The sequence below is a fragment of the Oryza sativa genome, chromosome 11 (genome assembly GCF_034140825.1).
Source record: "Oryza sativa Japonica Group chromosome 11, ASM3414082v1".
NCBI lineage: Eukaryota > Viridiplantae > Streptophyta > Magnoliopsida > Poales > Poaceae > Oryza > Oryza sativa.
This window is the reverse complement of record NC_089045.1, coordinates 8,096,224-8,157,171: the sequence shown is the minus strand read 5'-3', so window position 1 is coordinate 8,157,171 and position 60,948 is coordinate 8,096,224. Positions and strand designations below refer to the sequence as shown.

Genomic DNA, 60,948 nt, shown 5'->3' with positions numbered 1-60,948 from the left:
TCTTTGACGCTGTATCCGTCGATCTACTCTGCTATGCTAGCTTGTATCCTCACTACGCTTCTAATGGTGTCATTAATTTGCACTTCTTCTGGGGAATCAATCAAAGATAATATGATCTGCTGCTCAGTGCTGGCATGTTTTTGCCTGGATGTCTATACGATTTTTTTTTTGTTTCATTCTTGATAGTAGCCTTGTTTGATTTTGATTGGTCACTTTCGTTCGTGAGATTGGTGAATCGGTTTTTGCTCAAAATATTGCGCTGTATACATATTAACTTCTATATATTACTACTTTCTTTTTTCAAGAGACTCATGTTAATCAACTGTTCTTAGTCTTAATTGGTTAACAGTGAGTGCTAGAACAATTAAAATGCAGGATTTAGAGTTTACAGTGTAAGATTTAAAAATTAGGTAATTTTATCATACCAACTGATACTACATTTTCTAGTGTGTAAACCTCAATTACCGTAAAATTTCTCTTAAAAATTTCATTGCAAATGTATGAACAGTGCTATTCATAGATAATGTAATAATAATAGTTAATCTGGTTGTTGCATTGGTAATTTTTCGATCACCTTTCCTATTCGAATAATTAATAAACCGCCAGATGAATTCATAGAAGGGTACGTACGTGATTTTCTTTGGCTTTCTGATTAGGATGAACTCCAAGGAATGCCAAGTTGTTTTACTTAACGACCCATTGTTTTGCTTATTCGGGGAATAAGCGAAATTGCATATTTAAAAAAAATAATAATTTATAAATAAAACTTTTATATATGTGTGTTCTTAGCGATTAGAAAAGGCTGAAAAATAAATTTCGTTGAAAAAACCTCAAAATCAACTCCAAATTTAAAGTCGAAAATTCAAATTTTGGCTGATAAGCATAGGTATTAACAATTCTCGCGTGCGTCTTGTTATTATTTTTTGTTTATAAAAGGAAATTTTTTATCCGACCTCTGCATCCAATCGGATATATGCAACCTTTTTAAATTAGGAACTTAGCCTATCAGAACAGGGAGCTTACCAATTCCCACGTGAGTCTTGTTATATGTACATGATGCTACTGCTAAATATCTTTTTAACTGATTATATTCAATACTCCCTCCGTCTCATAACAAACCAACCTCTAGCTATAAATTAAGTTGGTTTTTTTATGGGATGGATGAAGTACTATGTGTTAAGGTTATGGATACCACATACCTCATAGTAGTTGACTAAATCTCAGCAGGACCCACCACATACCATGTCCTATACAGAAACAACCTGCGGATATAGGAGGAGTTCCGGATAAGGAAAGACAACCAGAGTTCTACATGGTAATGACAAGGACTACTCGGATTATATTCATATTGGTTTTCCTAGTTCTACTTAGACAAGGGGACACCTATGGGTATAAATACAAGGCCCCCTAGGAGGAGAGGGAACACACCCACAATCAACATACACGGAACAACAGAAGCCACAACATTCAAGCCAATATACGCCAAGACAAGCCGCCGGATATCGACATCAGAGATATACCTAGATCGACCCTATCCGGTACCTATAGAGGCCGGCCGTAGGGATCTAGCGCTGTCTCTGATCTTGCCGAGCACAAACTCGAGGAGGAAGACTACTCTGTTGTCGGCTACGAGTCAGACCTTCAGACCGCCATGTCGATAACAGTTAGATAGGCTATCCCAAATATTGTACTGGTGTGATTATGATGAATAAGAGCAATACTGGCTTCGGCCAATACGATGTAGGGTTATTACCTAACAATTCAGGGGCCCGAACCTGTATAAAAATCCTCGTCTCCGTCTTTTTACCTCAGTCTCGCATATATCCTAGTACCAACGATCCCCATACCACGCAAATACTAGAATCGCGACATCAAACATCGACAGTGGCGCGCCAGGTAGGGAGATTTTGGTGCTTTAGGATTTCGACGAGATGGGTTCAAAAGATGGATTCTCCAACAACAAGCTACTTGACGACTTCGGCTGTGGGAAGATCTAACCCAACCAAAGTACGTCCTTCGACGAGATCGGAATCATCGCCTTTAACCAAGCTTCAATATCAGATCGATCGACTTCCAACCATCGTACAGATCGAAAGGCGATGTAATCGCTGAGTAAGGCTGAAAAGTACAGGTCTCTTTTTGGACAGCTTCCTTCGGCGACCATGTACGTTTGTTTGCTTTATGGGAGCCGGACTCCGCTGCCTTGCCTGTTTCTTTCCTCGCTACTAATAGATCCCGGCAAGGCAACCAGTGAGCCCATGTACGGCAACAAATACACGATAAAGAAGGCAATGCACAGATCAGAGCCGCTAATACAAAGAGCCATGTGACCAGTCTGTTGATTAATCACATGCGATCTTCAAAATTGGAGTCAGAGCGATACACCTCAGGTGGTTACCGGCCAAGAAAGAAGCAATGTACATCATATACGGACATGTACAGATTGACTAGTACACCAAGATGGATTGCTACGTGCACAGGATGGAAATCAGCACATATACCTATTCGGTGTATGCAAATCAATTAAGGTAATTAGTAGGGTAATTTATTAAGTTAATCTGCTAATTTCGTAGATATATCCGGCATATATCTACACAGGTACGCAACAATTTATCTGCAATTTATCGTACCTATTTTCATATCATACAATATTGTCAGATCAATAGTTTATTATGTCTACCTGGAGCATGTTTTTTATATAATATCTATTGTGCAAGTGTCCCCGATGTTAAATTGACTGCGGTTTAACGCTGGGGCTCGCTCTGTTTTATTCTGTATAAATCATGCTTGTTTACGGTCTACATAATGCCTGATATTTACATCTTCTCGTTATGTCCTGATAATACTAGAAGATCCATGCGGTTTTTTGAGTACATACTCAATATTATCTGCTATATGTTTTGCCTTCTAGAAAATATTTTTCAGAAACAACTGAGCACTCGAGTAGGTTGTGGTCAAGTACACCACATTATCGAGAACGATCTCGACAAATGCAGAGTCGTCGCGCCCAACCTACCAACGAAGACCGACGATCTATCTCATAGCACTGGCCATGGCTGGACTACTCGAGAAAAGGTTGTTAACGGATAATTCCTCGGGAACGCCTCGGCTTGGTCACCCGACATGATTGTGAACGGACATCCGGATATGCTATAAGTTGAGTGTGTGAGTCATGCTGGCTACATGAGACGCACATGTAATAAACCAACTCTAGCACCTCCATTGGTGCCGCAACCTCAGATGGTCGAGGTATGACTACAGCAATAACGCAGCGGTCCTTATACCATGACTTCAAATGATCGAGAGGCACCTACTCACTAGTTCTCAACCAGTCAATCGTAGCGATCTCTCGTACATTTACTTCTAGTGGTTGAGTTACGACTACATTTACCTGGTTCTTGACCAGAGGTGTAGCAATTCTCCCATTACCTCTACTTCAACAAAGTTGATATCAGGTACACAATATCGCCAAGTGTTTTACCCAGAGATCCCTTACCACGATTACACCTAGCGTTGAAACCTATCCTACTGTCCCTTTACGCCGTCTTGACAAGGCCTCCGAGGAACCTAAGGGAACTTCGGCTGGGGACGCCCAGAACCGATAAGGCCTTGTCGGATCCTGTAGAGACAAAAGACCATTAAGATCTGGTCGTGTAAGAGTTCTCGCCGTGCGTATTAACCAAGCCGTGTAATCGGAAATTGGGTTTTCCAACTTCACGGCTAGGGGCTAGAATCAGTGCTTGTTCAATTGAGGCAGGTCAAAGGTCCAAGAGCATTATCTTCCGAGAACGATTTCTCCGACAACAAGGCTGGGGGCTAGGGAGAGTGTATAACTTAACAAACTGACTGATCGAAGTCGGTAAAAGAGTAGACGCTCATATACAAAACATTGGTCTGTAAATTTAATTCATTTTCAGTTTTCCATACATATTATAACATATCACCCTTTGAGCATTCGCTCGGGGGCTATTTCTATCTAATATTCTTTTCTGAGTATTGATTTCAGGAAAATTCTATTTGGCATTATCGAAGACTCCATGTCTCTATGGTTCTATACCAAGATCGACTAAGGCGAGTACGACAAATGTTGACAAGGCTTCGTCGCAGGCTCTGCGCCTTCTCGATTACTTGAGAACGGTTGGTAGATATCGACAAGGAATACGGAATGAAAAGATGGTGTACCCGCCAAGATAAAATTTCTTGACTTCAATCCAAATTCTCGATTACAGCAAGACGGGAGACTTAGTAGTCTGCTTTGTACTTTCTTGGTTAATGTCGGAGATTGACTCAGACAAACCCTTTAGGTGCCCGCACGAGGCTGAAAAAGGAAGTCTAACGTTATCTCTGAACTCACCGAGAACGGTCACGTGAGCTCGATAACAGTTCCTCCAAGGTCTGCAGTTGAGAATATGAACTCACTCATTTGCATTGAAGTCGGGGGCTACTGTCAGGGTTATGGATACCACATACCTCATAGTAGTTGACTAAATCTCGGCAGGACCCACCACATACCATGTCCTATATGGAAACAACCTGCGGATATAGGAGGAGTTCCAGATAAGGAAAGACAACCGGAGTTCTACATGGAAACGACAAGGACTACTCGGATTGTATCCATATTGGTTTCCCTAGTTCTACTTGGACAAGGGGACACCTATGGGTATAAATACAAGGCCCCCTAGGAGGAGAGGGAACACACCCACAATCAACATATACGAAACAACAAAAGCCACTACATAAAAGCCAACATACGCCAAGACAAGCCGCCGGATATCGACATCAGAGATATACCTAGATCGACCATATCCGGTACCTACAGAGGCCGGCCGTAGGGATCTAGCGCTGTCTCTGATCTCGCCGAACACAAACTCGAGGAGGAAGACTACCCTGTTGTCGGCTACGAGTCAGACCTTCAGACCGCCATATCGACAACAGTTAGATAGGCTACCCCAAATATTGTACTGGTGTGATTATGATGAATAAGAGCAATACCGGCTTCGGCCAATAGGATGTAGGGTTGTTACTTGACAATTCAGGGGCCTAAACCTGTATAAAAATCCTCGTCTCTGTCTTTTTACCTCAGTCTCGCATATATTCTAGTACCAACGATCCCTATACTATACAAATACCGGAATCGCGACATCAAACGTCGACACTATGCATGGCAATATCTTTAGTAGATCGAGTTTGATGGAAGTGTTAAATTGGTAAAATGCTGACTGCCTGTCTAACCCTATTTGAGACAATGTTTTGCATATCCTCAGCTATATATCATAATTTTGGTACTGGCTATACATTCCAACATAACCAAAACTAAATAGCTAAATACATGAAAAAATTAATATATTTAAATTAAACAAATTAAGCGACATATATTTATGAGTTTTTGTTTTGCAGGTGTTATTTTACGATGGGGCAATCGGTGGTTCCGGACACTCTCAGTGGTAGTGAGATAGCACTGGTAGCAGGGTTAGTCTCACAGTAGTTTTTATGATAGTTTAGATACACATAGGTGTTCTTGCCTTTGCAACTATAGGGGACAGACTACCGGTAGATGCCAGCAGGGAGTGTCCACTTTGTTTAGCCCTGTTTAGTTCCAAAAACTTTTTCCTCAAAACATCACATCGAATCTTTGGATACATGCATGGAGTATCAAACATAGATAAATTAAAAAACTAATTACATAGTTAGGGGGGAAATCGCGAGACGAATCTTTTGAGCCTAGTTAGTCCATGATTAGCTATAAGTGCTACAGTAACCTACATGTGCTAATGACGGATTAATTATGCTCAAAAGATTCGTCTCGTAGTTTCCAAGCGAGTTATGAAATTAGTTTTTTTATTTGTATCCGAAAACCTCTTCCGACATCCAGTCAAACGTCCGATGTGACATTCAATAATTTTCTTTTCGCCTGGATTACGAGGCTCAGGAGGTGAGAATGTTGTCCTGCGGCCATGTTTTTCACTACCAGTGTGTCGCAGTGGGTTAGGGCTCACCATGCTACCTGCCCTATGTGTAGAGCCGTGGTCTGAGAGCTTATGTGCCCTTGTGTGGCCAATAGATTGAGAGGCTAAATTGTGTATGCTGCGATATATAATTTGGGTTTCTATATTGTCTAGCTTAACACATGTGTATTAATGTTGGCATATGATATAATACTGTCTTTTTTATATTATATACTATTAACTACTAGCAAAATGATTTTCGTAGGTTGCATGTTTTTTTTATTATCTTTTTGCGTATAATAAAATAACCACTACTAAAAATGTGACATATGTGAGGGTGTATAGAGATCATCCCCCTCTCCTTAATGTTGAGATATTTAGTTGGAGAGGAAAATAGAAAGAGGAGAGAGCAAAGAGATGTAGATATTTTCTTCATTATCTCTATTTGTGGTGCTATTGGTTTATTTTTTATTAACTAAATTTGTTCATCGAAGGTAAAAATGGAGAGAGCGTGGATGTTTGTGTTAGTGGCATAATTTTGCTTATTGATAGTTCATTTGGGCATGCCAGATTATTTAGAATAGTTGGTGTAATTAGCCAGTGATTTGCTTAGAAAATCAACTCCATTTATGTATGTAGGAATTTGTGATGCACTAGATGGTTGTGCGTGTAAATTGTAAGGAGGTAGATGTAACCTTGATAAAAGATAAGTGGTTAGTACTAGTAGATTATGTAATTCATCATCAGCAATGATAAGCTCTACTACTTGATACACTCAAGACTCTGATTCATATAAATGTTACATTTTTTTTAATAATTTTTGATATATGTTAAAATGGTTAACCGCATGATTTAATCATACTTTAAAAGTCATTACTCAAGCTTATATATGATGTGACAAAATTTGAATGATTTTGTGACTTGGACCTAGTACTACCTCCGTCCCAAAATAAGTACAATCATGAGTTTCCGCATCCAACTTTGATTGTCCGTCTTATTTGAAATTTTTTTATGATTAGCATTTTTGTTATTATGAGATGATAAAATATGAATAGTACTTTACTCGTGACTTATGTTTTTATTTTTTTCTAAAAGTTTTCAAATAAGACGAACGGTCAAAGTTGGGCGCGAAACCATAGCTGTACTTATTTTGGAACGGAGGAATTAGTATATTTCATTTCATGAAATTGACGCTTTTTTTTTTACACAAATCGCCATCCTCCTCCTCGGCTTCTCCCTCCACGCTCCGCTCTGAGAGCTACTACTTGCTAGTTGTACGGCTTCGATGGCGGCGGCGGCGGCGATGAGTACGATACCCCGTACACCGGCGGTAACGGCAGCTTCCCTCCCTCCTGCGGCCGGCTCCCGGAGCTCCTGCGGCGGGGTCGTCGGCGTCCGTGTCCCCAATCTGCATCGCCAGCGTTTCCCACGACCTCGATCCTCTGCGCCTTGGGCGTCATCCCGTTCATCGATCCGCATCCTCATCATCATCTTGAGGGCTCGATCTGTGTCGCCGCGCTCCGGCCTTAATCGATTCGTTGAGTCATTTGATAAATTCGATGTAAGTAATCTTCAGGCATTGACCATCTTGCTATGATGGATGGGTTTACTTACTGCGTTTGAGAACTAATAGTATTTCCATTGAATTTTGACTAGCTATGATGTAATAATGTTTATGCATGTAATTTAATTGGAATGTTTGCACTCAGTTTCTAATTCTCGTCCCTAAATCGATCAAAGATGCTGCCCCAAATCGATCAAAGATGTTGTGCTTTGTTAACATCACATATCTTCTTTTTTTTTTTCCTGAAGAATGCTTCACATTCCAAACGGCCAAACATACCAGCTACTAGTACTTCTTTTTTCACTGGTAATTTGGGCAACCGAAAATTACAGGTGTATTTTCAGTAAAGGGGAAAAATGTTTTGTTCCTGTTCATAACCATGGGGTTAAGAATCTTAAGATCACACACTCCTGCCACAATAGTAGCAGGCATGCATATTTAATAAAAGTTTTGCATGTTTCACATAAGTGGCGAAGTCAGGAGCAATCGGGTACATAAATATGAAATCTTGTTATATTTATATTTGTGGTACCCTTTTTTTTTTACTAAACGGAGCCTGATAGAAGTCAAGCATCTTCAGACTTCAGTACTACTACTTGCTTCAAACAAATGGTCCAAAGTCAAACATTACTGCAACTTGGAGATTACTTAGAATCTTGATAAGAAAAGTAGAGAGTTTGCAGTAGTAAGTAGGCAGGTAGTGCAATGTCCATGCCTTAGGCTTTCTTGCCTACTGCGAGCTGCGACAGGGGAACTGGAGATTGCATATTTCTCCTCGCATTCAAAGATTTCAAAGGTCAGATCCCGCTTCTTTCTTCTTCGGCTACTTCCTTGTGAATAATTTCCCTGAATTTATCAAGAACCCTTGACTGCTATAACTGGATGTTTAGGTTTGATTCAGTTCAAAGATATCCTTCTATTTGGATGCTTTTTTTCATTTTTGACTCTTGAAACTTGCTCGAATTTGGAGTGCAGGTGTCATTCAAGTGAGCAACAAAGGGATCTTTTCAGATCTATATAGAAGCTTTCCGGATTAATTCATCAGCTTCTGAAGACAAAAGAGAGTTTTCAATGCATGGTGCTGGGCTAAGGCGCTAAACTTGATGTCTTCATCAGGTAAAAGAAAAAATGTTAATTAGGGAAAGCCAATAATAACATTAGTGAAAATTTAGTTTATATCATGTTGGGATGGGCTGGTGGAATTAAACAAAGGATACTATCTGTGTTATGCTGTTCATACTTTTCCCCTCAAAATGATAAATGAATGCAAGTATGGTAAATAAAGTTGATTTCTTTGTGGATAGAGTGGCATGCTTCAACTATTTCACTAAGCTTGTCTTTGAAATTTTGAATGTTTCAGAGCTGTAATTTCTTCTGCCAGATTTTACTGGGTACAACTCAGTTGCTGAATCTGGAAATAGCTTTCAAGATACCCATTGATAAGCACTGTAAATCGATTGGCAACATACAGGAATTTACTTGTTGAGAAGTTTGCTTGATGGCAACCATACTAGATTCTTTTGTTGGATTATGTATAAAAAAGGTACAAGGCATTGTCATGGAAGAGGCAATATTGATACTAGGTGTGGATGAAGAGCTCAAAGAACTGCAGAGGAGGATGAAACAAATACAGTGTTTTCTCCATGATGCAGAGCAGAGGAGGATAGAAGAAGAGGCTGTTAACAATTGGCTTGGTGAGCTGAAGAACGCTATCTATGATGCAGATGATATTATTGACATGGCCAAATTTGAGGGCAGTAAGCTTCTAGCAAATCACTCTTCACTCTCTCCATTGCCGATAAAATATATTTCATGTTGTAACCTCTCTGTTACGTCTTGCGTTCGCAATGTTTGGACTCATCGCAAGATTGCGCTCCAGATTAGAAGGGTCAACTATAATCTTCAGAGGATATCAATTGACAAGACATTTTTAGCACTAGAGAATGTGAAGGCTACTTACAGAGTACTTGCACCAAGTAAGAGACATACATCCCATCTTGTGGAACCCAACCTTGTGGGGAAGGAGATTAAATATGCTACTTCAAGATTGGTGGAAATGATACTTACTCACAGGGAAGAGAAGGCATTCAAGGTTGCAATTGTTGGAACGGGTGGAGTTGGAAAGACAACACTAGCTCAAAACATATACAATGATCAAAGAGTGAAAGGTAATTTTAGCAAACATGCCTGGATATGTGTTTCTCAAGAATATTCTGAAGTTAACCTTTTGAAAGAATTACTTCGGAATATGGGAGTACATGAAAGGCAAGGTGAAACTGTTGGAGAGCTCCAAAGCAAGCTTGCTTCTACCATTAAAGATGAAAGCTTATTTGTTGTATTGGATGATGTATGGCAGTCCGAGGTATGGACAAATGTGGTACGAACTCCATTTCATGATGCTGCTAAAGCAACAATTTTAGTAACAGCTCGAGATGAGTTGGTTGTGCGAAGAGTCGGAGCAGAGCATCTCCATCGAGTTGAGATGATGTCGACAGATGTTGGGTGGGAGCTACTTTGGAAGAGTATGAATATCAAAGAAGAGAAAGAAGTGGAAACCTTGCAACACATAGGGACCAAGATTGTCAGCAAATGTGGTGGTCTTCCTCTTGCAATCAAGGTTATTGCTAGTGTTCTAGCAACCAAGGAGAAGACCAAGAACACATGGGAAAAAGTTATAGAAAGCAGTGCATGGTCTATGAGCAAGCTTCCAGCTGAACTTAGAGGTGCTTTGTACCTAAGTTATGATGATCTACCACACAATCTAAAGCAGTGCTTCCTTTATTGTGCTCTCTATGTCGAAGGTCAGATGATGCATCATGCTGATCTTGTGCGGTTTTGGGTTGCAGAAGGCTTTGTCGAAGAGCAAGAAGGCCAGTTACTAGAAGATACAGCAGAAGAATATTACCATGAGTTAATTTGTAGGCACCTTCTTGAACCAGATCCTTTTTATTTCGATCACTACAGGTGCAAAATGCATGATCTCTTGAGGTATCTTGCTCAACATTTATCAAGAGAAGAGTGCTATTTTGATCAACTACCTTTAGAGCCTACTACTTGGTCTAAACTGAGACGTATTTCGATTGTCAACAAAACAGATATGTTATCAAGTGTGGTTGAAAAAGGTCACTGCAGAGTAAGGACTTTGATGTTTTGCATGTCACCAAACATAGATAGTGATGTCTTCATGAGGTTTCCACATCTTCGAGTTTTGGACTTGACTGGCTCAATTGTACAAAGAATTCCAGATAGCATCAACAGCTTGATCCATCTACGTTTGCTTGATCTTGATGCTACCGATATATCTTGTCTTCCAGACTCCATCGGTTCTCTCACAAACCTGCAAATATTGAACTTGCAGAGGTGCTATGCATTGCATGATCTTCCAATGGCAATCACCAAGCTGTGCAGTTTAAGGTGCCTTGGTCTTGACGATACACCAATAAACCAGGTGCCAAGAGGAATAAATAAGTTGTCATTACTTAATGATCTACAAGGGTTCCCTGTTGGTCATAGCTATGTTAACACCAGAAAGCAAGATGGATGGAACTTGGAAGAGCTGGGTCATCTTTCGGAAATGAAGAGACTTGGCATGATAAGATTGGAAAATGCCATGCCTTGTGGTACTTCATCACTACTAGACAAGAAACACCTCAAATTCTTAAATCTACGCTGCACTACACACACAAAGGAGTCATATACCATGGAAGATATTACCAATATTGAGAATGTTTTTGACGAACTAAAACCTCCATGCAACCTGGAAGATCTTAGTATTGCTGGATCCTTTGGTCAAAGGTATCCTACCTGGCTCGGCGCCGATTTATCTTCGCTGAAAATCTTGCGACTCATAGATTGCGCATCTTGGGCACATCTTCCGGCGGTTGGTCAGCTGCCTAACTTGAAGTGTCTGAAGATCATGGGAGCATCTGCTGTAACCAAGATTGGACCTGAATTTCTTTGTGACAAGACAGCTACTCCCAGGTTCTTGGGGACAATAGCCTTTCCCAAGCTTGAATGGTTAGTCATATCAGATATGCCCAATTGGGAGGAGTGGTCATTCACTGAAGAAGTAGTAGGAGCTTCAGATGGAAAGAGTTGTACTGAAAACAACAAAATGGTTTTGCAAGTGATGCCTCTTTTGCAGAAATTGGAACTTGGAGACTGTCCAAAGCTTAGAGCTCTTCCTCAGCAGCTAGCGCAGGCGACCAGTTTGAAATGGCTCCACATAGAGAGGGCTCAAGCTTTGAAGGTGGTGGAAGACCTTACTTTCCTTTCTGACTCCCTTTTACTCAGCAAGTGTGAAGGTTTGGAGAGATTGTCAAATCTTCCTCAAGTTAGAACTTTGTATGTATCTGAATGTCCTGCTTTACGGTGGGCCCAGAAGCTGGATTGTGTTCAACAATTGTGGTTATCAAAGGATTTGCAGATGGAATTTCCCCTTTGGTTATCTTTACTTAAACAACGGTATCAACAACTTCATGGAGAGGAATTAGATCTCTACACATGGTGATAACAAATGATCAGTTAGAGCAAACTTATTAATAATCTTCTGTTGTGTATGTTCTTTTTCTTCTTCTTGTTTTTTTTTTTTACCTTCCTCGCCCTTCTTTTCTGTTGCTTTTAAGTTTGCTACCTCATGTATTTGAACATGTACTGTATATAACTAAGAAAGGTGTTTACAGAACATTATGAATATGATTGTTTTCTCTAAAGCGGAATGAATATATTTCATTGACATGGTTAAGATCATACCTTGCTTCAATGTCTTTAGAACAATGGCTATCCATTCCCCCATGAAAACAGAGAAAATGTTTGTGATCCTGTAATATTCATGTTGCCCCCAATATCATTGTTGTATCTCTTTCTATGAGGAAATTCCCCAGAAATGCTTTTCCAAATTATATTCACTCAAATTTTGGGCATGTTCCATTTCCATAAGAATCGACAAAAAAAATCATTGTGTTCCGAAGGGCCCTCAGAAGACCATTAACATTTTACTGACAATAGGATAAGGAAATTAATCCTTCCCAACTGCAGTGTTGTCCCCAATTAATTTAGCTGAAGATCAATGGACACATACAGGGGTTGGCCCATCTGTGATCTAGCTAGCAATTAATCTGATTAATTATACCATCATCTGAACCTGATCAGCCACTGTTCTTTGCATAAGTTTTTTGTCAGACTTGACCCATGTAATGATATGATATATATTCTGGGCAAGCAAGCTGCCCGATTTGTGCCATTGCCAGTTATTTGTCACACACACCTAACGAGATAATAATTGAGGTTGATCCAATATTATCCTGTCTGCTGTCAGCATATGCAGGCCCTGATCACTAATTGGACCCAGCTCAGGATTCAAATTTAATCATGTGTGATTTTCAAAACATTTGGTTTCACAGTATACATTGTTACAACTAAATATCAATAAATTATTTTCATCTCTTTCTCATAAGATTAAAGCAGTAGGGACAAGTGGTTTTACATTTTTTTTAAATAAAACAGTGGGTCAGGATCATCTGACTGATTATAAATATATTAGTAATAAGAAAGTAACATTACAGTAAGTGTACTGTAGAGCTAAATTAAATAATTGTATATATGAATTCTACTAGCTTGTATTAGACTTTTGCATGATATTTGGATCTTTTTTTACTTGACGTTTTTTTATTTATTTAGGGACTTCGGGATATGACTTTGACCATTACTTTGTGAATTTAAATTAATTTATAACAATAATATTATGAAAGAATTTATGTGATGAATATAATTGTATAATTATATTTAACACAAACTTATATAGTTTTAAACATATTAATGGCCTTTGATGGTTACGGATACTGGAATGTCAGGTAAAGAAGATAAAGAATGGAGGTAGTATATGAGATTGGTAAAATGAATAATCAGCCTTTGATTCATGATTTCATTTCATCGAGCGAGATTGTGACGGTTGCTTTTTTGATTATTGAGAATATAAATGACTATTTTGAGACATAGATTTACTAGATTTGCTGTCTTCTCGTACAGAAAAAGGGGAAAAATTCATTGGTCGATGGGGTTGGTGTTACCTTGGAACAGAGAAAAGATACACGATCTCATAACTAGATTGGGTAGCATAGTGGTGTGCAGAAATAGAATGTTTGCTACTCCATTAGTCATGATTACAATGGAAGAAAAAAAGAACTAGGAGAGCACGTGTGCTATATCGTTGCTCTTTGTTTTCATGCTTCAACTGTGCCTCTTTTGATCTTTCCATGTAGCTAAGCTTTCATTGTGTGGCTGTATTGTGCATATATATGGTGACATTTTTTCTAGAGTAAAATGCATGGATGGTTATTTCATTTGTTTAGGTGTGTCATATAGGTCACTCTACTTTTAAAATATACATATACATCACTAATTAATGTAATTTAAGTGGCTCATTTGCTCATCTAACTGTCCACATGAGTATACTTTGTACACGTGGTATGCCACCTGTGATTGAAAACAATTACTTTTGAACATGCGCAGAAAACAGTACGTGTATTTTCCCCTTTCTCATAGCACTAGCATTTGGAAATACACGAAATTAGAGGTACTATAACCTAATCATTTCACTTGTGCCTGTTTTGATGAGTTCGTCTATATCTTAGTCCTCTCTCTCACTTACTATCAAACCCAACGGCGACAATCAATGAATACAAACAGTGACGGAGGCAAAATCCTAGGCGGAGGCAGCGATGACAAGCTATGACTATAAACAGTGATGAAGGCAAAATCTTATGAGGTAGCGGCTGTGGATGTGTAGATGTAATTTTTTTTTTCAATCCTAGGTGGCATCCTATATATACAAGGTGTGCTCACGTGGAAAGTTAAATGGCTAAATGACTCATTTAATTCGCATTAGTGATTAAGATGTGTATTTTGAAAGTAGAATAACATATATGATACACCTGAACAAGTTGGATGACCCTCCATGCATTTGACTCTTTTTTTTTAATGAAGGATGGTTAGAATTACTTACTAAATTGCTTGTTATATTGAAGATATTTTTTTTCTGTAAGGTGTCATATTTCTTCAATTGATGGATATTTAGGCATGCATCAAGTTGGATTCTATGTGTTTTTTTCTATATAATGGTCAACATGCGAAAATCAGAATTTTGCAGGAGCCTACTTAGGAGATCCGCTTGCGAAAAATACTGGGAACTAAATATAAAGAACAAATCCTCTCACTATTTCAGCTCTCCTCTCTTATCCTCTCCTCCCCCTCTCTCTCACACACACACTCTCACTCTTCTCTTATCCTCTCCTCCCCCATCTCTCTATCTCTCACTCTCTTATCCTTTCCTTCCCCTCTCGTGCGGCAATGGACTGGAACGGCCAGCGGGTCAGCCACCGGCAGCGGGCAAGAGCTTCCAACGCTGGGCTGGAGTGCCGACGAGCTCGACAATGGATCTCGCACGAAGGTGCGCGGCGAGCTCGGGTGGCGGCAGTGACACCGCCCCATGTGGATCTGTCGGCGGCAGCCCTCCCTCGCGCGGATCCAGCAGTGGGGGCCCTCGGTAGCGGCAGCGCGGGATGGTGGCTGGCTCACAGGCTACGGCAACGGCTGATCCGACGACGATGATGATGGTGGGCGGTGGATCCGACGAAGACGATGACGGCGGACCGCGAACACCATGACAATGACGACACCGGTGGTGGCGGCAACGATGATGTTAGGCTTTTGGCCGGCGGCGGGCTAGGGTTCGACCGATTTGGTGTTTCGTGATTTCATTTTATTTTATTTGTGAAAATTATTTTCGTGTGCGCTCGGTATAAGTGACCGCATGCGAAAAGACACCTTGGGTGCATGCAGGCTGCTTAGCCGCATGCAAACATCGATTTTGTTGTAGTGTGGGATACCAAAATTTTGTACTTAACTCGGTAATTATGATCCACAATATTCACTTAATTTTCTTAAATGAATTATTGGTCCAATAGAAAAAGATAGTACACCCTCCATTTTATATTATAAGTTGTTTGACTTTTTTCCTAGTTAAACTTTGTTAAGTTCGACCAAGTTTATAGAAAAATCTAGCAACATCTAAAATATTAAATTAGTTTCATTAGATCTAATATTGCATATATTTTGATAATATTATTGTTTTGTGTTGAAAATACTAATTTATTTTTTATAAGTTCGATCAAATTTATAGAAGTTTGATTAGAAAAATAGTCAGATGACTTATAATATAAAACGGAGGGAGTAATAACGTTTAGTCCAAAAATTCTAGCCAAAAGTGCTTCCTTGATATGTGTGGAAAGATGGATAAGGAATCCGGACCTATGGCATGATAAGCATGGATAAGCATAGAGATAAAGGGAAAGAAATGGTTGTGTAGTTATGCTCAGGCTTAGGTTTATCTCTTTATCTCTCATATATGAGGTGGAGAACAACGAACAAATTATGGCTAACAAGTGTAGTTTTGGTTGATTCCTGTGCCCTTCTTGACATGTGTGCTGTCTAGTTGTGCAAATCCTCCAAATAAACTTAAAACATTGTTCGTCACATGACATGTTATTTGGTTTGCTATATAAATTATGCATATTTCAGTTTAGTCTATTTTCTTTTACTTCAGCCACTTCTACTCAATGCATCCTAAATCTCAACATACAAATATATCACATTATGCACTAACAATGATTACATCTTAAAACTCATACAAGTGTACCGCATCATCCCTACATATATTATTTTCATTATATTTTAACATATCATTATTCATTATTTCTAAAATATTTAACATACATTATCCACCCATTTTATAGTAAAGCATGGGATATCATCTAGTTAATTAATTGAGTTTGTCTCACCAATTAACATAATATCAGCCCTTCTATTTCAACTGATAATGACTCAAGCTCCATGTCTCCACCTAATTTGAATCTGGAAGCACACAGAAGTTGGATACGTACTGATAGGAAAGCTAGAGTTTTTAATTGGACCTCCGAACGCTAAACCATTTATAATATTAGTACTAACTAGATAGGTACCCAGCGCGTTGAGATTTCTGTGATAAAATAGTATATATGAGTTGTTAAAATTTCTATCTTACTTACTATATGATTTTCTTTCATGTGCTTATATGTTTGCACCTCGATTAATTATCCAAAGGTTATAAATGGTTGTGTTGTATGATGTGGCTTTTGGGGAGATGAGATACAATTTACACCCTTGATGAATCATTCAAAGGCTAAAAACAATTCAGGTGATGTGGCTTCATGAAGATAGAATTAACATTAACTATATTTAGTGGGGATGAACTTTATAGATATATAGGATTAATGATAGTGCGAAAAACAAAGTAAATCTTAACATGGCGAAAAATTGAAGATTTCAGTGTTAAGAATAATATTATGCCACTGCTTAATGTAAAAATAAAAAGGTTCCCTTCTTTTCAGCTCCTGCATGGATGACTCCATATATGCTTATAGTACTCCGTATGCCATCTTTCTAGAGGAATCATCACGAATATACTATGCAAAACAGAGTGTCTAGAGAATTATATTGATGATGCTACATCATCCTACTACAAAATTGAAGTTCTAATAGCTTAGTCAATATAATGTGGTAATTGAAGTTCTGATAGATTAGTGAATTCTATAACTACCGATTTGGGGAAGCAATATCAACAATCTGTTTGCCAACTAAAGACGACAGCTAAAAGCATGGCAATTCCTTCACAATGTCTGAACTTCAAAGTCGTTATCAACACCAAGAGTCCGAGACAATTAATATGATCAAGAAAATCAATTCACACATTAAAAATAAAAAACAAAGAATAGTGATTCAGCCCGCAATTGCTATATAAAAAGGGCCCTTGGAGACTGTTAGGTTTTGTGGCTCCAGTGTGTTAAGTACTAGACAGCCAAGACATATATAGGAGCAAAGTTTGTCACAATAGTTAAAGTAAGGGGTCCAATATATATCACAATATATTTTGGCACTTTCAAGTGAACACATTTCAACCAAATATAGGGAAAGAGATATGGCACCAAGGGAAGTGGCAACAATGAATGGATTATGTCTGTTTGCATCAAAATCAAATATCTACACAAACTAGTACATATGGCTCACCAAACAATAATAAAATAACTGCAAATGCATGAAAACAATGTGCTATTAGAAGAATACACCGACAGAGTCCAAATATCCCAATAAAAGTATGCAACAACATTTTATCTTCATATAAACCAACAATTTGGAGGGTTTTCCAACAATTTGTAGGACTTTAAAAATTAAACATACAATTTTCAATGGTGTATTTAAGCAACTTTTCAACTTGAGCCTCAACATTTTAACTAGAAAATTAAACAAAAATCTTATATCAATCGGCATTTCAAGCAAACCTTTAAATAGTAAGGTAATCACTGCTTCACTTGGGCAGAAGACCAAGCGGCACCACATGGCTATGGGATTTATGGTTGGTGTATTGGGCTTATAGGAAAACATGTCTTATCATGCGCTTGCCCACCCTAAGCCCATAGTCCTATACTCATTCGTCAACTCCAGCGGCGTGGCCTCTTCTTCAGTTGCTGCTGAAGAGAAAGAAGCCCAGGGTATGACAATGTTTGCCAGCCTTGCCAAACCTTGCCTTATTGGTGGGTTCATCCATGTCCATGGCCTAGTTTTACTAATATTGGAAAGTTACCTGAATTGATTTAACGATTGAGGAACTCATGTAGAGAATTGAGGTAGTGAAAAATAGCTAGAAATGGCACAATGGTTGGAATAATCTCAAAGTAGATTAGTTTTCATGAAGTACAAGTCTAGCTAGATTTGGTATGCAGGTGTTGTGCGGTCGCTAGATCATACATTGGCACGTGCAAAGTGGCAACCTCACAAGGTCACCGAATTTTTATGTTTTGATCCAAGCCAATAGGTTATAATATATGTTTGAGGGCATTCTCATCCCATTTTCTAAAGTTTCCTTCGTCCTCCTTCAATGATCTAGATAGAATATGGTTTTCCTGGCTATGATAAGTGTTCGACTAGTAATCACAATCGTCTTAAAGACCTGGAGTTTATAACGATGATGTGATTTCATTTTTTACATTTAATTAAGAAAACAAAACTGTTGCATCAGGACACAACGTTTTTCTTAGACTCAAACAAAGCGCCACCATCGTTGTCTATTGGTAAGATTCATCGGTCATCCATATATCCATCTTATCACCCCTCCCTCTCCCCCCATAAGCCTACCCATTATTGATTGCACACATTTCTTGCTTGTTACAGAGGGCATAGCTACAAAGGGATACTAGATCTATCGATAGATGTCCTAATGTACATAGAAGGTCACTGTCCGCCATGTGGACAAGCAAAGCATAGTGGAGACCCCTTGCAATGAATTATAAAATATATGGCATTGGGTGAAAATTAAGGTGGGTATAGCCTTGGTCCGTTATGTAACTTTAGTCAATATACATAACCAAAAGTGGAATTTACTGTCTGTTGTTCGATGACATTTTAAATAGAAGGTCCCATTATATGTATAGGACCAACGCCTCAGGTTTTTAGGTATGGCCATGGAAAGATCCCAATCAATAATCAATGGTGGGTTCAAATATTTTCTAGAGCCTGGTAGAACAAACATCAGCTAGCCATCAAGGGTAAACTTTGGCAAAGCGCATACACTGAACTAGACAATGGGTTAATGAACCGAAGAGGTTGCTCCTGGGGACCCAATGTCAGTAATGGTTTCCAACTTGCAAAGCTGCATCTGAAATAAGTTGACTATACTGATGTACATATTTGCAAACGTTAGAATTGCATGATGCATTTGCACTACATTAATTCGCTTATTTGTGCATGTAATGATGTAGATATGAAAAATTAGTCATGCAACATTGAATTTATATCACATTTTGTCTTTTGTGAGAGGTGCTACAATGTCAACTGAATTAGACTACTACAATGCATGACTATTGAGGAAACGTGTGTACTGATACAAACACACACATATTTGGAGTCGTCATAGAGACCTAGAAGCTTTCAATTTTGTTGTCTTTGAGTTTTGTCAAAGTGACTTCCCTATAGAAAGTCTATTGAGGAATTAATTTGAGTTATTTAAATATTTTGTGCATGCATGCCAAGTGCCGAACCATGTTTTGATTTTGAAATCCATTTGGCATCTTTTGGTGATCTGGAGTGCAACGTGTAATTTATATATATAATAATTACTATGTCATATCTCACAGATATGGCCATCTCATTACTTGCCATTATAGTATCAACCTTCTCCATTTGCCTTTATGATATCCACCTTCTCCATTTGTCTTTATATATCAACCTTCTCCCCGCCTTAGTTCTTCATTGAGCCATATCTATAGCTAAACAAGGTTCTATCTCCTCCTTCTTCTCTATTTTAAGTGATAGGTTAGTACAATTTAGATCTTTTAATCTTTGTACTCATGGTTTTCCTATGGTTTTTTTCTTCACAAATATGTCATCTTGACCTTGTAGGGTATTGGAACTTGATGACTCTTTGATGCTGTGACATGACTTCTTCTTTTCAATTGTAGAGGTATAACTCAATTCAACGCAAAATGTTTCTCTTGGATTTTTTTTTTGTTGTTTGTTCTAATATGTGTACTATCCTCTATTTCTTGTATTGTTATTTCAATATTCTGTTGTTTTTTTATGAAGATGAAATTCCGTTCTTAGCAAAATAGAAGATTATTTTTTAGGTTTCGAGTATATGATCTTACTCCACAAGTTAGTTTTCCCTAGGAATTAGGCATATAGATAGCAAAATCTTGGATATTTCTAACTTTTCCTCAAAAAAAGGAGAAGAGAGTTGGGTATGAAGATGGATTGAGAGGTTGATATATGGGTAGCACATAATATTTAATTTTATTTACTACTTACAGTTGGGTTTTCCATGTTATCAAAAGCAAACTCATGTTGGCACCTAGTTCGACGAAAAACCGAGGAGAATGTCTTCAAGGGCCATGTGAGGGGGGATTAGGAATCTAGTTAGTTTCCTACTACACTGAAATATAAACTAAAACAAAAGTTGAGGGGATAAAAGGACTTATTTGTATTTCCGTAAAGGACTTGTTTATTTCTTTAATACTTTAATACCAAAATGTATGCATTGCAGTTTTTATGAAAAACCATGTTTCTATATCTGAAAAATTAGTTGTGTTCCTAAACAAAACATATCTTCAGGATTTTCCCCAGCATGTGTCACATGTAGGCCCAAAACTGAAGAGCTAGTGACACATGCCGGACCAAAAAGTGCGTTACACACAAATGTGAGTAGGGGTCTAGAGTCTAGTTTCATACTTTTATGTTGAAATATTATCTCAAACAAAAGTTAAAAGTCAAAAAGACTTCTATTTGTTTAATACTTCTCCTAAGATATTTTACACTTGCATCAAATATTTTAGAAAAAATCCTTTAATACTTCAACCAAAATTGTTATACACGTGCATCTAATGTTAAAAGCTATGTTTCTATTTTCTGAAAATCCTCACAAAGAGCGTGTCTTTAAGATTTTCCCGGCTCAAAACTGATGTGGTAGTGACAAATGTAGTGTAGTGGTAGAGCCTCTGGTAGTGGGGACGCCAACCTGGGTTTTGCAACCTAGGTTTTGAAAAATAAAATTTCCCTTCCAAGCAACGATCAAAGCGTGCTCCGCATGTGAAGTCATGTACTGTGTCCGGGAGTAGGGGGTTGGTTCTCAACTTAGTTAAATGACACGAACCATCTTAATCCACCAATTGAGTGTTTTTAGTCAGTCACAATTAGTTTACAGTTTTATGAACAACTTAGGTTGTGTTTGGCAGCCTGTGTTCCCAACTCTTCTCCCTCGTGTTCCGCGTGCACGTTTTTCAAACTGTTAAACGGTGTGTTTTTATAAAAAGTTTCTATATGAAAGTTGCTTAAAAAATCATATTAATCTATTTTTGAAAAAAAAGCTAATAATTAATTAATCACATGCTAATGGACCGCTCCGTTTTCCGTGTGCAGGAGATTTGTTCACGTCTCCTCCTAACGAACTCAACCTTATAAGAGGAATTAATGGTCAATAGTGGCCATCATAGAAATACTCCCGTACCATTTAGAGATGCCCTTTACAAAAAAAAAGTGTAGAATTATACATAATAAAAATCTAGCTACTACTTTGCATTGGCATTTAAACAAAATTTTGATACTAAAAAAATGAAAAAAAAAACCTCTACTCATCCAGCATTGCAGTAAATAATTAAAGATTCTGTATTAAAACTTTCCTTAAGTGCATACCACTGATGATCATTCATTTGAAGGTGTGACTATCAATGCACTCTATTTCCACCTGATCTCCCTCAATCTCTACACACCCAACTCACACAATCCTTGCTCATTTAATGGCATTAAATACACAAAGCCAAGGCAATCCCTGTGATCAATTCAATTTGGGGATAGCCATAGCTGGTTCTTTGGCCTGCAGAAGCATTTGGTTTGATCATCATGGCACTGCTACTGCATGCACCACACACACACACACAGAACACAACAATTGAGTGAGTCCGTTTGTTGCTTAGATATGTACACATGCCATGGGACTCATGAAGAGGTCCATGCATGAACTTTTTTCAGAGCGACGTGTGCAAAAACACATGCATCGCAATCACCGTCCTTGTTTTCATTTTTCTTGAAGATGCATCACGTAGGAGCATAAACAACTTTTTTTAATTACTAGTAACATGTATGTGCATTACAATGGACCTATACGATTGGGGATAGACTTGGGGTCCATATGACTTTGATGCGCCGGTGGTTGCGCTCTATGCAAGGTGAGGATGAGCGGATGGAAGACTGCTTAATTTTAAGTAGTATATGCTACGGTAAAAATAAGAGAAATAAATACTAGCAATATTAATTTGTACAATTTTAAAGATGGTATAAATATAGCATAAGGGGTAAGGTCCGGGTTGGTATGGGATTTTTAAAGTGTATAAGGAGAGTTCCATTACAACTTTATCATAAATTGATCATATTGAAACGTTGCATATTTTTGTCACAATAAACTACAGTCGCTAAAATATCTATGTTGAAATCTGTGGATTTATATGTTCAAATGTACAATTTGTATTACAATAGGCACAGGATAGAACTCACATATATTTAACTCGTACAATAACAGTTGCTTTTTACTCTAAGTATGGTAAGCAAGGTTGATAAAAATTAAATGCAACTTCTAAAACAGCTAAAACTCCACATGCATCGATATTGTCCCAACTCCAAGTCCCAAAACCTATGTAGCCCAAGTTAACCAAGGCCCAACCCGAACCCAAGCCCAAGTTAATTTGACTTTATAACTCAAAACATGTACTTCCTCCATTTCACAATGTAAGACTTTATAGCATTGTTCATATTCATATAGATGTTAATGAATCTAAACGCATATATATGTCTAGATTTATTAACATCTATATAAATGTGAGCAATGCTAGAAAGTCTTACAATATGAAATGGAAGGAGTATAAAATAAGCCATCTAGAAAACTACTGGCCCTAACTGAACTGGTGACGTGGCATAATAACTTACACTTCATTTGACGACTTGTTTTTCCAAGAAAAAGAGAAAGAACAGTTCAAACTCTTATAATTTGTTTTCCTTTAACTGAATATGCTCTTTTGGATGAAGTTCATACATCCACATCATAAATCCACCGTCCATTCCTAAATTTCGCAATAACAAGTTATACCAAAGTTGACTTTGACAGGTTCTCGATAATTACTCGTGACATGCAAAAATAAGACTTACTCCTCTGCCAAAATAGGCAATAGGCACTTCTCAGCATCTTAAAAGTGATTTTTCAAACGCTTAGGTACATAAACCCATTTTAACAAAATCAAGCCTCGGTTATCTAAAAATCTTTAGAAAATGTTTTTGAAAATGGTCTCAAACACATAAATTTAGTTTCCTTAATACTCAAAACAGTCAAACACAACTTAAAGATGAACAAATTAATGACCCAGTAAACATGAAAAAGGAGGCTGGCAAAAGGCACTCACAATGAAGTTTAAGTCAGAATAAAGCAGCTACATAGTGAAGAATAAAGTGATAAGGATGTGCAAAGATAAGAGGAAAAAACCAAGGAAAAAAAAAGGCAAGAATACACATAATTGCAGCTCCAGAGCTAGCTCAGCTAGGAATAAACCAGCTATACAAGGAGAAGGGAGGGAGAGCAAGGAAAAGGGTAGAGCAAAATAAAAAAACTAAAAAATCCTGAAAAAGCTAAGGATCCATGCATCTTTAATCTTTTGCCCTTGAGAGAGATATTCTTGGATCATCCAGCCTTATATTGTTCCAAAGATCATATCTAGGGTGAACATTCTTCAAAGATCTAGGGGACATTCAGTTGATAGAAAGAAAAAGGAGGGTGTCTTGTTTGTACCTTAAAGATCATTCTGTGTGCACTTTGCATGCTTAGCAACTTTTATATACTCACCACCAAAAGAAGTGATTAGGACCTTTCTCTCCCCACACACAATTCAAAAGGGAGGGAGAATCTAATTCCGAGGTGATAATAATTTAATCCGAATTGATTCCACCACATGTGTGCCCTAAGCACTGCAGCTTTGCTACCCCCTGCTGCTAAAGAAAGACTCAGCAATTTTTCTTTCTAGGCAGGGAGAATGTTGTGCAGTGTGAGGACAACACAACCTCACTACTCATCAGTAGCTCTCTTGATTCTAAGCATGCATCCATGCACAATTGCACACCCAACATCTAATTCAGAGACCACCAGAAAGAAAGAAAGAAAAAAAAAGTTTCAGGATCCAAAGCTTTGGGGTTAAGTGGGCCTGAGGACAGGTAGTAATATCTTTGCACACCCCAAGGTGAGCTGATCAGCTGATGCAGTAGGTGCCAAACTCAAAATCATGCATGCAAATGGCCAATGATACATAAGAATCTCTCTCTATCTCTCTATCTCATCTGATGACATCTTGTTGTACCTATATCCTAATTCCTAAATAACTAAACTAAGACTCTGGTTGGGGAGCCTTAAATTCTAAGAAACAACAGGCGGAAATCCAACTGGTAAGAATCTGGAGAAGCCAGGTAAAACCAGCTTATGACTTTTAGATCATTTTCTAGATTTTACAACTGTAACTTCTTATAATCTGAAAAAAAAAGCTGAACTATTTGAAAGAGTTTTTAATTGTGGGAGAAGTTGTAGCTGCCAAAAACTCCTCAAACATGCCTTGACAATAGGTGCGCATGTTAATTTAGTAATTATCACTTTAATCAGGGCAGTTTAATTTTATATTCACTTCATGATCTGACCAAAAGTGAAAGTTAGATAACTACTCCTGTCCCCTTAATCTGGTATAGTAGTATGTTCCATGGTTGCATGCATGCTAGGTTTGACAAAACTTGAGAGCCTGCAAAATTGCAATGCTGCTTCTGCTTCTGCTGGTGGTGCCCATTTCCAGGAAGCATTAGATGATTGGTTTATTGGTGTGGTCATGGGGTGTTATCATTAGGACATGCACTGTGGTCAACTCTTAGGGCACAATCATACTCAACCCCCCTCTCTGATACAGACAAACCCACTATATACTCCTCTGCAACAGTCTAATATAATACTGTTACTTTTGCTACTATAATAATTGGTGCCTAATTAAGCTGGGCATGGATTATCATTTTTTTAGTTTCTCAGTTAGCAGCAAATAAATGAGATGGATGTTTTTTTTTTTAGAAAAAAAGTTCAGTTAGCAGCAAGTAAATAATTATGTTTGTTTGTGGTTGGGAATTTTTACCGGTTAATTACGTGGCGTGTTTCAGACCACCAGAGATTGGGTATCTGTCTGGGTGTTGGCTTCTGTCTACAGGTTTGTCATGGTTTCTGTCCTGTTAACATCAAAGGCAACAGAAAAGTATGGGCATTTTGGGTTTCGCCATGGCTACTAGTATTTGCTACTAGTAGTAGATTACAGATCTATTTCCTACTATTATTAATTACATATGCTAGTGTCAGGGTTTCGTAAAAGAAATTATGTTTAAAATGATCTAAAAATATAGTAATATTTTCTTGGCTTAGTCTGTGTTTTTTTCCTCTCTTAATTTTCTATAATGGAAATCGTTACATTTCCAGCTATCTCTGAGTTTTGTTTCTGTTGGGGGATGAAAATTGGACATTATTTGGTTTAGTTGTTAACATTAACATTCACTCGTTTGGAATCCTGTTGTGCGAGTCTGACAGCTTAACTTCTAAGTTTGGCTAAAGATTTTGCACTTGTGATATGTTAAATGTGAGTTTTTTTATATAAATCTGAACTCTTGTTTTACTGTTACATGCATGATCCATCTGAACAATGTCAGCTTTCTATAATGCCAATAACTTTAGTTGAAATACGCAATTGTGTTTAATTTATGTACATATGTAGTGTAAACATGTATTACATCAGTTTATCTTGGTAGAGAAAAACATAAATAGATTAATTTACTCTGTGCATATATATATAGCAGTAGTTATGACCTGTGATCAAGTCATGAATGGCTCTCCGACAATAGAATTGATATATATTAGGACACTGCTTATGCATGCATGAGGAATAAATACACAGCACAAGAGTTTTGTGAATACATACATACAGCCCATAAGTGCATTAAGTTAAGTGTCAAACTCCATTTTTCTTTGTTATTATTTTAGTAATTTGCTTATCTCTTTCTCTCTCTATACCTGTATGGCTCTCTGTCCATCCTGACAAAAGAAATGAGAGAGAAGAGAAAAGACTATCATTTTTTTGCAGTTTAAAACAAAAGAAAATCACAGTGGAGGCATGCTCGTGCTGCTCCCTGACACACCACAGTCTCTCTCTCTCTCTCTCATTTCTCTCTCCCTCTGAATGAAGTAAGCTTGGATTCCTGATAGTGCAAGCAAAGCAAAGCACCAGACATATTGCCTAATTTCTCTCTTCTTTTTTTTTCATTTCACATTCTCACTCATCAGTGTCTCTTCTTCCATCTCTTCATCTCTTTTCTCTTGATTACAACAAGTACTACTTCTACACCACATGCAAGATGCAAGCACTGAAAAATATAAGCTCAGAACATCATCTCATCTCATCTCTCATCCTTCTTGCTCTAGCCTTTGCTGAGCTTCAGACTTTCAGTTTCCCCTACCTAGCTTGCTTTCTTCTTCATCCTCTCTAAGTTTACTCTCTCTCTCTCTAAGTTTACTCTCTCTCTCTCTAGATCTATGTCTAGCTAATAAGCTCCTCCATAACCATAAGTACATGTGAGCTCCAAGTTTCTTTTCTCTTGTTAATAATTTTTTTATGTCCTCCACTTGGGTTGTTGTTGGTGGAGGTAGTAGTAGAGTGCCCTAGCAATAGCCCCCTATAGCACCCTGGTCACTTCATTCACTCACTGCAATGGTGGTGGAAGCTGCAAAACACTGAACCCCTTGCCCCTTTCTTTGTCCTCTCTCCCTGATTACCCCCCTTGACACCACACCACAACAACAAGCTTGCCCCTTGCTAGCTTTTGGTCTCTTCCCTTCTCTCTCTCTCTCTCTCCTGTCTGTCTCTCATGCTCAAACAAGTTCAGGGAAGTGAAGAAAAAACATAGCTGTAGCTGTATGTGGTCTCACACACAAAAGAAAAAAAAACACAGAAACATCTGTGCATGCATGGGAGCTGAGCCTGATCTCCTCTTCCTCCTTCCTTAGCTTATAGTAGTAGCCATTGTTGCTGTGTCTGTCAAGGGGAGGAGAAGAGGTATGGATGTGTGTGTGTGTCTTTGTGTTGTCTGAAACTCTGAATATAATGTAGTGTTGTGTGTTTTGTGGGCTGGTCCATACAGTATACATACAAGGTAGTAGATAGATACATTTAGTCCACAGAGGGAAAAAAGGCTAGCACTCACAAGTGGTGGTGGCATTGTTGGTGTGTGGTAAAGTTGTAAAAACTTGCATTTATTCACCACAAGGCAAAAAAAGAAAAAACACAAGCTCACTGTTCATTTCATCCTTCCATCCACCAGGTACTAGTGATTAGCTGCTAGGTTAGGTTAAGCTTCTCCTTCCTTCCTTCCTTCTTCTTCTGATCTTGTTTTGCATGGGGAAGAGCCCAAGAAAGGAAGGAGAGAGCCTAGAAGAAACAATAAGCTTCTATCTATTTTATATTTACATACATGTTTATATATAAAGTAGTACTTTATTTGGTAGTGTAATTTAATTACATCTCCATCTTGGGGTTTTCAAGTAGTAGTAGTAGTAGTATATTGTTGATAAGGTCCCCAAGATCCCTCCCACAACACCACACCATGCACCTCTCTCAGCTTATTTAGCTTAGCTCCCCTTTTTGTTCTCCACTTCCTCTCTCTCTCTCCTCTCTTTGTTTAGTGGCTTGTGTTGAGAGTCCCAAGAAACACTGAATTTTGTTGCATCCTTGTGGGTTTTAGGTGACCATTGGCCTTTTCCCCCCTTTGATCTCTCATGGTTTCCATTCTGCAGCTGCAGACAAGAACAGAAGCATCACCAGCATCATCAGCATCAGCAGCAGCAACAAGGATCTTTGCAGTGAGGAGGCAGCAACAAGAACAAGAAGGAGAAGAGGAAGAGGAGGAGTTTGAGTTTCAAGAACGGATGGATCTCTCCGGGGCGCAAGGCGAGCTCCCGATCCCAATGCACGCCTCCGCCGCCGCGTCGCCATTCGCCGGCATGGGCGCGCACGGCGGCGCAGGCGGTGGACATGTCGTGGAGCTTCACCGCCATGAGCATGTGGGTAACAATGGGCAAGCGATGGCGATGGCGTCACCGCCGCCGACGAATGTTGCGGTGGCGGCGGAGCAGGAGGGCTCGCCGGTGGCGGGGAAGAAGCGGGGCGGCATGGCGGTGGTGGGTGGTGGTGGTGGGGTGGCGGTGAAGTACAGGGAGTGCTTGAAGAACCACGCGGCGGCCATCGGCGGCAACGCCACTGACGGGTGCGGCGAGTTCATGCCCAGCGGCGAGGAGGGCTCGCTGGAGGCGCTCAAGTGCTCGGCCTGCGGCTGCCACCGCAACTTCCACCGCAAGGAGGCCGACGACCTCGACGCCGACAGCTGCGCCGCCGCCCTCCGCGCCGCCGCCGGCCGCCACCACCACCTCCTCGGCCCCGCCCTGCCGCACCACCACCACAAGAACGGCGGCGGCCTCCTCGTCGCCGGCGGCGACCCCTACGGCGCCGCCTACGCCGCGGCGCGCGCGCTCCCGCCACCGCCGCCGCCGCCGCCGCACGGCCACCACCACCACCACCAGATCATCATGCCGCTCAACATGATCCACACGTCGGAGTCCGACGAGATGGACGTCAGCGGCGGCGGCGGCGGCGTGGGACGCGGCGGTGGGTCGTCGTCGTCGTCGAAGAAGCGGTTCCGCACCAAGTTCACGGCGGAGCAGAAGGCGCGGATGCTGGAGTTCGCGGAACGCGTGGGGTGGCGCCTCCAGAAGCTCGACGACGCCATGGTGCACCACTTCTGCCAGGAGATCGGCGTCAAGCGCCGCGTCCTCAAGGTCTGGATGCACAACAACAAGCACAACCTCGCCAAGAAGCCGCTCCCCTCCTCGCCGCCGCCGCCGCCGCAGATTCCTCCCATGTCCATGCCGCCCTCGCCGCCGCCGCCGCAGATTCCTCCCATGTCCATGCCGCCCTCGCCGCCGCCAATGCCGATGCCGATGCCACCGTCGCCGCCGCAGCTCAAGCTGGAGTGACCTAGCATTGCCATTTCACTGTTCCATCGAAGCAGAGAGAAAAGAGGAAAAAAAAAAACTTAAGTTATTTATCATCTTTTTTTTTCTTGGAATTTTTTTTCCTTTTGTCATAATGTAGGGGAGCAAGCATGAGATGAGGGGAGAACATGGATCATAGGTGAACTGAATTTTCGAAATTTTTTTTCTCTCTGAATTTCCTGAGCTTGATTTTTTTTTTCTTGTCAATTTTCTTGGTTGGTGTCTCTGACTTAAAGTCTAGCAAGTGCATGCTTGATGATCTGAGCATTGAGTTGTTATGGATCAGAGGGTGTATTAAAGAATTAATTTTATCTGACTCTTTTGTTTAATTCCTCTTCTATCATTTCTGAAAATGCCTGTGCCCTTGGACTAATGTGCATGTTGAGATGACAGAGATGATGATGATGCAAAATATACAAATCCCAAGCTTCTTCTCATGGAGTTGTATCTTTCAGGCTCACTGTTCATGACATGATTTTGGATGCATCCATCCATGCTTAATCTGCAGCATGCTGTCGGTGATGTTACTGTGGCCGTCATGTCTGATCATCTCACCAGCAAAATTAAAGGAGTCAAGACTGAAGAAATTAAGAAGGGAGTGTGATGACAGTGATACATGATTCAGAGAGAAAATTGCCCCCCATTTCTTGGAGCAATTTTTGTAAATACACACAAACACACACTCCTATATGGGAATTTGGCTTTGGTTTGGATTGGCCCAAACCAATCAATCATTCTTTGGGGGGGCCTTGTAGGAGTGCAGGGGGGCAGGGGAGCATGTGGCAAACGAATCAAAAATAAGTTTGGGCTGTTGTGGCTGGCTCTTAGGGGGAAAGAAATCAAATAAATTTAGTTAACATTGGATGGATGGATCATCCATCGCATTGCCATTTTTTTATCCAATTATATATGTTTTAGATCAAACGCCAACGGCCCGGCTTTTATAGAAAGCCAAAACGGCACCAGGTTATATATATGTAGAATCAGGCTCATGCACACATCCGCGAATGCGCCTTCAAAATTCAACAACATGAGGTTTCATCTAGAGATTTCTTAGAAAAGTAACCCATTTTTTTCCCATGTCGTACGTATCACATAGTCGCGGTTTGAATTTTGCAACCATTTTGGTTCGAATATTGTGAAACAACTAAACTTGACAACTTTTGAAGCATCAGGGCACTAGATACTCAGTTTCACCCGAAAAAAAACAAAGCATCAAAAATATTTTATGAATAAAACTTTTATATTCGTGTCCTTAAGTTAAAAGTCAATGCTAGAAAAATGAACTACCATGAAAATGAACTATAAAATTAAGTCTTAAAATTCAAATTTTAGCTATAGCCGATAAGCCAGCAAGAAGACAATACCACACCTTTGCTTCTATTTAGGGACATATTATATAAATTAATTACCAAAGGGAGTAGTATAAGGGTGTGTTTAGTTCACACCAAAATTGAAAGTTTGGTTGAAATTGGAACGATGTGATGGAAAGTTGAAAGTTTGTGTGTGTAGAAAAGTTTTGATGTGATAAAAAAGTTTGAAGTTTGAAGAAAAATTTTGCAACTAAACACGGCGTAAATTTCACAACGTGATATATAACTGCAGGTTTTGGGACAGTGAGTACCATGTCAAATGATGTGTGCTTGGGTTTTAGCAGCAACAGGGTGTAGCATAGCATGCATGCGTCTCCTGCTCTCAATCTTCTATATACAAACTCGCCGGAAATGGCTGCTCTGGGCGGCGATTTACGCTGTCGTGGCCCTTGCCGTTGCTTGGCACGTCATCCAGCCGGAGCCCAGCGGTGGATTTGGAGCGCGGTCGTTGCGCGCGTTCTCCGCCGTTGGATGACCATCGTGCGTCGGTGCGTTTGGCATGCCACATTTTCCTTTTTCTCGTCCGCTGGTTCTCTGCGTTGCGTCCGCCACGTGTTGTTCCCTGTGTGGTGGCCTCATTTGGTTGGTTTGTGTGCGGTGCATTGCACCGCGCGCAGGGTAGGGTGGGTGTCCTTGCCATTGTTTTCTCCGGTGTTATGCGTTGCGTGGTGCATTTCTTTGTTTTTTGAGGTAGCCATGGTCCACAGATTGCCTGTGGCTGCCGTGTGGGCCGCATGGCCTCTGCCTGTTCGTACCTAACGTGGAACAGGTCTATGCTGTTTGCCTTAGCTGCTGTGTCAGATTGCTTTGGTCGCTTGGTGCGCGTGTGCGCTGTGTCCATGGCACAGTTTCTCTCTGGCCGGTGGGTCTGCTTTATTCTGAACCTGTGTGTTACGGTCTAGGACCATATGCTGTTGGAGACCGCGCCTGTAGTGGGATTACTCTGTGATGGCTTCTCCGCTATTGGTGCGTTTGCGTGGGTTGTCAATATCAGGCATCGCTGTGGTCCTGGTGTATGCGCCCCGTTCCTCTGCGTCCTGGGCCATGTCCAATCCGCTTGGATGCTTGGTTCATTCGGCTTGGTCCATGCAGTCTTCTTCTTCTGCAGCCTATGCTGTTAGGCTGTGTTCGGCTCCATCCATTCCCAGCGCGCACAGTGAACACGGAAAACGGAGCGATCCATTAGCGCGTGATTAATTAAGTATTAGCTAAATTTTTTTTCAAAAATGGATTAATTTGATTTTTTAAGCAACTTTTGTATAGAAACTTTTTATAAAAAATTGCACCATATAGTAGTTTGAAAAGCGTGCACGGAGGAAAAGTACTGTGCGCGTTCCCAGCTCCCTCAGCCGAACACAGCTAATCTCTGGTCAGGTTTTCTTGGGTTGTAGCTAGGTGCGCTGCAATTATATCGCTGATAGGTGGGGCAGTGTCATTTCAGCTAGCCATTTGTTTGGTTCCTATTTGTGGGTGTTTGGTGTGCAGGTGTACATGATTGTTTGCTTCCTTGCTGCAGCTCGGCGGAGAACCCCTTCTATCTTTGTCTGTATATATTACTACTTGCGTTTCTCTTTCTTTCTTCCCTTCGGTTTCTCCTCCTCTCGTCGGTTTCTTCGCTCCACTGTTCTGTTCCTTGCTCGAGAAACTCCCACTCGTTTTGCTCCTGTTCAACTTTTCGTTATGGCGTGGTAAGGCCTGGATCAATGCGTGTGGTTCTCCTGTCCGTTCTGTCATTTGGGTTTTATGTTTGTTCTCTCTTGTTTGTTTGCTTATGACTGCGCGGCTGTTCTTGCTAGCATTGACCCTGCACCTTTTGTTCCATTTAGGGGAGGCGATCTGCATGGGCTGCAATGGACCTTTAAAGGTTCCTGATCATCTTCCATTGCACGTGTGCGGGCTGCTTCTAAGACCTAGCAGGTACTTTTGGTTGTTGCTGGTTTCATTGGCCTTGTGTTATGCTTTGCTTCCTACATTCTTATTCACTGATCATGCTCCGTTCTCTGCAGCTCTGTTCCGTCTTCTTCCTTGCCTCTGTTCACAGCTTGTGTGTTCGCTTCGTGGTGCGTTTTAGTGGATTCTGCCTGTCGACGAGCATATTCCTTGCTAAAGGTATTCCCGCGCTATTAATCTTTCTGTCCTTTATTTATGGTTGATTGGTTTAGTATTTTGTTTCTATTGCCTGCATTCATCGCTGTCTAAATCTGCATGTGGTTGCTCCAGAGCTTTCGGTCGTTTTATATTGTTCGTTCACTGTATCTGTGTGGTTTGAGCCACTTTTTTTGCCCGTGTTCTTTGCTTCATTCTTTTCTTGCCTCTGTAAAATTATGATGGCAGTTAGAAACGCATGCTATGGATAGAGTGCGTAGGGTACGTGCCAGCCGGCAGAGAAGGGCCACAAATGTTCTGTCCCAACAGAGTGCAATGCATATAGAACATGCTATCGTTCCGCTAGGGCAGCCCCATCAGGAAAGTCGGTGCAAGAGGAAATGTTCGTTGATGGATTTTGCACCTCAGCTGGCAAAGTTAAATAGGCAAAGGCGTTCCCTCCTGCATTCAAAGATGGATCCGTCCGTTCCTTTGGCCAATGTGGATGGTATGCTCTTTTTGTTGTCTGTGATGGTAGGCTTGTTTTTTTTCGTGCAGTTTAGGTTCATAGGCCGTTTTACTGTCTTTGTTCGCAGCAAATCGCACTGCACGAGCCAACGGTAGTTCCTCCCGGACAGACAAGGAGTATATCCGATTGCTAAAGGGTTCGGCCGCTGTTCTGAATACGTGCACGTAATGTATTATTTTTTTACACGAGACTATTTTTGACATTGTCCAGCGCTTTTGTGGCAGCATCATACCCAGACAAATCATACTATGGCCCTCCGACGTATGAATGCCCGTATTGTCGTGCCATGTTCTGGTACCAGGAGAGGGTCAAGAGTGCATCTGCTATTTCAAAAAGAAAAATAATTTACAATCTATGTTGCAAAGGAGGACGCATACAATTGCCAAAACTGCGTGCCCCTCCTGAGCCACTAGCATCATTATTGAACTATAATGGTGATGCACGTTCGAAAAATTTTTTGAGGCAAATACGATCGTATAATTCGATGTTTGCTTTCAGCTCAATGGGTGCAGCTATTGATAAATCGATTAACACTGGAAATGCACCTTATGTATTCAAGATCAATGGAGTTGTGCACCATAGGATTGGTACTCTTGTGCCATCCTGTGGCTCACCTCCCAAATTTGCGCAATTATATGTGTATGATCCAGAAAATGAATTACAAAACCGATTAAATATATTTGAAAACGACGGTGATAATTCAGATAAAGCAGATCCTGAGATAATTCGTGCCCTATCATCGATGCTTGATGCTGAAAATACTCTTGTCCAGAGCTTTAGGTATGCTAGAGAACGTGTTATTCAGCATGGCAATCAGCAAGTGACACTTCGCCTTTTAGGTTGCAATGCAAAAGACGATGTGCAATACAATTTACCAACGAACAGTGAAATAGCTGCTATTATAGTAGGTGATTTTTCTGCGAAAGAATACAAATTTGATGTGCTTGTCTACGATAAAGGTCGTGGCCTGCGCCAGATTTCTCCCTTGCATCCATCTTATATGGCATTGCAATATCCTTTGTTATTTCCATATGGTGAACGCGGATTCCATTTAGGCATTAAATACAGTAACTATGATGGAATTGGCAAAAAGTATGTCACGATGCCAGAATATTATAGATATGAAATGCATTACAGACTAAATGAATCAAATCCTTTCACATGCTATGGTCGCTTGAGCGATCAAATCGATGTTGATATATTTTCTACTATTGAAACAAATAGGCTACAGTACTTCATCGATCATCAAAAAGAGCTGCGCTCTGAGTCTGTAGATGGAATTGTTGATGCGATTGATAAAGGTGTCACTGATGGAGATTCAGTTGGCAAGCGTGTCATACTTCCTGCTAGCTTCACTGGAGGAAGAAGATATATGGTCATGAATTATCAAGATGCGATGGCAATATGTCGTGTCTATGGGCCTCCTGACCTTTTTGTCACATACACATGTAATTCCAAATGGCAAGAAATTGCAGATGCGATTCGATTTGAGCCTGGCCAACAACCATCTGATAGAGCTGATATTATTGTGCGTGTGTTTAACATGAAAGTTAATGAATTTATAACTGATATTAGGGAAGGCAGAACTTTTGGTAAAGTTCTTGCAGGTATGGTCACAATTTTGTTAGTTTATAGCGTATTAAGGCCATTGGTGTGGCACTCATCAACCTTTGTTCTTAATGATTACAGTGTTGTACACTGTTGAATTCCAGAAGCGTGGCCTTCCACACATACATTGCTTAGTTTGGCTTGCTGCTGCCACTGCCGATGTCTCAGCCTCTATAATAGATGGGTTTATCTGTGCTGAAATACCTGACTATGACACCGACCGGCTAGGATATGAATTGGTTAGCGAGTTTATGATGCATGGTCCTTGCGGTGATGCGAACAAGAAGTGTCCTTGTATGAAAAACGATAAATGTTCAAAACATTATCCTAAAGATTTCCAAGATGAAACCATTGTTGATGAATCTGGGTTTACAATCTATAGACGAAGAAATGATGGACGATCTATCATGAAGAATGGGATCCTTTTAGACAATAGATCAGTTGTACCCTACAACATGGCTTTACTGAAAAAATATGAGGCACACATAAATATTGAGTGGTGTAACAAATCAAATTTGATAAAGTATTTATTTAAATATATTACAAAAGGCCATGACCGAGCTAGGATCTATTTTGAAACAACAGGAAAAACACAAAATGCATCACCAAATCATGACCTTGCTCCACGCAATGAAATATTAGAATACATGGATGCAAGATTTCTCTCAACCTGTGAGGCACTTCATCGATTATTTGAATTTGATATACATTATAGAGTGCCACCTGTTGAGCGATTGGTTGTCCATCTGCCTGGGAAAAACTTTGTGAGATACGAGAAGGGAGCTGACCTACGGGCAGTCCTTGAGAGTCCTGGTGCAAAACGGTCTATGCTTACTGAATGGTTTGAAACTAACAAAAAAAATTCTAAGGCCCATTCATTGACATACTGTGAGTTTCCTAAGGAATGGACATGGGAGCCATCATCTAAAACTTGGCACGAGCGAACACCTGCTCCTAAAATTGGCAGAATTTATTATGTGCATCCAACTGCGGGCGAGCTTTACTATCTTAGGATGTTGTTAATGATTGTCAAAGGTGCTCAAAGCTATGCTGATGTTCGCACATACGATGGTGTTGTTTATGGCACGTATAGAGAGGCATGTGAGGCACGAGGGCTTCTTGAAGGAGATAATGAATGGCATCTCCTTTTTGATGAGGCCATAGTGACTGCGTCTTCAGCGCAGCTTAGACAACTTTTTGTGACAGTCCTTCTTTACTGTTCTGTGGGTGATGTTCGTTCATTGTTTGATAAATATTGGCTATACATGACTGATGACATACATAACAGGCTAAAAAAGGCCCTTGACAATCCACACTGTGTGATTCCACATGACCACTTGCTTAACATGCTACTACATGAGCTTATTGCTGTATTTGCAAATAGCGGTGGTAATATCAAAGATTTTAACCTGCCACATCCATCATCTGTTCCACATGTTCTTGGTACTAATAGATTAATCGATGAAGAAATCACAATTGACCCACTTATGCTTGCTATGCATGCAGACTCTTTCGTACAGCAGTTGAATAATGACCAGATAACTGTTTTTAACACTATTTGTTCTCGTGCTATCGCTAATGAACCTGGTTTCTTTTTTGTGTCTGGTCATGGTGGAACTGGCAAGACATTTCTCTGGAATACAATAATTGCAAAACTTAGATCACAAAACAAGATTGTTCTTGCTGTCGCTTCATCAGGGGTAGCATCTCTCCTATTGCCTAGAGGTAGGACAGCTCATTCTCGGTTTAAAATACCAATTGACATTGATGAAACAAGCATCTGTAATATAAAACGAGGCACAATGCTTGCTGAGCTTTTAGCTGAAACTGCATTGATCATATGGGATGAGGCTCCAATGACACATAGGCGATGCTTTGAAGCATTAGATCGAACGCTACGAGATATTTTATCAGAGACATGCCCTTCAAATTCTATTATACCTTTTGGAGGAAAGCCTATTGTCCTAGGTGGTGATTTCAAACAAATACTCCCAGTTATTCCTAAAGGATCCCGTCAGGCTATAATCAATGCATCTATCACGAACTCAGAACTATGGAAACATGTAGCGCTACTCAGCCTGAATATAAACATGAGATTACTCAATCCAATGTTACCAGACAATCAAAAAAAAGAATTGCATGATTTTAGTCAATGGGTTTTAGCTATAGGCAATGGCACTTTACCTATGACAGCAAAGGAAGGTGAGAATTATCCTGCATGGATCACAATTCCTGATGATTTACTTGTTATGACTAGCGGTGACAAAATAGCTGCTATTGTTCATGAGGTTTACTCAGATTTCCTTACGTGCTACAGAGACATTGAATATCTGGCTTCTCGTGCAATTGTTTGTCCTACTAATACAACGGTTGATGAAATAAACGATTATATTATTGGTTTAGTGCCAGGAGATTCTAGAGTATACCTAAGCTGTGATACCATATCAAAAAGCTCTGAGCAAATTCCAGATTTCGATCTGTTATACCCCCCAGAGTTTCTGAATTCAATAAATGCTACTAACTTTCCAACGCATAAACTTGTTCTTAAAGAAGGTGTTGTCGTAATGCTGCTACGAAATCTTAATCAATCAATTGGGTTATGCAATGGAACAAGGCTATTAGTCACAGTTTTAGGAGACAGAATTTTACAGTGTATAGTACTGACTGGATCAAACATTGGTGAAACTGTTTACATACCTCGAATCACACTTGGCACCACAAAGATGAAATGGCCTTTTACACTGCAGAGAAGGCAGTTCCCTGTTCGAGTTTGCTATTCAATGACCATCAATAAAAGCCAAGGTCAAACACTCCAGCGGGTTGGCGTATATCTTAGGAAGCCTGTCTTCACACATGGGCAATTATACGTTGCTATTTCAAGAGTAACAAGCCGATCAGGGCTAAAAATATTAATTGAAAATGATGATGGATCATGTGGTACACAGACAAAAAATATAGTTTACTCTGAAGTGCTCAGTGCTACAGTCCAAGCGGTGATTTCCCGCACGTTATATCTTTTTTTTTTGCTTTTCATCACTTCGTTGTATTTTCAGCAGAGTAATGTGCATGTGTTACTATTGCAGGCTCCGCCGCTTGATGCTTGAAATTTTTGACCACAGTAATACCCAAATTTGTACATATATTTTGGAATAAATGTCTTTCAGCCTCAAGTACTATAGACTATGTGTATGGTACATAGTATATTGCCTTTTGTCATGTATAGTATCCTGCCAAGCAATCTTTTGACTGTTATATCTTATCCAACCATTTTACCCATTCTAAAATAGTTCTATGCTCATTGCAGGTCCAAGATGGCACATGTGCTCATTTCACAGCTGTCCTGTGGAGACTTAAACACAAGGATCCTTGCAAGAGTTTCTAGGTTATGGGATTTCTGCGATCTCAACGGCAGTGGCAATATTTTCCACACTGATCTTGTGCTGCTCGATCAGATGGTAATGATGTGACTATGACATTTATTCATCGATGCCTATTAGGCTATAGTGCCAACTCTCTTGATAACATTATTTACTTTAAAAATGCAGGGAAACAGCATTCACGCTCAGATTTATCCACCTGCAATTGACAGCCTGAGGCCTTTGCTTAAGGAACAAAAGGTTTACTATATTGACTCCTTTACTGTGAGGTATGCGAATAGGACATACAGGCCAGTCGACAATAGCCTAATGATTGTGTTCAGTAAATGGACAACATTTGAAGAATACATTGAGCCCGCTGCTGATTTCCCTGGCATAACTTTTTCATTGACACCATTCAGTGATATCCCCAATTTAGTGGACAAGACCATCTTCTATGTTGGTAATGAGATTCTTCTACACAGCTATATTTGTTGTATCAATAATCCATACTATCTCATCATTAATTAGGCTTATATGGCATGCAACCAGATGTCATGGGTGTCATCACTGAGGTTGGTTCGCCAACCGTTGTGCGGCCGAAGTCAAGGAATGCTGATAGCTTAAAAAGAACAATACAGATATGTGATGCAAGGTGTCTTTGCTCAGACTGAATATCCCTATGTTTAATTGCAATTTTTACCTTTTCCTTTGATGCATGCATAGATTCTTAGTACGCTGCTGCTTTCTTAAATTACACTCACACTGTTTCCTTTTTTCTATTCATGGAAAAACAATAGCAATTCAACAATGCCTGTTACACTCTGGGGAGAAAGGGCTGATGCTTTTGACGCTAATAGTGTATACAATGCTGGCCAAACTCAGGCCCAAGTTATTGTCTTTGTTGGGACACTTGTCAAAGATTACACAGGATTAGGTTCGTTTTCACTACGCATTTTCACTTCTATGTTGTTTATTCTAGCCATCTAACGCTATGCTTTTATTTGGTTCATGCTATACAGGTCTTACAGTGACTGGTAGTTCGCCGTGCAAATGGTATCTAAACCTTGATATTCCTGAAGTGCTAGAACTCAAAGAGAGGTGAGGCTGCCTACTTGAACTCATGTTTATAATCCATTGCCATGATGTGTTCTCACTCCTTGTGAAACAGTTAGTTAACTTTCAACGTGATATAACTATGTAGCTTCAGTGCAAACTTTCGTCCAGTCAGCTGGGTTGATAACCCAGCAACAGGTTACAACCAGGACACTGCAGAGGAAAAAACTATTCAAGAAATACTTGCCCTCAATCCTCACAAGAACAGGGTACCTCCTTGCCAGTTTTTTGTTCAATACATCGCTGCACATTTTCTCACTTTCAATAATAGTGATATCATTTCTGTTCTTTGCTTTTTCAGAGTACACGTTTCATTGTCAATGTCACTGTTAGGAGGATATGCAGCGAAAATTCCTGGTGGTACAATTCATGCCGATTATGCTATAGAACTTCTAAGCCATACGGTTCTAGCTACAAATGCTCAAGCTGTTCTAACATAGGAATACCAGATCCAAGGTTCATACCACACCTCATTCCAGATTTTTCCATGCTTACTAATTGTGCTGCACACATTAATATACACATGTATATTACCCATGTAGATATAAAGTAGTGCTCATCGCCGGTGATGCCAGCTCCAATGCTACATTTATCCTTTTTGGAAGAGTTGCACACCGCCTCATAAAAAAATCAGTGGAATCTCTGATTGAGGACAATCCACCAGATAGTGATTACATTCCAGCTGAGATCGCAGCGCTTGTTGATAGCACATTTACATGGAATGTCAGCTTTACACGTGATACTGTCAAAAGAAGCCAAGAATCTCTCCAGGTTAACAGCATTGTTTCCTCTGGCCCTTCAAATGAGCCACTGCTGCTTATGCCACCGGGTTCTTCCCAGGAACCATCAGCTATTGCATCCGCAAGCTCCAGCAGTTCTGTCCAAACAGGGCCCCAGCAAAGCCAAACAAGCTCTGAATCACAACAGCTCGTCCAGCAAGGGCACAGCACTTCAACCCCAACAAAGTCACCTATTGGTACTCCCACACAGAGCACACCAACCAGCAAACCAAGTTCTTCAACACCAGGGAAAAAAAACATCGTTGTTTCAATGTGCCACATGCAGCCTCTTAGCACCAATGTTGACACTGCTATTAAGGTACAACACTTGTCATTACCTTTCCTGCCCATATTGTTCTTCCTGCCACCCTATTTAGGTTTTCACCCCATACATAATCTTGCAAGGCCAATCGTTGTGCGCAGGATGAGGTCAAACATCCAGAGCATGCTCCTGAAACAACTGTTGTCACTAATTCTCCTGAGTCCAAGGTATTCCTGCTTTTCTTTCCTTTAAGCTTAGACCTAACCACCTAAACATTCTTTGTTCTACAAGGCAAAACAAACAGCTAAACATGCAGAGGACATTCCGCAAACAGCCGCAACATCAGCTACTACAGCCACAGCCAAGAAAAGGTTCTTACATAAAAGTTGCTTGCATCTATATTTCACTCCCTTTTTCCATTATTACTAACATGTCCTTATACCTCAACAGGGAAAAACCTGCGCTCCTACATCCAAGTGCTAAGAAGCTCTTCAAGGATGTTCCTTAGTAGACACACAGGTGTAGGTTACCACTCACAACACACATTATTTACCTGCAAATACAATATGGAAACACAGTCCTGACCCCCAAACTTTTCCATCTTGTATGCAGCAAATAACAGCTCCACATGCAGTTGCGTAGCAAGGCTTTTGCTTATGTGTACATAGGCCATCAACCTGGATACAGCGCAGAAGGAGCCTCCTTCCTTTATTTAGGCTAAGAATCAAGTTCTTTTGTTCATGGCTTTCGTCCATGGTCGTTATCGTAGGGAAATGCTGCCTATGTTTGCTTCTGCTACTGTTGTGTGTTCTAGACTGCTGCTACAAAGACATGGTTATCCCTATAATCTACCTAAGCGTTCTCTCTTATTTACCTTGTCTATATAGCTACCATCAAAAAACACTCCTTTTCTCCTGCCTACCAGCAGAATGGCATGGTTTCCATTCTGATTAACGACCATGTCTTCTGGATCCTACACGGCACATCGAACCCTCTTGGCCTTGCTGCCAGCACCCTCTATTGGTTAGCAACTAGCTAATGAATAAAATCAGACAGACCAGGAAATATAATCTAGAACAATCATCATTCTCTTCCCTGACCAGTATATAGTTTCTCGTGCAAGATACGAACAGATTTCATATTCGTGTGCTAATGCAGAGTGACAATGCAGTTCACACAGACATACCTAAGTGATATTAACATAGCACAACGGTTAGCCTTGCAACATTATGATACACAGATAGATTCCGGCCACACAAGAGAGCGTAGGCCATGAAATAACTCCAGCTACAAACAACCCATACTAATATCGTGCACAAAAGCTACAAACTTTAGTATCTTACAATGACGTATGCATATATCCAACACAGCAGTCCCACACGGCAGTCTAACCAATCAAACAACCCATATGTTACATACAGCACGCTGTAATACATGCTAACATGTTACGGCACAGCATACTAATACTCAACACAAAAGCTACGAGGCTACATTGTATATTATATAGCACATCATATACAATAAACTAAATAGTTGGCTTCTTGGCATCTTTCATAGACAACTGATCTTTCTGATGTCCTTGTTGTTCTATTCAACGCCCACCATACTTCAGGCTCCAGTCAGAGTCAATGCTCATGCACAAAGAGCCATCGGCCGAAATACTGCTTTCCTCACCATCTTATACAGCATACAACAAAACAGGTGTTACTTTTAGTTTCCATATGTAGTTCCGACATGCATTTAAACGCCGCAGACCAAATTCATACCTGCAATGCGTTGCAGCCTAACTTGACTTTCAAAGGCTTCTCTCACAACATCTGGATCTTCATACAGTTCAGGATCCTTCTCTGTATGTATGACAGATTAGTACTAACATCATAGATAGAAAAAAAGTCAATTGTCCAATATAATAAATTTACAATCATACAATGAATTTACCATTAGCCACAACATCTTTTTCTAGATCAACGTACGGTGTAGCCTCTAGATTAAGCATGAAAAACTTAATCCGGACTCCATTCTCTGTCCCATACTTTATCTTCAAGTATTTATACTTTGGGATTGATTCAATGCTACGAGCAAATCCACAAATATAATACTCCTTTTTCATTGCATCAAAACTATGTGTTTGTGCATCACAGAAAGACGATACTAATCTTTCCATTTTTTCCGGGTGACACACATGCTCAGGGACATTTCTGATCTTAATTTCAACCTTTGTTGTCCATTCTTCACTGCCTAGACCAAATTCATCACACCACTCCATGTCAGCGCTAACAGCAGGAGCACTCTCCATCCTGCTAATATTGTCCATTGCCAGGCAGATAACTGATGCCTCCCTACATGACATATCCAACTAGAAGAGTTATTGCAGAAAACACACACAAACACATCTACAGATGATCAGTCTCATAACAAGCCCAAACAACCAAAAATATTGCATTCCAATCTTACAGAATGGAAGACATTGTCCTTTAAGTTTTTCTTCATTTCTTATGAGCTAGACAAAGCATAAAGTATTGATTATAGCAAACTACATCTTGCCTCTTCCCAAAATAAACATGCTATCATTGCAAACAATACACCAAGTATTACTCCCTACACACCTAATTTGTTCTACTGCCAGAAAGACAGTGACTTTCTTCGTAGGAACTAACAAATGCACCTCTTCCATATAGATTGCTATGTACCTTAGCATTTGCTTCCTACTATCATCAGCCCAGACCTTAACGAATTATCACAAACAATAGTAAATGTTCTGCTACACATTTCTACGCTCTCACTCGGCCAAGCCAGGCACATCCTCTCGCGTCTAACTCCAGCACGGACTAACCAAACATTGCAAACAATCTTACCAACAAAACAAACCTCATGGTCAACAGCAATGGCAGACAAACCGAATCTGAAAGATCGTACTCACCTGTGCGCTTTCCTTTCTTTCTACCAAGCCGTCCCACCTCGCACAACTTCGTCGATACTCACCGTGCACAAAGCAAGCGCGGTCAGCACAATCCCTTCAGATCTGCGCAAATGCATCAGAGGAAAAAGCCGCCGCCGCCGCTCTCAACCGAACTTTCCCTACGGCACTACAACAAAGAGCAGCTCAGCCAATGCTCCAAAGCCACTAATATAAGTATGTGCAGACAAAACAGAGGTCCAAAAAGCCCATGTATTTACTTCCTCTCCGTACGAAGGCCCACAAAGCCCATGCGATGCTCTCGACGCTTCCTTTTTGTCGAGAGGTCGACGCCATCAACCAAGGTCGATTCTACTCCCGCCGCCACCTGAGCGCCACTTTGGAGGTTAGTTCTCCCTCCTACCACTATCATCCCTCTTTCACTCTCTCTGCACCTTCCAAATACACAGCATTTCTGCTTCCCCACCAACAAACAACATCTAGACAACACCACTGGTTTTTTTTTCTTACTACAAAATAGATCTCCCATGCCAGATCCAAACTCCTTCAGCCCTAATATAGCCATGCTGCTCTTCCACCCTACAAATGTCCTTTGCTCAACAAAAACTAGCAACAATGGCAGCCTTGTGTAGAACTCGCCACATTAACATTAATGCTGCCCTGTCATAAGCTAACATGTTTAATTTTCTCTCTATTTATACTGTGTGTAATCGATACTAATATGTTTCCTTCCTTTCCAAAATTACAGAGCCCTTTTCATTAGATCTACAGTTCTTGACCTTACAATGTAGATGTTATCCTATTAATCCTTCTATTGCTCTGTTTTATCTTCTGACATCCACCTACCATACATTTCAGGTTTTTCAATCATGCCTACCCATACATCACCTATATTGAAGTTCACTTCGCTACAACGCACTCGTTTTGTAAGAACAGCAACGCTTTCTTTTCCTATTGACCTTCTTTCATGTTCTTAACTAACATTGTGCCTCACAACAGCGGCTGCCGGACAATATTGCTCGAGGCTGCCATGCACACCATGGACAGACTGTAACATTGCTTTCACCGCACGCACCACCAATGACCGTCGAACTAGAAAAAATTGCAGGATCATTCTTCATCTCAAAAGGGTGGAAAACCTTTGTACACCGTACTGGCTTACTGTCTGGTCAATACATTCGCTTTCAAGTTCTTACTCCATCAAAGATAAATGTCCTTCTCTTTGACAAGAAAAAAGATAGCAAGCTGCCCATGATCCCTTCATCCAAGAAACAAATCAAGACAGCACCAAAGAGATCGACAGGAATCACTATCAATGACATGCCTACCAGCAAGCATGCTTCCATGCTCATTTCACACACATCAAACAAAGGTGCACAAATATTTGTCTACAATCCTGTGCTCCATGATATATACCTATATGTACAAATCTATAGCCAATCACACTAATGACATATTTCAACACCATCTTTCAGAGACTTCGTCAGATTCAAGGACAGAGTCGATGACTGACATTCCTTCCAGCTCCGACAATTCAGGTAAGCCTTTCATCTGTTCACATATAACTCAGTTCTTTTCCTTCTAAAATCACCGCATCAGTATCCGCATTCTGGCCACAGAGATTTTATCACACAAGCCTACCAGTACAGAGAACAAATCCGAGTCACTATTAGCATATCAACAATCATGATATAATTAATTGTCTACTAACAGAATTTATAGCCATATTTACCTATTTCATGACTTCTTTCCAATTAAACATAGCAATCTTATAAACAATGTGTGCTCACAGGCGAAACCACACGTAGCTTCGACGATCTCTGTTTTTGTGCAAGGAATACAGCAGTCACACCTGACATTAAAAACTACATCAGCATCATCGGGCAGTTCCTCCAGCGTTCCAGCAAGTTCTATATTGTGACTATGAACAATACATTCATGAAGCAAGATAGACTGGTAAGTATACTTACACTAGACAAACATTGGTCTATTCATGCATTCCCTAAAAAAATAACATGCAGTTCCAATTGCAGTACTTTACCAAGGAATATTCAGTGACCTACATTCAGCCACTCATGGGACGCAAAAAAACTATCTTCGTTCAGGTTGAAGCAGCAGGCAGTGATTCAGTCACCATGCTCCTGCATAAATCATCGGACGATCGTTGCAACCTAAAGAGAGGATGGGCAACTTTTGCAGCAACCAATGCCATTCATCTCCATTCAGTTTGCATCTTTCACTTCTACAAGCCACCCAACGTCAAGATAACAATAGATGTCCTTTAAATGCCACCTTTATCAGCTGTGCTATAGTAGAGTTGCCCTTTTGTCAGCACTGAATTATCCCATATGTTTTCATGCAGCAAAACTGCATGCATCCCTTCCCACCACTATGCTACCCTAATTACCTATGCACCCTGGCCACTTATTATCAGCACTGAAATCTATTGTATATATGCAGTGCAAATTATCACTGCTTACTAATATGCTTATGTGTGATGTCCTAACCGACACCTGCCGCTTTACGCTCCCCTCTTTTCTGATGGCCTTCTTTCAGTGTGTTTTCCTTCGCTTCCTACATCTTTAAAATACAAACCTTCACATGCTACCATACACATGTCCGCTCTATTTTAAATCTTTAATGTACAAACTTGCTCCAACTACTATACAAATGTTCGTTATTTTCCTAAACTGCTTACTTGACGGCGGCGCGCCAACGGCGCGCTACCCCCCTAGTATGTTTAATTGGTGCCAATGTACACTCACAGTACTTGTGATTAGGTCCGTACTTTGTTTTGCCTCCTGCCATGCAAAATATAATGTCAGGCGTGATTTATTTCGCTAACCCTGCCTGCAAATTGTTCCCAGCATTTATCGTGGATTGTACAGATTATTCGGTGATTTTTAGCGGTGAGAATATGCAGAGATCTAATTCCGCGGCAGTTTCTGGTGAGTGGTCCTCTGATCCGTTGAATTAATCGAGAAATCGCTGTGCTGTCTGTAAGGAGTACTGGGGAAAATTTTGATTTTGATTTTCAAACATGATATATGTGGTCCAATTGAGAATATGTGAGCCCAAATTTGATGCTTTAGAATTTTCCAGGTTGCAGCCTTTGAAAATGGGGTTTTTACGGTTTTGCCGATAAAGAGGGGTGTTTATGAAAATTCCAGATAAACCGCAATGGTTATTCGCAAAATTCCTGTGAAATTTCTTCACTTCTTTTATAACAAGAGCTAGATTTTGACATTCCTGTTTTCTGATCAACTAACTGAACTCTGATCTGTCAATTTCAGAAATTCTTCTCATGTTCTACAACCGCTGAATTAAGACGGCTTGTATGCTCACATCCTTCAACTAGAGTTCAACGGATCCAAAGGCACTTCAAGGGGTAAGTAATTTGCATCCACCATTACATATCCAAAAGAATAAATATCCCATGAGGTCCATAGAAGAACATATATTTCGTGAGGTCCATAGAAGAACATATATACAATTGATAATCGCGTATGGAAATATGATTTGGAATTTCTTTAATTTGCAACAAACACCGCAAAAAAAGAAGAACCTATCTTTGTTGGATACTACCTCCGTCCCAGAATGTCTAAGTGCATACCTAGATATGGCCAATACAATTTACAACGGGGGGTAGTAACTATTTAGAAAAAAAACATTTTGGTCATTTAAGAGATTCCATATATTCTTTTATGCTACAATAGCTATCGAATTAGAATCCTTGCTTCCACAATAATGACACAGCGAGAGGGAGCAAGCAACTATAGCAAGCAAGGCTGTGTTTAGTTCACATCAAAATTGGAAGTTTGGTTGAAATTGGAACGATGTAACGGAAAAGTTAGAAGTTTGTGTATAGGAAAGTTTTGATGTGATGGAAAAGTCGAAAGTTTAAAAAAAAAACTTTAGAACTAAACACAGCGCAAGGTGATTGCTCGAAGCAGGGATATGCAAACGGCAGCAGCCATGCCTATGCCTACTGTGTGTTGTGTTGTTGTGTGCCATGCATGCAGACATGTCATCTGAATATCGTCCAGCAAATGCTGCCATGCTGGCAGCTTCTTGGCTTGGGTGCTGTAGTGGTAGGCTGTAGCTCCGTGTTGTTGCTGCCGATGTGCTCCCATCCGATGCATCGTCAGAGATTCAGACACATATGGGATGGGCTCAGCAGCCTTTTTAGCTCCCCTGTTTAATCTGCAAAATGGGATTTATAGTGCTCCAATGGGAGTAGAATGCTGGACCTTCTTATTTCGGGAAAATATACTGTGAAAACAACGTATATACAGTGGAAACTAGAAAACTATCGTTGGATCGAAAAATAGACGCCTGTGATTCGTCCACATCATCACGAGTAAAAATTCAACTCGCAGATTTACTCGTGAACGAATCTGGAACGTCTATTTTTCGATCCAACGGTAATTTATAAGTTTCCACTACATATTTGGTTTGCACTATATATTTTCCACTTATTTTAGCCTTGGTGGTAAGCTCAACTTATTTTCAATTTTAGAGCTTTGCGTTTAGAATTAATTTGGGGTTTTTCGTCACTTTTGCCGCTCATCCTTTATTAGATTTTGGACCGCCAATAATAGATGTATAATACTAGTTTTTACATTAAAATTACTTTGAGTAGTGGGTTTGACAAAACTAAATATAATTTGAAAAGACCAGTGTTAGGGATTTAAAATCTATAGTTTTATGATGATTTTATTATTAAATTTGTAGTTTTTGCGATACTCTGTCTTAAATCTATAGTTTTGTAATAAATTTAGTGCTATATGTTACATATTGCCTTCAACTATAGTTTCACTATAGTTTGGTTGGAATATCTGTAGTTTATGAAATTTTCTTAATTATTTTCTGTTACTTCTATCACATGTTGATTTATAACACAACAGCCAAAAATAAAAAATGCCTTCCAAGGAGCATTTTGTGTTGCGTTCTTTGAATTAAAATTTATGGAACAGTGCCAATAGTGCAGTACAGCCAAGATTCCACTGCATACTTGAGAAACCCTAGTCCAGTTAGGATTGAACCAAAGTAGGATCAGTAGCACAACTTTTTACTTCTAGAGATCATATACATCAGTAAAATTCAGTTAAAAACACACATTAATCACTAATACACTTACTAATCAAACAGACATAACCAAAACAAATCCAACTGTTCCCTTCCTCCCTGCAAAATCTGCAATTGAAACCAAAGAAAGCAAAAGGTAGAACAAAACAGCTGTAGCACTGCAGGATGAAAAAGAAGGGGCATGCATGCAGCTGAAGAAGATGAGACGAGATGGAATGATCACCAAAGAGAGCTTGGTCAGGCAGCAGGGCCAAATAACCATTATGGCTGGCGCCCTTGGTCTGATGAATGTCTGTCTTTCTTTGCGAGCATTGCAAAGAAAACACTTGCCTTCTTCCATTCCATTCCATATCATGGTTTTCAGAAGGGTAGCTCCATGACTTGCTGCAGTTCCAGCGCATGCATGTGTGTCAGTGCTGCTGTTAGAAAGAAAAAAAATTTAGTGGTTGCTGGCAAGGCAAGCCATCAGAATATCAGATCATCAGGAGTCCCATGTTCTTGGCATCATAACACCATCAGCTGCTCTCTGTAATTTCATTGTCTAGTTTGTGTGCCAAAATTTTTTTAAGTATACCGACACACATTTAAAGTATTAAATGTAGACTAATAATAAAACAAATTACAGATTCCGCCTGTAAACTGCGAGATGAATTTTTAAGCCTAATTAATCCGTTATTAGCAAATGTTTACTGTATCATAACATTATCAAATCATGGCGTAATTAGGCTCAAAAGATTCGTCTCGCAATTTACATGCAAACTGTGCAATTGATTTTTTTCGTCCACATTTAATGCTCCATACATGTGTCCAAACATTTGATGTAATGGAATTTTTGGAAGTTCGAAGAGAACTAAATTCTGCCACATGTATACTAGTAGTACTAGTAGCATTTTTCTGTGTGTGTGTTTTACTTTTGGGATGGATGATGAAAGGGAAATTGGAACGATGTAACAGAAAAGTTAGAAGATTGTATGTGTAGGAAAGTTTGATGTGACGAAAAAGTTAGAAGTTTGAAGAAAAAAGTTAGAATCTAAACAGGGCCAAAATCAAGATGACAGGAAGGTAGGAGCGTACTACTAGCTATTGCTCCCTCTGTTTTCATACTGTAAGTCGTTTTAACTTTTTTTTCCTACATTTAATGTGATAGGGTGAAAAGTTTTTGCGTGGGAACAAAACAGGGCCTAAGTTTGACCAAGTTTAAAGAAAAATTTAATAAAATCTACAACACAAAATTAGTTCCATCAAAACTAACATTTAATATATGTTTGTTTTGTGTTAAAAGTATTGCTAAATTTTCCCATAAACTTGGTCAAACTTAAAGAAGTTTGTCTAAGGAAAAAAGTCAAAACGATTTATAATATAAAACGGAGGGAGTAGTTTCGAGAAATCATCTAAGGTAAAAGAAAATCACTTGCATGATGTTTTTTTCACATGGTGATACATATGCAAGTTATAGGTGGTGTTTGAATCTCCTGAGGATGAAGATGAAGATAAAGATTAAGTGTTTCACGTAAAACGAGATGCTAATAACGTGTGCTTAATTGAGTTTTAATTATTACAGACTTAAAAAATGGATTAATCTGATATTTTAGAACAATTTTCATATAGAAAGTTTTCGCACGAAATGCACCGTTTAGCAGTTTAAAAAGCGTACCACGAAAATCCAAACATCCGGTCTTTGTAGTGGAAACGAACGGGGAATATATCTTCTTCTCTATGCCGTATCCAAGCTATTTTTTATGATTAATAAAAACATTTAGTTTTGGACATCAACAGTTAGTCTCTAAAACTTCCTTCAAAAAAGTCTCTAAAATGTAACTTGGACCACTTATTGCAATACACTTGTAAAATCGAATGGTATCATAAGACACCTTCTAGTCATAAATATTTGACGTCTACAGAACATTTACTAAAACTTTTAAAACTTCAACTATGAATGTATGATTTGGTATGCCATCCGTGTATTGGTTGTTAAGTTTGTTCGCTTTTGGAAATACGAATCTGTCTTTGAGACGGGTTTTAAATTCGTTCGCTTTTGGAAATACAGGAGGAGTCATATAAGAAATCTCTTTAAAAAAAACTTGCATGCTAACTTAAGATGATCAGACTCTTGATTGCATGATTTTCTAGAAAATATATATCTAAATAAATTCTCACAATGAAACTATTATAAAAATTGAAGATGTTTTTTGCTAGTACTTTGGTACGTCATCCGTGTATGAGTAAGTTTTTAAGTTCGTTCGCTTTTGGAAATACATATATGTATTTGAGTCGGTTTTTCAGTTTGTTTGCTTGTGGAAATACATGAGCAGTCATATAAGAAATCTCTTTATAAAAACTTACTTGAGATGATCGAACTCCTAATTGCAGCTCATAATTTTCTAGAATAAATATATATCCAAGCGAATTCTCACAGTAAATTTCACTTTCATCTTAACTAAACCGTATAATAATAATAATAAAATTAAAATAGCCTTCACCTATTGCAATGCACGGATATTTTTTCTAGTTATCTTCAAATGTTTGGTCGTAATACCATAAAACTGTTAATTTTCAAAAAAATATTCTAATATAAAATTAATGATAAAATTTTTAAAAAGTTTGATCAAATATTATCCCTAATCATCAAATATTTAATTATTACCGAATGGACTAATTTGCTAGCACAATCCAAGATAAAATCTACAGACATGATTTTCATACGTATAACAATCTATTCCTTTCGGTTATCTGCACACAAGAATTTTACACATCCAATCTATTCCTTTTGAGAAAAGAAATACATACTCCCATATGTTCCTCTGTACTAAACTGTTACTCCAGACTCCATAGAGCATGTGTTCTGCTGAAGGTCGCAACCTCCAATGAGAAGGGGTCTTAAAAACCGCTTTTAAGTGGTAGTCATATTAATTACAGTGTGGATGCAGTAAGCAGAGAGCAGAAAAATAATTGCCCTGATCAGGTGTGCATTCATGTTGGACAGTGACAATTTGGCAATAAGATTGTTACCTAGGGTGTGTTTAGTTCATTGGATGTAAAGTTTTTAAGTATATGGACCCATATTTAAAGTATTAAACATAGACTAATAATAAAACAAATTACAGATTCTACATGTAAACTGCTAGACGAATTTATTAAGCCTAATTAATCCATCATTAGAAAATATTTAATGTAGCATCACATTGTCAAATCATGGTGTAATTAGGCTCAAAAGATTCGTCTCGCAATTTACATGCAAACTGTGCAATTAGTTTTTTTCTTCGCATTTAATGCCCATACATGTGTCTAAATATTTTGATGTAACGTTTTTGGCTAAATTTTTTTATCTAAAACAAGGCCATAGCGGTAACTCCATGGAAGCAAGGCAGTAAATGAGCAAAGTGTGTTGCTGAAACAACAACCAACCCCTTCTCCCTTTTTTAAAAAGGATTAAAATCAAAATTCTGTCCTTCCAAATCAATCTAGATTTTTCTCATCCTAAATTTAAAGGATGCCAATAAGATATCACTTATAGTTCTGTTCAAACAGACCAAAAGAGTCAGAAAGTCTAGAAGTGATCAAAATTTCTGCCCTTGGATTTTGCTCATCCAGGTTATGCATGCTTGAATCATTAACTTAGCAGCAGCGACACATTGCAAATATAAAGTGTACTAATAAGATATCGCTTCAAATTCTGTTCGAAGAGACCAAAAGGCTCTATTTTGAGAGCTTAAGATTATAGGAACAGTTGGTGAGAAGCTAGCTTCTGAAATTTTAAAAAGGTTGGTTTTCTAGTTTCTGGTTTCTACTTCATTTTCAAAATATTATTATTATATGTTCTCATAATTTAGATGACAGTTTAGATTATTTGGGAAACTTCTGATAGACGGAGATTCTAATAAATGGTACGGCTATCAGAAGCATCCTTAGCACCTACTCCCTCCGTCAAAAAAAAAACACAATCTCATACTAGGATGGGATACATCCTAATATAACAAATCTGGATATAGCGTATGTCTAGATTCGTTGTACTACGATGTGTCCCATCCTATTACGAGGTTAGATTTTTTTTTTTGACAGAGGGAGTATGACTGAAAACAACAAACAATGAAGGAAACAGTGCACAATAATTTTAACATCTTCCTAGGGCCTATATGGAAGATCACTAATAGATCTTAGAGTACATGTATCGAACAACAGTAAAGACGAAGAATGACCAGTGCTTGTACCACTCAATCCTTGAATCTCTCATTGAAAGGTAGAGAATATGCGTATGTTGTACTCAAAGTCGTAACTTTGTTTTTCAGAAAACACCCTAGGATATCTGTACATGACCAGTAGCCCTTGCAGCCAGTGTGTTAAACATTTTTTTCAGGGCCACTCATGAAAACAATGTGGACCTCAGCCTCAGTGCCCTTGAGAAGAGTTTCAGACATAGCATGAAATGAAAAAGGAAAAAACCACTCCTTCCGTTTTAAATTGTTTGTCATTTTAAACATTCCTAGCTTTAATCATTAATTTCTAGAATTTCATATGATTTAACAACAAAGTGTTTCTAATGATGGATCTAATAGCATAAATCTTATTATTTGAAATTATACATTTTTTTAGAAATTAATAATCAAATTTAAAAATATTTGACTTACGATAAAGCTAAAATAATAAGTAATTTAAAACAGAGGGAGCTTCTTTTCAATCTAAGCCCCATTCTTTTCAGCTCCTAGATATACTACATTATAAAAAAAATATTTAATTTTGTTGAATACTTTTAAATCGATTTCAACTTTTTAATATTTAAATTATTCATTCATAGAGTTAAATATTTGTCATAGAGTTAGAATAATCTATCTTCCATCATCTACCATCTAAAACAAACATGTCCTTATAAATGTATATATTTGGAAATTTTAGAAACTTGTTTGTGTTTTCTTCTTTTCCATTATCAAACAAACACTACTCTTATCGCATAAGTAAATTTTCTAATACCTTTTTAAAATGCAACAAAATTATTTAATTCTTGTCCACAATCCATCGGTTGGTCTAGTCTTACTATAAGCCATAACGGCTGATTAGTGATTAAAAAAATAATATGTGAGTAAAACTTTTATATATATGTTCTTAGTGAGTGAAAAGCCAAAGTTGAAAAAAAACTATGTTGAAAAATAATCAAATTCAAAATCAAAATCAAGTTTTAAAATTTAAATTTTGGCTTTGGCTTATAAGCCATGGGGCAAACGATGAGACCCTAAAATGTCTTCATATTTGAAATGAGAGGGGAGTACAAACAGAGAGATGCATTGAATAGCATTTAAGGGTAGAGTAGATAGGAGGGAGAGATCATGAATTCATGATTCATGATAAGAAGATTTTATAACGAGAAGTTTACAGATGCAATGCAGCTGCAGCTGCAAGCAGTGGCCTGCTACTGTGCTGCCATAGCTATCAACCTCAAAAAAAAAAAAAAAGGAGGCCCCACGCTGTAAAACAGTAGTGGTACACATCATGCAAGAAGAATCCAAATCAACCCAGCTGGCTAGCCAGCCTGCCTGTGCCAGTGGCAGGCAGATGGGAACCTGCTGCATTCTGAAATTTTAAGAGCATGCCAACAATAACAGATGGAGAATTGGAGAGTACTAGCTTAACTATATATATCTTCTAATCTATTTACAATTCTCTAATAAGTAGTACTAGATATAAGTAAAACAAGGAAAAATAATATGTACTTGCAACACTTTAAGTGTTCGGTTTGATGCCTTATGTTGCCACCCCACATTTTAGGTATGGCACAAGTTCTTATATACATGTTTTAAGTTGATTGTTATAATCATGGTTAGCCATACTTTTCATTCACATGGCTAACTCTATGCGCCAAAGATTTTTTTTTCGTGTCTAAGGGTTGTTTGGTTGTATGCTTCACTTTGCCAACGCATGCCATATATACCGCAAGTTTTGTGCTAATAAATTGTTAGTCACATGTTAGCCAAACTTTAGGAAGCAAACTGTGTCTATTTGTCGTACATATTGTGATTTGCGACATGATAAAAATGTGGCAATAAAACAAAAAATGATTAAGTTGATCAAAATATGCTTGCCAAAGTTGTGGCAAAGTGTGACCAATGTTTTATTTGTCATTCTTGTGGCAAGCTAGCTATAACCTTGAGTGTTTGAGAGGAGAGGATTGGAGAAAATTGAGAAGATACATAAAACGAGGTGAACCATTAACGTACAATTAATTAATTATTAATTATTTTAAAATTTATAACCGAATTAATATAATTTTTTAAGGCAACTTTCGTATAGAAACTTTTTTAAAAAAACATACAATTTAACAATTAGGTTAACATGCGCGCGGAAAACGAGAGACTTCTCTACTCTTTATCTGCCGAACACAGGTACGTAGTTTTTCAAACTTATAGTGATTAACCAAGCACCCCCATTAACATTTTTTATGAGATTTTGTAGATAAACTAAAAATTTTAAAACATGACATTGCCTGAACTAAAAATTCAAACCGTTTACTTTTCAATCTTATATTTAGAGTTGTTCTAAATGCAGCATTTTTTTCAAATTCATAAATGGCCTACGAAATTATGATTTTTCTCTCAGTTGCACAAGTAGTATTTGGAATGTATATAAATTTTGTTAGAGTGAAATAAAGGTTAATTGTTTCGTAAAATGATTTTATTTAATTGTAAGCATTACTAATATTATGCGGCCTAATTGTAGTTTATTTCCTTGTCATTGCAAATTTAGAATTCTAATAGGTGGTTTTGTATGACAAGCCGTTGACATTGCAGTGTTGTTCATATTCTAGTTAGTTAAAAACACTATCTTTTTTAAGGGGGAGGAGGTTTTACTCTATGTCAAAATGTGATTTACTCCAGCATATAAACTCTCATATGTTGAGCTATAGCTGATAAGGCATAAAAATATAAACAAAGCAACCAAAAGTAAATTATGGGTAAAACTTGTACTGTTATTTACAGTTTACAAGTCGATGCTGAAAAATAAACTATAATAAAAATCATCAAAATAAAAAAATATTTTTAATGCATAGCTGATAAGATAACAAGTAGATGATGTGATGCCTAGTTGTACCTATTCTCTTTGGCAGTTGTTTCAAAACCAGTCACAAAAGCATAATATTTGATCTCTTCGTTCCGCGTTACTTGTCATTCGAACATTCAACTTTTTTTCTTATCATTCTAATATTCCAAAGCAATTTTAGAGATAGTATATCTTCCATATCTACCGGTCTACCTTTCATCATTACATCTATGCATATTTGCACAGTTGTTAATTAAAGTTAATGATGCCTCGGGAAATAATTGTGAAGTTTGCTAAAATGACAAGTATTATGAAACAAGAGGAGTAGTTATCTCGTCATCTACTTATAGAGTTACGTGCAGTGCTCTAACCTCTAAGCACTTGAGGGGGTGAGATGAGAAGCCAGAGCCCCATAAAAAAACGTAAGATATATAACGGTGGTGGATCCGTGGATGCAGAGATTTTCGGGTATTCCTATAAATACTCATATTTACACGTATATACTTAGTTAGACCTAATACTTAATTCTCGATGTTTTTTCTCAATAAATCTAATCTTCAAGATTTCTACTCGCACCACTTCTAATCTGGAAGACAACTAGCTATCTCAAATGCCCTAATCCTATATATCCCACCAAACATAAAGGACAACACACTTATATTTGTTGAGTAATTACTCCTCCTCAAAATCCTACATCCGCCACTGTACATAACATAACTGAACGTTCGATCGTCCACAACTCAATCAAGGGAGAGAATCGATCGTGCGTGTACAATTGCGTCCACCCCATGTTGGATCCCAACCTTAATTCGAGACAGTGGAGCTATAACATACTCCACCTTCCACCACTACACACATGCAACAGAAGAAACCCTGAGACAGATTCAATTCGCTGCAAGAGAATCAATGTCGCAGCATGCACAAACTTATTTGCAAAGCCAGCCAGCCAACCAATCTCGACGCCCCAGGTAGCAGAACAAGAGGTAGCTGCTAGAGCAAAACGGATGGTAAAATTTTACATCATGTCACATCGAACGTTTGAACACCTGCATGAAGTATTAAATATAGGCTTAAAAAAATAACTAATTGTACAGATTGCGACTAATTTGCGACACGAATCTTTTAAGCCTAATTGCTACATGATTTGACAATATGGTACTACAGTAAACATTTGCTAATGACGGATTAGTTAGGCTTAATAAATTCGTCTCGTGATTTATTGACGGATTATGTCATTAGTTTTTTTATTAGTGCCCGAACACCCTATGCGACACCCTATACAATATCCAATGTGACATGTCAAAACTTTATACCCCTGGATCTAAACACCCTCTGTATCTAGCTAGAGAGACAACTCATAGCTTCAGCTGCTAGCTCGATCCGCCTCTCCCATGGCGCCATGGTAGTGTAGTGTGGTCTTCGATTTCGGGCATGTTTAGTTCACTTTTTTTTTTCAAAAACATCACATCGAATGTTTGGATACATTCATAAAATATTAAATATAGATAAAAATAAAAACTAATTGCACAGTTAGAAGGGAAATTGCGAGATGAATCTTTTAAGCCTAATTAGTCCATGATTAGTCATAAATGCTACAGTAACCCACACGTGCTAATGACGGATTAATTAGGCTTAAAAGATTCGTCTTGCGGTTTCCAGGCGAATTATGAAATTAGTTTTCTCATTCATGTCCGAAAATTCCTTCCGATATCTGGTCAAACGTCCGATGTAACACCCAAAAATTTTCTTTTCCCCAACTAAACATTCAACCATGGCTCGGATCCATGCGTCTCAGCTACAGCATCAGCAGCAGATGCAGCTAGCTAGCAGAGATCGAGCAGCGCGGTGTCAAATCGGATCGATGCACGCTGATCGATCTGTCACTCACCAATTCACCGTCATCAGTAGATGGAGCTAAGACTACGCTGCTGCTAGCGCACGTGAAGCAGAGCGTACTACGTTTCCTCCGCGGCAGCAAAGACAGCAACCACGACAAAAATCTTCAGAGTTAAGTAGTGTGTGATGAGGCTGCCATGGCCATAGGACTGTAGCAGCATGCAGCCATAGTAGTAGGAGAGATATTGTTAGTTGCTAGGCATATGCAAAGCTTATCCGTCAGTGCAACCAGACAGAGCTTAGCTAGCTTTGCTGCCTTTTGGGATGATGAGAGAGAGAGAGAAGCACACTACTAGCTGCATGACCTTGCCCTTTTGCTGCTTTTCTTGTTGCTACAGTAACAGTACATCTTTTGCTCATCTCATCTGATCCCATCGTGTAGTGAGTGCTGGATTTTTTACACTCTACACCCTTTTTCAAATATTTATTCTATAAATAGGTCTCAGAAAAAACTTATTTGCATAAATGGTTTCATAACTTGGTGCTGGTGTCTTTGGCGCGAAGGTTAAACATCTCAACATCAACATGATCTTTGTACCGAGCACGTACACGCTTCCCTAGCCACTAAGGGTCCATACGCTTGCTAAGGTTGATGCCTATATCATTAGCATCGATCTTCCCCGCTCATCATCACGTCTTAATCCAAATAGTTTTAAAAAGGAGGAAATGAAACAAATTACCTTGTTGTGTCAATTTTCGCGTGAAATCCGATATCAAATCAAAATAATTTAAAGGAGGAAATGGAGGGGGCCGTACCCTTATCCACATATTGAGTTTCAAAATTAAAAGTAAATTTGGGAGAAATAAATCAGTATATGTTGTTTTGTAAAATTTGACACCAGCTCAATAGGATTTGAATTGAAGGTTAGGACAGGAGATAGAGAAGTGCGTTTGTAGATGGGGAAGAGTCAACGCCAAAAGAAACTGGTGCCAAACTCTTGCCACAGCAACCTCTAGCTTGGCCTCATTGCCATGGGTGCCGCCGTGCCAAGTTTCGGCGTTAGGATCATTAGCGCTAAGACATTCAACTTCCACACTGAAGTTGTTAACAATTAGCTATGAGTCTATTTTTCTATAAGTTTTATAAAAGGTCTATTTATAAAATAAGTTCTCTATAAGGATCCAATAGTAAAAAAAAATCCAGTAGTGAGTGCTGTGCTGGCATGCATTTTGCGCTGCACAGTGCCACTGGATATGTACACATGTACATACACCGGTACACCTCTTGGATTTATTAGGTTTTGGTTTGTGATGTGCACATGAGCAGGCTATGCTATTGGCACACTACAAGCTAGTGTCAGGCAGGCTATAGGGTGGTGCTTGTACTGGTATGTAAAGACTGTGAGGTGGATCAGAAAGGAAGGTGATGATTTCTTTATTTTTTCTTGGCCACATCAATTGGATTTGCAAAGGAGAAAGCTGGTCTCTTGTTGTTTGTGGCTTGCCTTGTTCTCATCCCCATGGCTGTTTCTTGCTTCCAGGACATGAACATTGAACCCCTATGGTTTCCCTGACAGAAGACAGCAAACCATGGCCCCCTGTAGGAGAGCATGATAGAAAATATAATAGATTATTTAATATATTTTGTAATAAAAGAAATGAATGTTTTATCAAGGACAAGGGCCAGTTGTTTGGTAGTACTACTCTGAATATCTGAAGATTCAGGCATATCCTAGTTGGCCCCATAGCTATTTATCAGGAGAGGACATGATTCAATTCATTGATTAGCACAATTAGCTGCTCCCCAATTGTGTTGAGGAGCTCATCATCCATGGAGGATGCTTGCATGCTAGTACAACATGCAATGCATGTGAAGTTCCACAGCAACAGCTGAGGCATAAAGAACCAGCAAATCAAAAGGAAGAAGATCAAAACATAATGAGAATTCAGAGAGTGCGCCAGAATGAGATGGAAATTCAGAGAATTAAACCTATTCAACTTATGTACGTATAGTACGTGGTCCACTACGATCGATACGAGCAGCCACACTGCACACAACTCGCAGACAGAGCTAGACAAGCAAATCTATCCACAGCTCACATATTTGTCTGTCTAAGGCTCTACGCGGAGATCGACCAAGAAGATGGATGAGTTTTCGAAAAAAAATGGGTCACAAATCGCAAAATTCTGAGGTTTTGTGGGATGAAAGTAGATTCCAAGTGAAATCTTGAATGGTTTCGGCGAATTCAAATTTGAAACAATACAATTTGACCGAATTTGTCAAAATATGGCCAAAAAAATGTCATATCGCTAGGGTCAGGATTTGGCACCCAACAGGAAAGGTGAACCCTAACAGACTAGAACGTTTAATAGCAACTAACGCAGACAAACGTTTAATAGGCCATGGCCCGAGGCCTAGGATTGGAGGCCTGAGGCTTGGGCCAATCCTATATCTACCCCTACAGATAAATACCAGCCATGGTCACAAACTTGTAAGAAAGATAGCAGGAGTGGGAGAGGACACGTCTACAGAGTGCTCGTCGATCTTGATGGTTTGGTGCCGAATTGATAGCGATCAATAGACAACTCTATTGTGGTGAGATTCGATCTAGAGCTAGAATCATTGCTCGGTTGCCTCCTCACAATCCATGTAGGCGAACAAGAAGGCCAGGGAGGAAAATATATTGAGCTTCATGGATATAGTGGCGCTATGTTTAAGTGAGGTCGTTTATCTAAGTTTTTATAGATTTTCATACAAAAATGAAGGTTTGCAAGGGGTTTCTGAAAAGTTGTGGGGTTAGCTGACCTGGCCTAGCATCCAACTATCAACGCATCTAACCATTTATATAGAAACTACCTATAGGAAATTTGAAAGTTTCAGGGATAAAAACATTCGATTTTTTCAGCCATGAAATCCAACATCAATGGCCATGAAAAGTGGCTAATGGACCCTCAAAGGACAATACAACAAAGCTGACTCGGTTGCAAGCATTTAGGTTAAAAACATAGGCTACGATATAACTACAATATATTACATTGTAACTGTATTGTTGTTACAGTGCAACTAACGCATAAGTTTACCTTAACCAGTATAACTGATGCTAGAATTAGTAGAAAGGAAGCATCCTCGTGAAGTGGAGGGTAGGAGGCCCATTCCCCATGTCCTCGCATGCACACCATTTTTTCCCATCCCAGTTGCAAGAATCTTGAAGCAAAATGATCCAAAGGCTAAAAAATCTGTTAGGAGGGAAATCCAAAGGCATCGCCAGCTTTTAGCAATTTCATTTACATATGTATGAATGTATGACGTATATATGTCCTTAAACTCAAGAAAATTCGTAGATCTGCAGCTTTGCGTGTTTGCTTGCTTAATTTGTAGGCTTTGTAGTGCCCAGTTTGCCCCAAGCATAGCACAAACTTTATCTTCTCTTGGACAATGGCTGCAGAAGGGCTCATCAGCTTGCTAATCTGCTCTTTGCTCTGCTAGCTCAATAATCAACCAAAATATTACTCCCTCTATTTTTCTTTACATTGGTTAGCTCAAAATTAAACTAACCAATGCCAAACATTTCTAACCCTAGCTATTAATTTGTTCTCTGCCACCAGTTGACAGTTTTTCACATGGAAAAAAAAACCGTGATAGGTGTGCTCCTGGGCTGCGTTATTTTGCATGTCATTGTGTTCAAATTAATATTCAAGAAAAGAACAGTTTATACTGAAACTGAGGG

General features: G+C 39.2%; 4 protein-coding genes across 4 annotated transcripts; all 4 read left to right on the top strand.

The window, feature by feature from the left end:
• Window positions 1-7,173: 7,173 nt before the first annotated feature.
• On the top strand, window positions 7,174-12,258 carry LOC107279244 (putative disease resistance protein RGA3). Its single transcript, XM_015759712.3, has 2 exons — window positions 7,174-8,625; window positions 8,870-12,258. The coding sequence occupies exon 2, from the start codon at window positions 9,008-9,010 to the stop codon at window positions 12,017-12,019; it is 3,012 nt and encodes a 1,003-aa protein (XP_015615198.1). The 5' UTR covers window positions 7,174-8,625; window positions 8,870-9,007; the 3' UTR covers window positions 12,020-12,258.
• A 15,298-nt stretch (window positions 12,259-27,556) lies between these two features.
• LOC4350177 (zinc-finger homeodomain protein 4-like) lies at window positions 27,557-30,100 on the top strand. Its single transcript, NM_001423180.1, has one exon. The coding sequence runs from the start codon at window positions 27,974-27,976 to the stop codon at window positions 29,225-29,227; it is 1,254 nt and encodes a 417-aa protein (NP_001410109.1). The 5' UTR covers window positions 27,557-27,973; the 3' UTR covers window positions 29,228-30,100.
• A 1,252-nt stretch (window positions 30,101-31,352) lies between these two features.
• On the top strand, window positions 31,353-37,937 carry LOC136354135 (uncharacterized). The gene is made up of 9 exons (XM_066305816.1): window positions 31,353-31,436; window positions 31,521-31,631; window positions 32,104-32,164; window positions 32,445-32,535; window positions 32,625-32,678; window positions 33,731-34,839; window positions 34,922-35,110; window positions 35,876-37,777; window positions 37,924-37,937. Exons 1-9 carry the CDS (start codon window positions 31,353-31,355, stop codon window positions 37,935-37,937), a joined length of 3,615 nt encoding a protein of 1,204 aa, XP_066161913.1.
• A 214-nt stretch (window positions 37,938-38,151) lies between these two features.
• Window positions 38,152-40,385, top strand: LOC112936911 (uncharacterized). The gene is made up of 9 exons (XM_066305815.1): window positions 38,152-38,295; window positions 38,386-38,659; window positions 38,749-38,851; window positions 38,997-39,133; window positions 39,219-39,297; window positions 39,401-39,521; window positions 39,614-39,768; window positions 39,855-40,288; window positions 40,378-40,385. Exons 1-9 carry the CDS (start codon window positions 38,152-38,154, stop codon window positions 40,383-40,385), a joined length of 1,455 nt encoding a protein of 484 aa, XP_066161912.1.
• Window positions 40,386-60,948: the final 20,563 nt, after the last annotated feature.

Excerpts from the sequence above, each read along its gene's own strand:
- LOC136354135 (XM_066305816.1), top strand. The coding sequence starts at position 31,353 with ATGGCCTCTGCCTGTTCGTACCTAACGTGGAACAGGTCTATGCTGTTT. Across the intron at positions 31,632-32,103 it reads GGCATCGCTGTGGTCCTGGT|GTGTACATGATTGTTTGCTT; the intron begins GTATGCGCCCCG and ends TTTGGTGTGCAG. Across the intron at positions 34,840-34,921 it reads TTTTGGTAAAGTTCTTGCAG|TGTTGTACACTGTTGAATTC; the intron begins GTATGGTCACAA and ends TAATGATTACAG.
- LOC4350177 (NM_001423180.1), top strand. The coding sequence starts at position 27,974 with ATGGTTTCCATTCTGCAGCTGCAGACAAGAACAGAAGCATCACCAGCA.
- LOC107279244 (XM_015759712.3), top strand. The coding sequence starts at position 9,008 with ATGGCAACCATACTAGATTCTTTTGTTGGATTATGTATAAAAAAGGTA.
- LOC112936911 (XM_066305815.1), top strand. The coding sequence starts at position 38,152 with ATGGCACATGTGCTCATTTCACAGCTGTCCTGTGGAGACTTAAACACA. Across the intron at positions 39,134-39,218 it reads CAAAGATTACACAGGATTAG|GTCTTACAGTGACTGGTAGT; the intron begins GTTCGTTTTCAC and ends CATGCTATACAG. Across the intron at positions 39,298-39,400 it reads GTGCTAGAACTCAAAGAGAG|CTTCAGTGCAAACTTTCGTC; the intron begins GTGAGGCTGCCT and ends ATAACTATGTAG.